This window comes from Lontra canadensis, unplaced genomic scaffold, assembly GCF_010015895.1.
Source record: "Lontra canadensis isolate GAN:19392208 unplaced genomic scaffold, GSC_riverotter_1.0 scaffold107, whole genome shotgun sequence".
In the NCBI taxonomy this organism is placed as follows: Eukaryota; Metazoa; Chordata; class Mammalia; order Carnivora; family Mustelidae; genus Lontra; species Lontra canadensis.
The window spans coordinates 754253-820919 of NW_022631101.1; the positions used below are offsets into that span (position 1 = coordinate 754253).

Genomic DNA, 66667 nt, shown 5'->3' on the forward strand with positions numbered 1-66667 from the left:
TCTACAAAGCCAGCATTACCTTGATCCCAAAACCAAAGAATCCATTAAAAAGGAGAATTATAGGGGCACCTGGGTGGCTCAGTGGGTTAAAGCCTCTGCTTCGGCTCAGGTCGTGATCCCAGGGTCCTGGGATCGAGCCCCGCATCAGGCTCTCTGCTCAGCAGGGGGCCTGCTTCCTCCTCTCTCTCTGCCTGTCTCTTTGCCTGCTTGTGATCTCTGTCAAATAGATAAATAAAATCTTAAAAAAAAAGGAACATTATAGGCAAATATCCCTGATGAATATGGATGAAAAATTCTCAATAAAATACTAGCAAATTAAATCCAACAGTACCTTAAAAGAATCATTCACCATGATCAAGTGGGATTTATTCCTGGGCTGCAAGGGTGGTATAATATTTGCAAATCAACCAATGTGATACCCTACATCAATAAAAGAAAAGATAAGAACCATATGATCCTTTCAATAGATGCAGAAAAAGCATTTGACGATGTACAACATCCATTCATGATAAAAAATCTTCCACAAAGTAGGGATAGAGGGAACATACCTCAACATGATAAAGGCCATATACAAAAAAACCCCATAGTTAATATCATTCTCAATGGGAAAAACCTGAGAGCTTTTCCTCCATGGTCAGGAACAAGATAAAGATGTTCACTCACAGCACTGTTATTTAACATAGGACTGGAAGTCTTGGCTTCAGCAATCCAACAACAAAAAGAAATAAAAGGGATCCAAATCTGTAAGGAAGAAGTCAAACTTTCACTATTCGCAGATGCCATGATACTCTGCAGAAAACCCAAAAGACTCCACCAAAAACTGTTAAAAGAGTTACACAAATTCTGTAATGTCACAGGATACAAAATCACTGTATGGAAATCTGTTGCATTCTATACACCAATAATGAAACAGCATTTACAATTGCATCAAAAAACATAAGATACCTAAGAAAAAACCTAATCAAAGAGGTAAAAGACCTGTACTCTGAAAACTAGGAAAAAACTGATGAAAGAAATTGAAGAGAAAACAAAGAAATGGGAAGACACTCCATTTTTGGAAGTGGAAAACATTGTTAAATGTTTTCTTCCACTGGAATAAAAAACATTGTTAAAATTTCTATACTACCCAAAGCAATCTATACATTTAATGCAATCTTGATCAAAATACCAACAGCATTTTTCACAGAGTGAGAACAAACAACCTCAAAATTTGTGTGGAACCACAAAAGACCCCAAACAGCCAAAGCAACCTTGAAAGAGAAAGCAAAACTGGAGGCATCACAATTCCAAGACTCCAAGTTATATTATAAAACTATAGACATCAAAACAGTATGGTACTGGCACAAAAAGAGCCACATAGATCAGTGTGCCTGTGTCTGTGTCAACACACAGAAAACCCAGAATTGGACCCACAACTATATGGTCAATTAACTTTAGACAAAGCAGGAATGCATACCCAATGGGACAAAGCCTGTCTTTTCAACAAATGGTGTTGGGAAACTGGACAGTACCGTGCAAAAGAACAAAACTGGACTGTTTTCTTACACCATACACAAAAATAAATCCAAAATGGATGAAAGACCTAAATGTGAGGCAGGAAACCATCAAAATTCTAGAGGAGAACAGAAGCAGTGAGCTCTTTGACATCGACCATATCAACTTCTTTCTAGATATGTCTCCTGAGGCAAAGGAAATAAAAACAAACTATAGGGATTACATTAAAATAAAAGGCTTCTGCACAGTGGAGGAAACAATCAACAAAACTAAAAGGCAACCTATGAAATGGGAGAAGATATTTGCAAATGACATATGTGATAAAGGGTTAACATCCAAATATATAAGAACTTCTACGAATCTACAGCCCCCAAAAATTACAATTAAAATATGGACAGAAGACATGAACAGGCCTGTCTCCAAATAAGACACACAGATGGCCAACAGACACATGGAAAGATGCTCAACATCACTTACCAGGGAAATGCAAATCAAAACTATAAAAAGGTTCTGCATAGCAAAGGAAAGAGTCAACAGAAGAAAGAGGCAACCCACGGAATGGGAGAAGATATTCACAAACGACACTGCAGACAAAGGGCTGATATCCAAGATCTATAAAGAACTCCTCAAACTCAACACTCAAAAAACAGATAATCACATCAAAAAATGGGCAGAAGACATAAAAAGACACTTCTCCAAAGAAGACATACAAATGGCTAACAGACACATGAAAAAATGTTCATTATCATTAGCCATCAGGGAGACTCAAATCAAAACCACATTGAGATACCACCTTCCACCAGTTAGAATGGCCAAAATTAACAAGACAATAAACAACAAGTGTTGGAGAGGATGTGGAGAAAGGGGAACCCTCTTACACTGGTGGGAATGTAAGCTGGTGCAGCCACTTTGGAAAACAGTGTGTTAAGAAATTAATAATAGAGCTACCCTATGACCCAGCAATTGCACTACTGGGTATTTACCCCAAAGATACAGATGTAGTGCAAAGAAGGCCATCTGTACCCCAATGTTTATAGCAGCAATGGCCACGGTCGCCAAACTGTGGAAAGAGCCAAGATGCCCTTCAACAGACAAATGGATAAAGAAGAGACTGCTCATATACACAATGGAGTATTATGCCTCCATCAGAAAGGATGAACACCCAACTTCTGTATCAACATGGACGGGACTGGAGGAGATTACGCTGAGTGAAATAAGTTAAGCAGAGAAAGTCAATTATCATAGAGTATCACTTACTTATGGAGCATAAGGAATCAAACGGAGGTCATTAGGAGAAAGAAAGGAAATGTGAATTGAGGGAAACCAGAGGGGGAGACGAAGCATGAGAGACTGTGGACTCTGAGAAACAAACTGAGGGTTTTGGAGGGGAGGGGGTGGGGGGACGGGTGAGCCTGGTGGTGGGTATTAAGGAGAGCACGTATTGCATGGAGCACCGGGTGTAGTGCATAAACAATGAATCTTGGAACACTGAAAAAATAAGATAAAATTTTTAAAAATGAGATATCACTTCACATCTATTAGAATGGCTAAAATCAACAACACAGAACAATTGTTGGTGAAGAAGTGGAGAAAGGGAAACCCTTTTACACTGTTGGCGGGAATGCAGACCAGCGCAACCAATGTGGAAAACATATGGAGATTCCTCCAAAAGTTAAAAATACAACTACCCTATGATCTAGCAATTGCTCTACCATGTATTTACACAACGGATATAAAAATACTGATTCAAAGGGAAACATGCACCCTGATGTTAATGGCAGCATTTATCTACAGTAGACAGATTATGGAAACAGCCCAAGTGCCCACCGACTGATGAATGGATAAGGAAGATATGGTGGATAAGGAAGATATGGTGTATAAATACAATGGAGTATTGCTCAGCTATAAAAAAGAATAAAATATTGCCATTTGCAACGCTGTGGATGGAACTAGAGTGTACTTTGCTAAGGGCAGTAAGTCAGTCAGAGAAAGAGAAATACCATTATTATTTCCCTCATGGGTGGCATTAAAGAAACCAAACAAAGGAGCAAAGGAAAAAAGAGAGGCAAACCAAGAAAGAGACTCTCCACTATAAAGAACAAACTGATAGTTACCAGAATGGAGGTTGGTGGAGGGATGGGTGACATAGGAGATGGGGATTAAGGAGTGCACTTGTCATGAGCATTGGGTGACGTATAAAAGTATTGAATCACTATATTGTACACCTGAAACTAATATTACGCTCTATGTTAACAAACTGGAATTTAAATAAAAGCTTGAAAAAGTAAATATAATTGTTATTATTCATGCCCAAGTACTCCCCCATACCTTCCTGTATTTATTTATTCAACAAAAGTCAGGGCATCGCGGTAGAAGAATTTACAGATGGGTTAAGGAAATACCTTCTCCCCTGAGAGGAGATAACCTAAGAGGAAGAGAGACGCTAAGTCCTACTCCGGTGAGGCTCTGCTTCCAGGAGCCAAAGCGCCATTCCCTCCTCCCAGGGGCCTTTTTCAAGAAGTCCAGGCTGGGGAAGGAAAGGAGGCTGAGAGAAATCACAACGTCATTAGAACTCCCGCATAAATTACAGTGGAATCCCAGACAACACCCAGGAATGACCCTTTATAACTACTTAAATTTAGATTAAAAAAAAAAAAATTGGGAATCTGGGTGCAGCCTCCCTTCCTTCAGGGATCCCAGAAGGGTCAGGGGCACTGCAGCAGGAGCTCGGACCCCATCCCAGGTTCACAGATGCTTTTATGGAACTGAGAGCTTCTCCAGAAATTTAAAAGTACTGCTTATCAAGAGACCTAATTTTTTTACCCCAAGCCAGACTCTAAGCCTTCCGCTTCTGCATCCTCATTTAACTCTTAAAGTAACTCTCTTAGGTAGACACTACTATCCACTTAAAGAAAAGAGGCAGAGACACGGGTTCTCCGAATAGTATACAGCCGCGAAGCTGGGAAGGAGAAGAACTGGCCGGAGGTCGGGGAAAGGGTCGGGGAAGTGCAGAACCCGGGAGACCCTCGCTCCCAGCGACGTCGGCGCCTGGCCCCGGCCCAGAGCCGGGGATGCACGCACTGCCCCGCACTCCACGGATCTCATTCAGAGGGAACACAAACCCCGCCCTTCGCCGCCGGCGGATTCTCTTCCCCAGGGTCAACTGCCTGATGACCACGGGCCCACGGCGAAGTGACGCCAGGTCACTGCGGCTGCCGGGAGGGTTCTCGAGGAGGGAAGGCTCACCTTTCGCAGAGGAATGAAGGCCGCGTCCTCTTGTACCTGGAGCGGAAGCGACTCTGTCTAGAGACGTCCTGGACTACGCTTCCCAGAATTCCCGACGGGAGCAGGGTCGCAGCCTCGGCCTCCTGCAGCGGAAGTTATCCTGCTGTACTGTGTTCCCGGACTACACTTCCCAGAATCCCCAGCACCCCTCTCGTCACCTTCCTGGGGCGGAAGTGTCGGCTGTCACACAGAGATCCTGGATTGTATTTAAAACCGTGTGGCTCCGGATCGAATTTCGTAACCCGGGAATGCTGCCAAGTGTATAGAACTCTTTCATGTACTTCTTGTATTTTCTCCAGCCAACGATGCATTCAGGGCGTCTTTCCGGAGCATAATGCGTCTGACCTTGTGGATCTTGTGGACCACAAATCCCGGAATCTCCTGCGGAGTGGCCATTTCCTCAAGGCTTCCCCTCTGTTTGGGATAGTCAGCATTTAAATAGGCGGTGTTCTCTTTTGGAGAGTCAGCCTGAATTAATTCTATAGTGTTAGTTGAGCTTGGCCGCCCCGCCCCCCATCGTTTTCTTGAAATTTTTTCTTTCAAATGTGACAAAAACTAAGACAACTCAACCAAAGCAAACTACCTATTCGAAGAAGCTACCTTATAGACGCTAGAGAACCTTGAACTGGGAGAAAGAGGAAAGGAAAAGGAGAGGAAGGAAGGAAAACATTATAGAAAGGAAGAGATGGATGCGGGGTTTGGGAGGGGCGGGATGCAGACACTATAAGGAAATTTTTGCTGACCTGTAATGAGTATCGAATTTGACAAATACAGAGTCTCAACCTTACTGTGACTGGTTTGCATTTCTTTATTCTTTATGGGCATGCATGCATCTAGAACTGACTGAGAGAGATAGAACAAGAACAGGGCAAGAATGTTCCCATTCAACACTTTTTTCAACATTACACTGGAAGTTGTAACTAATGCATTAAGATAGGAAAAGGAAATTAAAAGTATACGGATTGGGAATGAAGAAATAAAACTGTCATTGTTCACAGATAATATGATCATCTATGTAGAAAGTCCAAAAGAAGGGGCACCTGGGTGGCTCAGTGGGTTAAGCCTCTGCCTTCGGCTCAGGTCATGATCTCAGCGTCCTGGGATCGTCCTAGAGTCCCACATCGGGCTCTCTGCTCAGCAGGGAGCCTGCTTCCTCCTCTCTCTCTCTCTGCTTGCCTCTCTGCTTACTTGTGATCTGTCAAATAAATAAATAAAATCTTAAAAAAAAAAAAAGTCCAAAAGAATTGACAAAAAATTCCCAGAATAAGCCATCATAGCAAGGTTGCAGGATACAAAGTTAATAAAAAAGTCAAATGTTTTCCTATATACCAACAATGAAGAAGTAGAATTTGAAATTAAAACATACCATTTGGGGTGCCTGGATGGCTCAGTGGGGCTCTGCCTTTGGCTCAGGTCATGATCTCAGGGTCCTGGGATCAAGCCCCACATCTGGCTCTCTGCTCAGCAGGGAGCCTGCTTCTCCCCTCTCTCTGTCTGCCTCTCTGCCTACTTGTGATGTCTCTCTCTGTCAAATAAATAAATAAAATCTTAAAAAATAATAATACCATTAGCAACCCCCTAAAGGAAATACTTAATTACAAACTAACAAAATGTGTAAAAGACTGATATGAGGAAAACTACAAAACTCTAATGAAAGAAGTCAAAGAATAACTAAATAAATGGAAAGATATTCCATGTTCATGGATAGGAAGACTCAACATACTCAAGATGTCAGTTCTTCACAATTTTGTCTATAGATTCAGTGCAGTCTTGGTCAAAATCCCAGCAAGTTATTTTGTGGATATTGAAAAACTTTTCTAAAGTTTATATGGAGAGGAAAAGACCCAGAATAGCCAATAAAATATTGAAGAATAAAAAAGTTGGGAGTACAGACACTTCTTGACTCTGAAACTTACTATGTTACAGTGTAACTACAATGATGGAGACAGTGGAGATACTGATGAAAGAACAGACAAATGGGGGTTCCTGGGTGGTGCAGTGAGTTGAAAATCTTACTCTTGGTTTTGGCCCAGGTTGTGATCTTACAGTCATAAGATCAAGCCCTGTGTCAGGCTCCATGGTTCAGCACAGAGTATGCTTGAGATTCTCTCTCCCTCACCCTCTCCCTCTGCCCCTCCTGCTTATTCTATCTCTCTCAAATAAATAAATCTTTTTTTTTAAATAGACAAATAGATCAGCACAACAGATAGACTACCCAGAAATAGACTCATATAAAAATAATCAACTGACCTTTGACAAGGGAGGAAAAGCAAAACAATGATTCAGAAATAGTCATTTCATCAAATGGTTCTGGAACAACTGGATGTCCTAATACAAGGGGGAAAAAAGGAGGATCTAGACCTAGACCTTACATACTTCACATAAATTAACTTAAAATGGATCAAAGACTTAACTATAAAAACCAAACATAAAAATCCTAGAAGATAGTACAGGGGAAAATCTAGATGATCTTGATGATGACTGTGCCTTTGTAGATACAATACTAGAGTATGATCCTTGAAAGAAATAGTTGACAAACTGGACTTCACTAAAATTAAAAACTTCTGCTCTGCGAAAGACAACCTCAAGATAATGGGAAGATAAACCGCAGACTGGATGAAAATATTTGCAAAAGACACATCTGATAAAGGTTCTCTATACAAAATATACAAAGAACTCTCAACACTCAACAAGAAAACAAGCAATCCAATTTAAAAATGGGTCAAAGACCATATCAAAGAAGATATACACATGACAAATAAGCATATGAAAAGATACTCTGCATCCTATGTCCCCAAGGAAATGAAAAGCAAAAAATTACTTTCTCATTTTTTCCTAATCAAAATCCCATCAATAACTAAAAAAAATTTTTTTGTGTATCCATACAATAGAAGTACTAGTGAACATTAAAAAGAAACTAGAAGTAATTACTAGGTTTATGCAACAATAAGGATGAATTTCACAAGTATTACGCTAAGTGTAAGAATTGAGACAAAATGTACATTTTATGATTCTATTGCTATATCATACTGCAAAAGAAAAGAAAAACTCCAGCAAAAGAAGTTAGATCCATGGTTGTTCAAGGCTGGTAGCAGGTTGAGTGGATTGAGGATGTAGAGGCACCAAGGATCTGTTTTTGTTAGGCAAATGTTGTGTTTCTAACTAAGACAATTAACTTTTTAAAGATCAGTTTCTAAATGGTAAAAATGAAACTGAGAAAGCACTTCATGGAATAATTTGCAGAAGATAAGAACTCAGCTCCTACGCTATGGATATATAGTATTCAGACCTCTATGAGAGGGTAGAAAAATATGCAAGTGTGTGCACTCCCAGTATAATCTGAATCATCTGTAGGTCTTTCTGGACTTGAACTTATCTTATCAGCCCACCATGCTTACTCCAATTATAAAATATATAGACTACTGACTGCTGCCACGCAGTCTAATGACTTATATTTAAGTTGTCCTTGCATTCTTTTATTCATATGCAAATATACTGTACTGCTTCTTATAAACTTGAGAAAAGAATATCAGTGTGTTCAGTGAACTCTAATGGGATCCACTGATTTCCCTAGTCTCCCTGTCAGACACAGGAATCTCACAGACTGCTCGAAAGGCCCATTGTATATTCTACTTTAGTATCAGCTTGGAGATCACAGGTTGTGCAGTGAGCATATGGAGCTACAAGTTGACCATTCATATCTTTTATATTCATATCCATATTTCTATTGGAGTTTCATTATCTTATGAATCTCCAAGATTAAGCCACTTTCTAGCCTATATGTTGTTCATATTTTCAGCCTGATTTATTGTATGTCCTCTACACCTGTATGTATGGTGCCTTCTTAACATAAGGAAATCTAAAACTTTCATACAGACTTGCTCGTTGTTACATTTACTTTGGCTGGAGCCTTGTGCACCCGTAACCAGAAACAATCTTTTCTGTGTGTCATCACTGTTCTCCAGCGTTTTAGAAGTATTAACTAGTATTGTAAGTACACCCCGGAAACTTACTCACAGAGAGCAACTCAACCAACATTACAGCGCTAGGAAAAGGCAACGGTGATTGGCTAGCCCAGGAGACGGCTTGGGGAGCTCAGCACCCAGGAGACCACCAAACAGTGACGCACAACCCTAGCCTGCCGCCAAGCTCCAACAAGTGATCCGCCCCAAACGCTAGGAAGCTCCGCCTAGCAAGAGGGAAATGCAAATACCTCCACCGCTTCCTCCCTCGGACATCACTTTTCGCCCTTAAAACATTGGGCTGGGACACCACTGGTCCCTCGCCTAGCCTCAAGAGGCCTAGAATCGCTGCTAGAACTCAAGTCTCCCCACCACATGGGGAATAATGGCCTCAGCCTCCCCTGGAGCGGAAGTTCCTGCGCCTTCCTTCCCAGAACTCCGAGCCCCACAAGAGGGACACATCCCACAATGCTTAAGAGGAAATGTCATCCACTTTTGGACTACACTTCCCAGAATCCCAAGGAGGCTTAGGGCTACAGCCCCCCCTACCTGGAGTGGACTATACCTCCCAGAATCCTCTGCGAGAGGGCTACCGCCCTCCCGCCTCTATTTCTTCTGTTTAATTAAATTCTTCTACCTGAGTCACTTCCCTGGTGCTATTAGCGTTTGAATTTTTTTCTTTTTGTATTCCCCCCACCCCTCAGGAACTAGTAAGTGGGAAAAAGGTGAAGCTTTTTGTATGAAAATAAATTGACACTTTTTAGCAGAAAAGTGATTGTATGTGACAAAAGAGAAGATTTTAAAAGGATTTGGTCTGTGCTGCATGAGGAATATTTTATCTCGGACTTGGTTTGACTTGATTGCCTCTTTATCTGTGCCTATATTCGTCTACCTCTGACTGTGCTACCTGGCATGAACTGTTTATTTCAAGATGCCAAGAATCCACAGGAATTCCAAGCACAGATGAGGCTAGGAAACAGAAACAGCAATGTTATTTCTGACAAGTGAAAGGAACTGCCCTAGCAAGGAGTTGGAGAAAATACTGCAATGGGGAAAAGGCTCTTTCCTTTAAATTTTTTTAGTTCAAACTCAGGCTTCCCTTTGACTACTCCTGTATTGCTCTTCAATATTATGTATTTGCTATGAGTATTTTCATTTTATTCAGGACGGGGGGTAGGTTGAGGTTGGAGATGGAGTCCAGTAACTATGACAGGTGAAACTATAGGAAGTACATACTTACTGCTTTCCTTTGCACAGAAAACAATTTTTAAAATAAAACAATAATACAAAAGTTTTGAGGATAGTAATATGAAACACTTAATTCTACACTTAAAAAATTTTTTTCCCACACTGACTTCACTTTTTAAAAAAAAATTTGTTTCTGAAGTATTTTAAAGCTATTCCTTGCAATTGTTATTTCCTTCCAAATGCTACATATATCACTTAAAAATAACAACATTTTCTTATGTAGACACAAAATCATTACCTTATGAAACAAAATGAACAATTCTTAGCATTATCTAAACTGTATGTCAGTTTGAGTTCCTGTTTATTGAAAAAAATGCTTTTTACAGCTAGTTTATTCCAATCAACATCCACACAGATTATATTTGATTCTCTCACCTGAAACTCGTTTGTTCTAAAACTGTATCTACCCTCCCCAACACATACCACCATCATTTTTTTTGTGTTCTTGGACTGTTGTAGAAATCAAGATGTCAACTTGGGTATCCAGGTCTGCATTTGCCCAATAGCATCCTCACACTCTCTCCCTTGATCTAAATTTCCTGTACAGTAGAATTTTTATTTGAAAGCTAGGTTGGATACAGGGTCATTAGAGGGGGGGCAAGAATACTTCATAGAAGGGACTGGAAATATTTGAACAAGAAACCATATTCCCTTCAACTAAACCAATGCAAATCCTGGACAAGTTTCCCTTTGGAGAGAAAAACAAAAAGAAATAACAACAAATATGTAAAAATAAACAGGGCTTCAAACAAAGAAACCATTATAAAAAAATCTGACTATATGATCTCTTACATAACAGATACTATCTCCATGAAAGGAAAAAGAATAGTCAGTTCTCAAGTTTCACATACATTAGGCTAAGATAAAAGCAAAGATTTTTTTCAGAGAAAAGAATTTTTAATTGCAGTGGGAGGCAGTAGAGCCCACAGTAGCCAGCCAGCCAGCCAGCCTCTTGTTCACCTAATAAGTACAGACATTCTCTGACTTACAGTGGTTCCTCTTACAATGGCGTGAAAGCAATATCCACTCAGTAAACAACAAACTTTGAATTTTGATCTTTTCCCAGGCTAGCAATATGCAGTAAGATACTCTCTCATGATGCTGGGATGGTGGCAGCAAGCCACAACTCCATTTTCCAGCTCTGTAATTTGGTCACTTTGAGAATGGTATTTAATTGGAATCATATAGTAGGTTGGCTTTATCACTCATCAAAATAATCTCAAGATCCATCCAAGTAGTTGCATGTATCAATAACCCATTGCTTTTTATTACTAAGTGGTATTCCAGAATGTAGATATGCCAGACTTTGTTTAACCATTTACCTATTGAGAAACATTTTCACTGTTTCAGTTTTTTGCTATTATAAATAAATGTGAACATTCATGTACAGATTTTTTTTAAATATTTTATTTATTTATTTGAAAGAGAGGCAGTGAGAGAGAGCATGAGCGAGGAGAAAGTCAGAGGGAGAAGCAGACTCCCCGTGGAGCTGGGATCCCGATGCGGGACTCGATCCCGGGACTCCGAGATCATGACCTGAGCTGAAAGCAGTCGTCCAACCAACTGAGCCACCCAGGCGTCCCTCATGTACAGATTTTTATATGTGTCTGTACATTAATTTTTTATTTCTCTCTGGTAAATGTCTAGGAGTACAGTGGCTGGAGTGTATAGTAAGTATATGTTTAGTTCTTTAAGGAACTGCCAAACTCCAGAGTGGCTGTGCCATTTTATATTCCCAGCAGAAATGTGTGAGAATTCCAGTTTCTCTGCACCCTTGCCAGCTTTTGACATTGCCACTATTTTTTTTTTCTTAAAAGTGGGATGTTCTGTTTGGACAAAATTTCCTAAGTGAAAAAGCAGTATTTATTACTAATGTATAGGTGAAAGTGGCACAGTGGGATATAAGATGACCATGAAATTGTCAGGTCTCTCATAGCTGCACTAGAGCAAAATCTCATCAATTCAGACAACTCTGATGCAAAATTGGGATACTTATATATAATTCTTATTGAGTTAAAAGTTCAAATTTAGCAAGATAATTCGGGACTTTTTGATGTAGGTTTGATGACCTATTACCTATAAATTGCATTTGCATATTGAATAAAACTGGCAAAATAAAATAACATAAAGAATAACACCTTGAAAAGTATATAGTGTCATAAAAATAAAAATATTAATTCACCTTTCTTTCATTAACTTTTTCAGATTTTAAAAATTGAGATGCAACTGGGGTGGCTGGGTGGCTCAGTGGGTTGGGCCTCTGCCTTCACCTCAGGTCATGATCTCCAGGTCCTGGGATCAAGCCTGCATGGGGCTCTCTGCTCAGCAGGGAGCCTGCTTCCCCCGCCTCTCTCTGCCTGCCTCTCTGCCTACTTGATCTCTGTCTGTCAAATAAATAAATAAAATCTTTAAGAAAAAAATTGAGATGCAATGATATAACATATTATTAGTTTTATGTGTAGAACATAATGTACATAATATTATGTACAATATATACATATATACATATATTGTATATACATGTATGTACAATATATGTATATATACATGTATATGCAATATATACATATATATACATATATATGTGTGTGTGTATATATATACATATATATATTCACATACACATTGTTAAAGGATCACAACAATAAGACTAGTTAACATCCATTACCACACAGTTACAATTATTTTTCTGGTGATTAGAAAGGTCTACCTCTTTTTTAAAAATTTTTTTAGTTTTTTATTAACATATAATGTATTATTAGCCCCAGGGGTACAGGTCTGTGAATCGCCAGGTTTACACACTTCACAGACCCATTAAGGTCTACCTCTTAGCCTTTCAAATATACAATCCTGTATTATTAACTACAGTCCCCACGCTGTACATTACAACTGCAGAACTTAATGTGTAACCTGAGGTTTTACTTTTTGACTACTAAACCTTTGCAACCACTCCTCATCCCCTGCCCCTGGAAATAAATCTTTTCTGTTTCTATGAGTTTGGTTTTTTGTTTTAGATTCCACATGTAAGTGAGAGCACATGATATTTCTCTCCTCTGAATGGATAATACCAAATAACTCATCTTCAAGTTCACAGATTCTCTGCTCTACTTGATCAAGTTCATTTGACAATCTCTCTATTGTGGATTTTTTCTGTTTCATTCATTGTATTCTTCAGCTCTAGAATGTGTTCAACTTTTTATTTTATTTTATTTTTAAAGATTGTATTTATTTATTTGACAGAGAGATCACAAGTAGGCAGAGAGGCAGGCAGAGAGAGAGAGGGAAGCAGGTTCCCTGCCGAGGAGAGAGCCCAATGTGGGGCTCGATCCCAGGACCCTGAGATCATGACCTGAGCGGAAGGCAGAGGCTTCAACCCACTGAGCCACCCAGGTGCCCTATGTTCAACTTTAAAAAAAAAAATCTATTTCTCTGCTGAAATCCTAGTTCATGCATTGTTTTCCTGATTTAACTGAATTGTCTGTCTGTGTTCTCTGGTAGCTTGCTGAGTTTTAAAACATTATTTTGAATTGTCAGACAATTCTGAGACCTTTCTACAGGATTGATTACTGGAAAATTATTGTTTCTTTGGTGGTATCCTATTTCCATGATTTTTGTGTGTGTTCTCTGGAGTCTTACATTGCTGGTTTTGCATTTAACGAAGACACCTCCTCCAGTCTATACCAACTGGCTTCAGGAGAGAAATACCTTCACCAGTCACTTTGGTTAAGGATTCTGAGGCTTTCTTAGACCTGGTCTATGGATGTGCCCATTCCATACCTTTTGTTCCCTCTTGGGGAAAGTTCTTAAGATATATATGCCTTCTCTTGATCCCACAAAGCCAGGTGAAATGCTGAGAGCCTCCCATTTGTTTTCCCTAGGACAGTGCTCTGAAATGCTCAAATCTATGAGTCTTCTATCAGTCTCACAGGGTTGAGATGGCTTTCTGCATGTGCTCACTAGCCATCTGCAAAGGCTCGCACTCACCCCAGGGGAGCACATACTGGCAGCCAGCCATGTTCAGGGCAGAGTGAGGTGTGCAGAGCATTTGCGGTGGGGGTGGGGGGGCGGCGGTGGTGGTAGTGTCTGCGGGCCAGTTGGAAAGGATGTCCACAGATGAGGTGTTCCCAGCAGTTTATGGGCAGGCTTTCTGACAGGGTCTGCAAAGGGTTAGTGAGATGAACTGCAGAGTGGTTGGTAGCATCCCTTTGATGAGTTGTTAGCCCTGCTTTCTGTGCTCCCAGGCTCTCTCAATAGTACATGGGGCGCCTGGATGGCTCAGTGGGTTAAGCTTCTGCCTTCACCCCAGGTCATGATCTTGGGGTCCTGGGATCAAGCCCCGCGTCGGGCTCTCTGCTCAGCGGGGGGCCTGCTTCCCCCCCCACCCCCGCCTGCCTCTCTCCCTACTTGTGATCTCTCTCTGTCAAACAAACAAATAAATAAATAAATCTTAAAACTTGGGTATCAGTCAGGGGTCATCCTGTAATGATCTTTTTTTTTTTTTAAGATTTTATTTATTTATTTGACAGAGAGAGATCACAAGTAGGCAGAGAAGCCGGCAGAGAGAGAGGAAGAAGCAGGCTCGCTGCTGAGCAGAGAGCCCGATGCGGGGCTCGATCCCAGGACCCTGGGATCATGACCTGAGCCAAAGGCAGAGGCTTTAACCCACTGAGCCACCCAGGCGCCCCCTGTAATGATCTTTTACAATGTAAAAGATTTTTCTTTTCTCCAAACTATACTGGGAATTCTTACATCATTTTTAATGGTGACATTTTGTTTTATTATATGGAAGTATCATAATTTATTCAATCTCTTATGTATCTTCAGGTTGTTTACAATTTTTAGTATTATAGATATTCTTGGAATATGTTCTCTTCTGAAAGCATCTTTCCCCAATTGTGCAATTATACTGTAAAGATAAATTCCAAGAAGTGGAATTATTAATTTAAAGATAATGCACACTATACCCTTTGATACCTATAGACAAATTCCTCTCCAGAAATGGTGTACCTGTATTTTTTCCCACCAACTGCTAGTTTTTCCATTCCCTTACTGACACTGGGTTTAATTAATGTTTCACTGTTGCTCACCTGGATCACTAAGAAAGCAACAATTTAAGGATGGTTTTATTTGATTTTGAATGGCTGTTCCATATATAAAACATAGCTCATAGGAAATTACAATGTAAGAAAAACTAGGAGAAACACATGAGCCCAGAAGCTTGAGCCTGGTTTCCTCCATATTTCTCCCTATGTGCCTTTTCGCTTTGCTGAATTTTATCTGTATCTTCCATTGTCATAAACTCTAACCATGTATTAAAAAAAGAAGAAAAATGAAAACATGATCCAAATGAAGAAATTTATAAATCAACTAAGATACTAAAAAAGACATTATTATTGAAGACGAAAAAAGATATTGTGAATATATCTCCTCCTCCCAAATCCATCTATAATCTCAAATGAAATCACAATTATGGAGGAAATTTGACAAATGAGTACCTCCTAAAACCCCATTTTTATTAAACAAGATTGTTGAGAAGTGGTGGTGTCAGAAGCCAGCTTCTGTCAATGAACACTCTTGGTCTTCTGTAAGTTGTTAGTCACTTCAGTAAATATTAGTTTTACTTAATTCACTTTATTAAGACCATTTGCAGGATACCTAGCCTGATCAATTTCTTATTGACAAACTTTTCCCATTATTACACCTTACAGAGTTTCTCTAGTGCATGGGATTTCTTTATGTCTATAGATTATACTTTTGCTAAAATTTTAGCACATGAACATTATCTGGAACATTTCTTTTTTATTCACAGACCAATGAATGAAGATTCTCACTGAAGAAGTTCTAGCCACACCATTTTAGATAGCTGCACTGACACATACAGCCTTAGCAACTTGAAAGTTTTGAACTCAATTATAAAGTTGCTTTCTTATGAGAACTCCAATGACCATGAAATATGTTGCTGTTAAATCCCTCTGTCATAGTCAGCATAGCCTGGGCAATACGAGCAACAAATAAATTGCCAAAATATCAGTAGTATAAAACAGCAAATGGTTATTTCTTACTCAAGAAAAACAAAGTCCAACACAGGTCACATAGCCACCTTCTACCAATCCAGCCTCCAAGGTCACCATGGCAAGAGAGATGGCCGGAGGACATCACAAGATGTTTCTAAGGCCATCTTAGTACATCACAAGATGTACTCTGTGGCTTGGCACTCTATCACGTGGACCAGCTCTTAACTGCAAGGGTTTCTGGGAACTGGAGTCTCTGTGTGACCAAGAAATGGAACCAGCGAGATGGACACACAGTCATGCCCATAAAGTATCACTTTCACAGAGCTTCTCCCTGTGTAGAAAAATCTAATGGATTTGAAAACCTGAGAATGGACTTACCACACTGATAACATGGGTTTCATTTCTGAGCACTCTTTTGAGTATCTTTCTAGTGGGTACTCTCTTTAAAAAAAAAAAAAAGCTTACAGATTTTGGCTGGCTTTAAGTCCTCACGGTACCCATCTCAATTATAATTTCCTTCCTGGGCATATCCATTCATGGAAATTTGATCTCCAACTATTGTCATTGCCACACTGTCCATCTGTCAATTATCACTACTCTGCCACTGCAGCATACGACAGTTGCTGGGAGTTCTGTAGAAGCTTTTGAGATCCACAGTAGTTCCCTGGAATGCTCTTAAGAACCCCTTGCTTCAGAGCTGCAGGACGACATCATGGGTGGCAGCGTCCTTGTCCTTTGTTGCCCCAGCCCTCCCAATGACTGAGTAAGCCTCTATCACCAGGAATACACAGACTTGCTTGCTTTCCTCATTGGCCCCTTTGAAAATTACATTGAGAGCGTTTCTGTCCTCTCATGCAGTCTTTGATGAGTAAGAAGGTCTGAGCTATGACTAAAGCCATTGCCGTGCCCACGACATGTATATTGGACCTCACTGGCACGGGCTCGCTGGTGAGCGAGAAGATAAGAGTTACGACTGAAGCCCTTACCGCATTCTTTACACTTATAGGGCCTCTCTCCTGTGTGGACTCTGAGATGTACATGAAGGTCTGAATTCCGACTGAAGCCCTTACCACACTCATCACATTTATATGGTTTCTCTCTGGTGTGGTCTCTTTGATGCAAGTGAAAATACGAGCTGTAACTGAAGCCTTTACCGCACACTTCACATCTGTAAGGCTTTTCCCCCGTGTGAACCCTCTCATGAGTGTGAAGGACAGAACTATATGCAAAAGCCTTTCCGCACACGTTGCATTTATAGGGTTTCTCCCCCGTGTGGACTCTCTGGTGAATGTGAAGGTGTGTGCTTTGGCTGAAGCCCTTTCCACACTCGCCACACCTGAAAGGCTTCTCCCCTGTGTGCAGCCTCCGGTGGACTTGAAGAACAGAGCTTGAACTGAAACATTTGCCACACTCACTGCATTTGTAGGGCTTTTCTCCAGTGTGGACTCTCTGGTGGACAAGAAGATTGGAGCTCTGGTCGAAGCCCTTCCCACACTCTTCACATTTATAGGGCTTTTCCCCTGTGTGTACTCCCTGATGGATGCAAAGAAGGGACCTAAATCCGAACCCCTTCCCACACACATCACATCTGTAGGGCATCTCCCCTGTGTGGACCCGGTGATGGTTGTGAAGAGAGGAGTTGCGCCTGAAGACCTTGCCGCATTCGAGACATTTATAGGGTTTGTCTCCCGAGGGGCCCTTTTGATATCTGGGAAGGGCTGGGTTCTGCTTGCTGCCCTCTGCCCACTCTCGACATTCATAAGCTTTGTCATCTGAGCGAGTTTTAGAATGAACAGTAAGATCTGAGCTCTGACTAAAGTCCTTTCCACACTGGTCACATCTACAAGACTTTTCTCCTATGTGAGTGCTGGGATGAACAGGAGGGTCCACACCATCTACGAAGCCCACACCATGGTTATGACATTTGATAGGTCGTGGTACCACAGGCGCCGCGTTATGTTGTTTGGCTGTTGATTTCATAGCCAAGGGATTCCCACAGTCAGTGGATCTACAAGGTTCCTCCTCTTTACATTCTTGGGAATCATCATGATCACATGATGTCTGACTGACATCGTCGCCACACTGAGCACATATATACAGTCTCTCTTCCACATGAATTCCCTCATATTGTCCTTGAGAATTCTGGGGCTCAGTCATCATGTGGGCTTCCCGCCAAGATTCTGGGGTAAGAGCCTGTGTCATGCCTTTCCCTGCTGCGCCATCTTGATTTTCTAAATTAATGGCATTTATTACATAGTTGTCATGTTCAGAAACCCGAAGAGACTCTCCCGCCCACTCTTCACAGGGGGAAACATCTTCTAAAGATTGGGGACAATCTCCTTGAAGATTCATGACATACTCCTGACTCACAGTTAATTCACTGATCCTTTGTTTCCAAATCTGCCAGCAGTAGAGCACTTCTTGAGAGAGATAACTCAACGCTTTTCCCTGAAGATGTGAAGTGTTGTTTTTAATCCTGTCTCCTATGAGGAGAAAGAGAATTTGGCTAAGAGAACAAGTAAGTCATCCCTCCAGAGGCTTTGAGAAATGAAGTAGGATGGGGTGGCCCCTGTTGATATAGGAAACCATCAGAATCATGGTACTTCTAATACATGAGCTGCCCATTAAAATCAGGTGTTGCAGAGAAATCAAAAGAAATCTTGGGAACAATTTATAAAGAAAGAAATTCACCTCCCTCCTATAAAAGCAGCTGATAAAACATCTTTAATCATTTTTCTACAAAAGGAATGGGGAAGGGTGCCTGGATGGCTCAGGTGATTAAGCAACTGACTCCTGACTTCGACTCAGGTCATGATTTCAGGGTCGTGAGATCGAGGCCCATATCCTCCCTCTATTTCTCCCTCTGCCCCTCCTCCCACTTGCACACATTCTCTCTCAAAGCAAAAAAAAAAAAAAGGTATGGGGAAGACTCTCATATGATTCAAGGTGTGTACGTGTGTATATATGAGACAACAATGGGAGTGCTGGACATGGTGACAGACACAAAGGATCACAAAGACCTTCCAAGATACCATATAAAGTTGCAGAAATAAGCAACAAGTCTTGTCTCACTTTACTGTCACATGAGGTGGGATTATCATGTATGTTTCTGCACAACCTGCCCAACTGTATGTGGTCAGCCTAAAACAGCAATGGGGACTGCTATAGGGATAATATTGTGAAATACAGTGCTGGGGTTGGTGGGGGAGGCATATGTACACCTCTGAGGCAGGCTTAAAGAGACATCCTTTTCTCTGAGCTTCTCTGGATTCCACGAAGAGATGAAGTCCACCAAGATCCTATAATCCACCCAGTAATTTTTTCCTTTTTTTTTCTTTTATAAGTAATCCTTTTTATAAGTAATCTCTACTCCCAATGTGGGGCTTGAGCTCCCGACCTCAAGATCAAGAGTCACAGGCTCTAAGATCCTGAAAATCCATTTCCTTAACATCTCCTCTTTAGATAACTGCAGAATCTCAAACAGCCACAATTAGGAGAATGGAAAATGTGGACCTGTCAATGGCCTGGCTCTACAGAAGCAAGATTGTGCCAAAGGGCCATAAAACATACGGAGATGAGTAGAGGAGGGTGGTCCCTGGCACCCTAAAATGGGCTTCAGAATGGCAGGAACACTATGGTCAGGAGCATCTGGACACGGCTTCTCGTTCAAGGAGTTTCTGAGTCATTTGATTGAAAGTGACGTTAGTGTGTAAGGTGGTGTCAGAGAAAGGGGGAGTTGGAGTTCCCCACAAGAGGCCTAAAGAAGCAGTTCTCCAGTACTTTCAACAGTATCCATAGTAAGGAAAGCACCCGCACCGCAGCCCAGTATGCGCAAATAGACACTGACTTTTAACTAAAGCAGTTTTACCAGCTGGCACTTACCTTCCTAGATGCAACGTACTCTGATAAATTCTTTTGTGTTCTGGTCCATTAATCTATCTTACTTTTTAAAAACTGCTGATCAGGGGGGTGCCTGGGTGGCTCCGTGGGTTAAGCCTCTGCCTTTGGCTCAGGTCATGATCTCAGGGTCCTGAGATGGAGCCCCACATCAGGCTCTCTGCTCAGTGGGGAGCCTGCTTCCCCCACCCCCGCCTCTCTGCCTAAATACTGCCTATCTCTCTCTCTCTCTCTGTGTCAAATAAATAAATAAAATCTTTAAAAAAAAAACACCCTGCTGATCATGATACAGTAACTTGATTTCAGACTCACTGACAGTGTTGAATCCTGCAGACCAGCCATATGTCTATAACCTATAGACATCATGGTACTTAGTTTCACATGGTTATTAAAGGGTCTAGGGGCACCTGGGTGGCTCGGATGGTTAAGTGTCTGACTCTTGATTTAGGTTCGAGTCATATCTCAGGGTTGTGAGATCGATCTCCGCCTTGGGCTCCACACTGAGCCATGAAATCTGCTTAAGTTTCTCTCCCTCTCTCTCTGCTCCTTCCCCCACCTCCGCTCCCACGTGTACACATACATGCTTTCTCTCTTTCTAAAAACAAAACAAAACAGAACACAGGGTCTGCAGCCAGGTTAGAAGCATTTGCAGCCTACTTCTCACAAGCTGTGTGACCATGGGCAAGTTATTTAACTTCTCTGTGCATCAGCTGTTTCCTTTGTAAAAGAAGGAATAGCAACCATGTCATAATCTAAACCAAGGTAATAGATAGATCAGGTACATGGACCTCTGTGACATTAAAATTAGATATTTATCAACAAGAAAGCAAAGCAGCTGACACTTGTATCACACTCACTATACACCAGATCCTGGTTTAGTTCCTTTAATACTAGTTTGCCCAAAACACTGGTTTTTCTGCAGAAGCAACCAAGGAACCAAGGCCCTTGGTAGTGTGTAAACTTTATGAACCTCGTTTTGTGAAACACGGAGCAGATGACAGCCTAAAATGAGAGTAGGCCAGGCTGGTCTCGCCAACTGTACCACCAACCCCATGGGCCTCGGGGTGCAAGCTTGAGGGTTCCCTCACCAACCTCTCACAGGGGGCCATTCGCTCACATTCATCTGCTAAAACTCACTAACTTCGTGGGTCTCCTTGGCATGTGCGTCTCTCCGGTATTCTCACCAGTGGCCAAAGTTTCTCTTTGTGCTCCAGCTGGAACATTCTATCTGGTTTGCAGCTGATTATTTGAGGAAATAGGGCCCGTGGTTTGCAGCTTAGGTACAGAGGCTTGTTGTCCTCACCCACTGAGACAACGTTCCTGAAGTTCTCCAGCATCACATCCTGGTACAGGTTTATCTGGGCCCGGTCCAGTAGTGCCAGCTCCTCCTCCGTGAAGACCACAGCCACGTCCCTGAAGGTCACAGTTTCCTAAAACATCAAGCACACGCCACATGGACCATCTGTAGATGAGCACTGGCGGACGGGCAAAGTTGGAAGCTTTGCAGGTCCTTAAGTGGCTGTCCTTCTGCTCCAAACTCTCCAGCTCAAACCGCACTTTGCAATGCGGGAGCCAGTACTCTCCAAACACACGGAATCTGAGCACTGGCGAGGCTCTGCCACTAGGGGGCACAAGAGAGAGTTTGCAAAGTTTGAGGAGAGAAGGGACTTCTTCCTGGTCTGTTTGCCCCCTGTTCTGGTATCCTCTCTGTAATGCTACGCTCTGCTGGTGGCAGCAGTCCCTTTCCCTAGTGATACCAGAAGTCTGGGTCCCTGGTCGCTAGGCTTCTTTGCTGAGCTCTGAGACGCCAGCCAGCACCTCCTCTTTACATTTCGGCTCCACACCGCCCGTCCTCTAAACTTCCAAGTTTCCATGATTCAATCTCTCTCTCTGGTTCCCTCAGCCAGGCTGGCAGTTACTTCCCAAAGCTGGTGCTTCCAAGATATTGTAGAGTTCTCTTTATCCCCTCAGTTACCCACTGAGTTACCTCTAGGTAGGACTAGATAGGACTAGGTAGGACTCCATACCTAGTCAACACTTCTATTAAGTTCTTCCTGTTCAAGTAGCCAGTGTCCTTTTTGTGTCCTGAACGGACCCTTACTAGTGCAGAAGAAATGAGAAATATAGAAGAAATCCAAAGTTTTGGGTAGGCCAAGTTTTTCTTCTTCTTCTTTTTTTTTTTTTGAAGATTTATTTATTTTTTATTTATTTGACAGAGAGAGATCACAAGTAGGCAGAGAGGCAGGTGGGCCGGGGTCGGGGGGAGAAGCAGGCTCCCTGCTTAGCAGAGAGCCCGATGCGGGGCTCGATCCTAGGACCCTGGGATCATGACCTGAGCCGAAGGCAGTGGCTTAACCCACTGAGCCACCCAAGCACCCCCAAGTTTTTCTTCTTTTCTCCTCCTTGCCTGTGTCCCCGTTAAGCATCTCGAGTTGCACAAAGAATATTCCAGTAAACATCCAGGAACATCTGTCTTTGAGTGCTTATAAAAGCATTTCTATAAAATAAATTCCTAGGGGCACCTGGGTGGCTGAGTGGGTTAAAGCCTCTGCCTTCAGCTCAGGTTATGATCTCAGGGTCCTGGGATTGAGCCCCACATCGGGCTCTCTGCTCAGCAGGGAGCCTGCTTCCCCCCATCTCCCTCTGCCTGCCTCTCTGCCTGCTTGTGATCTCTGTCTCTGTTTGTCAAATAAATAACAAATAAATAAAATCTTTAAAATAAACTCCTAGACCAGAGACTACTGAGTTTCTTGGGTTATGGGTATTTTACACTTTGACTGATATTGTCCAAACCGTCCTCCAAAAAGTTCGTGTTGATACACTGACCTAATAGTGTCTGGGTGTTCACTCCCTATCATACATCAAGACTTGATATTTTATTTTCTCTGTCACGGCAGATTAATCTACTTCCATTGGACTAAGCAGACAAAGCAACTAGAAGCATGGGCTGCCAGATTTTTTTTTAACTAAAAAGGAAATTATTGGGACACTCGGGACCATTTGAGCATCAACTGAGTATTAAAAAACAGTAGAATCAATAGCAGAATTACTGGCTCATATGGTAGTTCTATTTTTAAATTTCTGAGGCACCTCCATACTGTCCTTCCATAGCGGCTACACCAATTTTCATTCCCAACAACAGTGCACAAAGCTTCTTTTTATTCCACACGCTGGCCAACACTTGTTATTTCTTGTGTTTTTATTTTAGTCATTCTGACAGGTGTAAGGTGATATTTCATTGTGTGTGTGTTTTTTTAAAGATTTTATTTATTTACTTGAGAGAGAGAGAGAGAGAACAAGAGACAGCACAAGTAGGGGAAGAGGTAGAAGGGCAGAGGGAGAAGCAGACTCCCCACTGAGCGGAGATCCCGATGTGGGACTCGATCCCAGGACCCTGGGATCATGACCTGAGTTGAAGGCAGAGGCTTAAACAACTGAGCCACCCAGGCGCCCCCTCATTGTGGTTCTGATTTGCTTTTCCCTGATGATGAGTGATGTTGAGCATCTTTTTCATGTGTCTGTTGGCCATCTGCATGTCTTCTTTGTAAAAATGTCTATTTGTGTACTCTGCTCCTTTTTAAATTGGATTATTTGGCATTTTTTGGTGTTGAGTTGTTTAAGTTCTTTATATATTTTGGATATTAACCCCTTATCAGAGACAGCATTTATAACTATCTTCTCCCATCCAGTAAACTGTCTTTGTTTTGTTTCTGGCTTCCTTCTCTGTGCAAAAACTTTTTATTTTGGAGTCGCCCCAAGAGTTTAATTTTGCTTTTTGTTTTCCTTTCCAGAGGAGACATATCCAGAAAAATGTTTCTACTGCTAATGTCAAAGAAATAACTGCCTACATTTTCTTCTAGGAATTTAATGGATTTCAGGTCTCACATTTAGGTCTTTGATCCATTTTGAGTTTGTTTTTATGCCTGGTATTTACCCAAAGGAAATGAAAGCACTAATTCAGAAAGATATATGCAGCCATATGATCACTGTAACATTATTTACAATACCCAAGATGTGGAAGCAATGCAAGTGCCCATCGATATAGATGAACGGATAAAGAAGATGTGGTATACATATACAATGGAATATTACTCAGCCATAAAAAGAATGAAATCTGGCCATCTGGAGGGACCTAGATGATATAATGTTAACTGAAATAAGTCACTCAGAGAAAGACAAATACCATATTGTTTTCACTCACATGTGGAATTTAAGAAAAAATTAAAGGAAAACGGAGACAAACAACAAACCAAACTCTTAAATACAGAGAACAAACTGGTGGTGGTTGCCAGAGGGGAGGAGGGTGGGGATGTGGGGAAAACAGAGGGGATTAAGAGCACACTTATCATGATGAGCACCGAAAAACGCAAAACGCATGGAATTGTTGAATCATTACATTGTACCCCTGAAACTCTAACACTGTATGTTAATTTTACTTGAATAAAAAAAGAAATGTCTTGAGTGTGATGGCAGTAATGTGGAAATGTAGGAAAACACCCTTATTCTTAGTAGATACATACGGAAGTATTTAGGGATGAAGAATATGATTACAATTTATTCTCAACTGGGTCAGCAACTGCCCAGTTACATGGTCACAGATATACCCTCTCCATAGACTCCGCAGCTCGAAAATGCTTCCAACCACAGTTGTGAGAAGTTACGACGTATTTCACAAAGAATTTATTCCTAAACCTGACAATTGGGGCACCTGGGCGGCTCAGTGGTTAAGCGTCTGCTTTCAGCTCAGGTCATGGTCTCGGGGTCCTGGGATCGAGCCCCGCATTGGGCTCCCTGCTCAGCGGGAAGCCTGCTTCTCCCTCTCCCACTCCCCCTGCTTTTGTTCCCTCTCTTGCTGTGTCTCTCACTGTCAAATAAGTAGATAAAAATCTTTAAAAAAAAAACACACCTGACAATTATTGAAAACAAAAACTAGGGGGGCATTATGGACTTCATGCTTGTGTCCCCCCCAAATTCATATGTCGACATCTAACCCCTCAAGATGATAGTATTAAAAGGTTGGGCTTTTAGGAGGTAATCAGGTCATGAGAGTGGAGCCTCATGAACAGGATTAGGGCCCTCAGAAAAGGCTCCCTAGAGAGCTCACCCCTTCTGCCATGTGAGGACAAAGCAAGAAGATGGCCACCTATGAATCCGAAGTAGGCCGTCACCAAACACCACATCTGCCACATTGTTCTTGGACTCCCTAGTATCCGGAGCTGTGAAAGTAAGTTTCCGTTGTTCCTAACCCCCCTGGTATATCTTAGCAGCACTGCTTTCCTCGGTGGGAAGTGACAAAATGGAGTTGGAGTGAGTGGGCCAGGAAGTACAGATACCCAAACAACCGATGTGGGACAGACACTAGGGAGAAGGGGTTAGGAATGCAGGCTTGCCCAGCCTAACCCCCTACTCCCTTCTTGGCCTCAATTGTCTGAAAAAAACGAAATACCCATTTTCCACCACCGTTTGCCATTGGGTGGGTCCCTCGCTGGGGTCCCATGCAGAGACTGTCATACAATGCAGGTACAAGGACAGTCCCCAAATACTCATAAACCAAATGTATAAACCAATACAGATATAATCAAAGATTTTAAAATAGTTTTCTCAGCACGCAGCACCATCTATGAAATCCTCTTGTAAAATCTGGAACCTAAATTTGCTCAAGCACTTAGTGCTCCCACTATAGGAAATGTTGTAGCTAGAGGAACCCACTGAATGACACCAAAAAGAGGCATTTTTGAGATAATCAGGGAGAACTGATTATTGCGGTTGTATTAGATGATACCCAAGAATTACTGATAATCTCAGCCATTTCTTCTGTATTTTCAGTAGAAATAGACAGTGGTAAATTAGACTGTATTCAGCAAAATCCCCTCACGCTCCCCACTTCCACAAGGATCAGCGCGTACTTCCTTGCCCCCAACTTTGGATTTGGCCCTGTGACTTGTTCCCGTTCTGAGCCCAGGCCTTCAGAGTTCCGGAAGGTTCCGCTTGCTTCCTTGGCCCTCTCCCTGCACCCATCACGTCCATGCTAACCAGTACAAAGATGCTACCATAAACAGAGCACTACCAAAGAAATACCTCCAGCGGTATTTGGGGACCCAGTGGCAACACTTGGGGAAACTGTTATCAGAGCCTGGAAAATATGGTAGCCCCTGGATGATACAGTGTGAAACATTTGGTAAAACAGTCGTTGGCAGTAACATAAGATGGAAAATGCACTTAATGGGACTCAGTGTGGACCCGGGCAAGATGGAAGTGAGTGGGAGCTCATAACAAAGCCGATACAAAATGAAATAACATGTTATCCAGGGTATTCTTTTAAAATGCTTTGGGACATCCAACTCTTGGTTTCAGCTCAGGTTGTGATCTCAGGGTCATGAGGTCAAGCCCTGGATCGAACTCCGTGCTCAGTGTGAAGTCTGCTTAAGCCTCTCTCTCCCTCTCTCTCAAATAAATAAATAAACCCTAAAATAAAATAAAATGCTTTGGGAAAGAAAAAAGGAAAATGGAAAAGATAGATTAAGCAGATGTGGCAAGATGTTGAAACTTGCACTATGGGTACTACACACAGAGATCCACAGTACTATTTTCTCTTTTTGAGTAATTTCATAATTAAAATATTTTTCATGATTTAAAAAAATCCTTGTTCTACTCTCTGATGGCCTTTTGAGGTGTCAACTTGGCTAGACTATAGTCCTATTGTGGAAGCAAACATTAATCTAGGTGTTGCTGTGAAGATATTTTATAGATGTGATTAAAGCCCATATTCAGATGACTTGGAGGGAAACTATTTTAAATAATCTGGGTGAGCCTGGTCTAATCAGTTGAAGGGCTTCAAGCCCAGAACTGAGGCTTCCCTAAGAGAAGAAATTCTACCTGTAGACAGTAGCATCAGTCTATGTCTAAGAGTTCCTGTCTGCCCCGGGATTTCTGATTTGCCTAGCCCCCACAGTCACAGAAAATAAACTTCTTACAAATCTTAATATATATCTCGTATTATTTCTGTTTCACTGGTTGAACCCTGATGGATACATCCACACTCAGATCTTGCTACTGATGTGGACTGGACCAAGTGCCACTCCAAGTGTGGTCATGTACCTACCAACCCCAACCATGCACTCAAAGGCTGTGACAATACTGCATTGCTACAAGGCTTTCTGAATGCAGGGCACCTAGATGGCTCAGTTGGTTAAGTGACCAACTCTTGGTTTTGGCTCAGGTCATGATCTCAAGGTCGTGGGATCCAGCCCTGCTGGATCCATGCTCCGTGGGGAGTCTGCTTCTCCCTCTCCCTCTCCCTCTCTTTTTGCTCCTCCCCCTGCCCACACACACACACACACTCTCTCTCTCTCTCTCTCTCTCTCTCTCTCAATCTCTCTAATAAATAAGTAAATAAATAAATCTTTTTGCAAAAGAGTTTCTGAACTCTTACTCTCGATTGCTTTATTGATCTCTCAGTGATAAGCAGCTCATGGACTGGCACTTGTGTGTGAACTTCACCTGGACATCTGGACATCTGAGAGCCTGTTTCGTCATGTCTGCAAAGGGAGTGACATCACCAGTCTCCCACAGCGGTTACGAGCAAGGCAAAGTGCCCAACATGGAGCCGTCCCTCAGAAATGGGCGACCTCCCTTCAGAGAATCGAGGTGTCCAGCTCCTCAGCAGTGACACTGGCCTTTAAGAGAGAGAAAGGAGGGGCGCCTGGGTGGCTCAGTGGGTTAAAGCCTCTGCCTTCGGCTCGGGTCGTGATCTCAGGGTCCTGGGATCGAGCCCCACATCGGGCTCTCTGCTCAGCGGGAGGCCTGCTTCCTCCTCTCTCTCTCTGTCTACTTGTGATTTCTGTCTGTCAAATAAATAAATAAAATCTTAAAAAAAAAAAATAAAAAAAAAAAAGAGAGAGAAAGGAAACCTCAACTTACCTGGAATTTAATCATACTGTCTTCCTCTTGGAAGGAGCAGGATCCTGAGAAAGCAGAGCTGCAAAGAAAGAATCCATGAGAGCACTGGTTTGACAAACTGTGAGTGAATCCTGGTTTCTCCTTGTCTGTACAATTTTCTCACACATTCTTCTCTCCCGAGATCACTTTACCTCTCTCATACCCAACAGACTCCCTCCCATCTCCTCAAGCCTTGTTCCCCTGCCCCCACTCCACCCGGATTCTTGTAGAACTCCTATCTCTCTCCCCAAGCCTTTGGGTCCAAACTGCCACACTTTTTCTTGTTCGTAGACCTGTGAATGTGTTGGTGTCACCCATATCCTAATTACTCTGGAAAAAAGGCTCCAGAATTCCTGACTTGGACAGGGATCTCAGAATGACAGCGGACCTCCCTCTGTGTCCACTTTCTCGTAGGAGACTTGCTCTGAAAAACTTTCAGTTAGCTCAGATCTTAACTCTTGTCTTCCAGAATGATCTCCCTCCAGCCCCCATTCCATCCTCTGGGGCCCCGTCACTTTTGCAAATACTTGACGATATACCTACGCCATGAAAGGCATGCTCTCTGCTCTGGGAAAGTTCACAGGCTCCTGAACTAAGAACTCAATCCTAAATGCAGGTGACTCCTCGTCCACTCAAGTCTCTTCCCCATCCTGCCTGTTAACGGGGAATCCCCTTGCCCTCCTGCTTCCAGTTGAGTTCAGCCAATAGGGAAAGTTGGCCAGAGATTCGGGAATGGGACAGACCTGAAATCAGAGTATTTATTCCCCCAGGTCTTCCCCTGGGGGCTGCTTTGGACCAGCTCTGTTTCATGTCCCTTGACCAAAGGTCAAAGCGCCTGTCTTGTGGCCCTTGTCTCAAATCTTTCCCCAGGTCTGGTAACTGTTTCCTCCCTTAGTCCTTCCATCCTAGGGACAGGAAGTTACCCTGCTGTGACCAGATCTGGCACATTACAATATCCTTTCTTGATGACCACACCCCGTCTGCACTTTTGGAAACTGTCCCTTTATTTTAAACTCTTCTCAAGTCACCATTTTGACTGCAGTGTTTATCTCCTGTCTGATAAACTCTAAACCATGGCAGCCTCTGGCCTTTCAGGAGAAACTTAGTGTATGAAATTTCTGCTTTAGGAACTGTGGGAACCTCAAAGATTAAAAGATAAAAACCAAAAACCAGGTCTCTGTCCTCTCAAGTAATGCTTTCTTCAAACTACCTGTGGTGAAGGACCGGTTTCATATTCTTTTCACGGTTATTTTCAATCTGTCACCAACTAATATTTTGGTAAAACGCCATTTAAAAGAAATTTCTAGAAAAAGGAAATACAGAGGCATACAAATTACAGGCCCGTTTAAAAATTATTAATCAATTATCACATGATTACTGAAACTGCTATACTGAGTTTTAAATGTTTCCACTCAATTTCTGAGATTATCTGGTCAGAGAGCACTAACATTTAGTTCTTCAATGGGCACCCATCTGCGGGTCACCCCCTGAGTTACAAGTTCTGGCAGCTTACAGGGTAACAGAATCAGGTTAATAGAATATGGAATGACTCTTGGCAAACCTCCACTCTCCCCCACCCCTTCCCCGCCTTTAGTAGAAAGCCTTAATCACCCTTATTCTGGGCTCCAACAAAGACTTGCTAAACCTCTTAGTACAGGGCCAATCACATAATTTTATATGAGTTAAAACCTATCAAATAACATTTCTCCCTAACTTGTCCAATACAAAACAAAACAAACCTATAAATCCTGATGACATAACCAAGCCTTCATCCTTTATCTGTTGTACCTGGTAAAGGTCTTGCCATTTGTCAAGCATTCAGTGTTCCTTGAGACTAACAAACACAAAAACAGAAACAGCCCTGACATACTAGATGCATGTACAAAGACACAGCACATCCGGCTCTCTGCTACCAGAACCGGTTCTCTCCTAAGAGCCAATGATGCATCAGCTTGACTTACGTGCACACACGCACCCACACACGTGTGGGAGGAGTTTGGTTTCCCAGATGTCTGGTTTCAAGCCCTCCCTGCCTTTATGAAGCGGCGCCCGGGAAGGAACCAGATGGCACATTCAAATTTGAGGCGGGCAGTTAATAAACAGACTACTTACAGGGGTGTAGGCTGGGCGTAAGGAAGGCATGGAGGAGAAGGCACCATGCTGAGGAGTGACAGGCAGGTGCCATTACTACATCTGGGCCTGAAGTGGGTAATAGGAGGGAGATTCCTGGACCTGGAACAGAGTGTGCAAAAGGTCCCTGATGGGAACTGTAACTTTTTGTTGAGAAGGGCAGGCAGCCTACAGAGAGAATTGGGGAGACCAGATATTTCAATTCACTCCCCCCCCCCCAAACTCTCCCATTGGGACTTCCCACTGGCCAAGGATAACCAGGCCAGAGGGCAGTGGCAGGCTCTCGGTGTGGATGGCAGGGTGGAAAGGTGAAGTCGATCTGGAGGTGGGTAACCGAGAGAAAGTGGCACATGATGCCCCAAGACCCTTGTTTCCCCCCCACCTGCCCAGGAGCACACAGCTCTCTCCGACAAATGCTCCTCTCGCTCACTCAACCCAGACATCACTGGGATGGGAGTCACTGCGGCAGGACAGAGATCAGGTGCCCACAGCGGCCTCTTGAGGGGAAGGGGACCCAACAGGAAAGCAGAAGTTGAATTTGGAACTGCAACTGCCAGGAAACACAATCGGAAATACAAGCCCCAAGTTCTCCCCAAAGTCCTGCTTCCAGATTCCTGGTTCTTTTTCTCAGAATTTCTAGAGCGTTCAGGACCGAGGAGAGAGACTAACCTGAACTTTCCTGGATATACCTAGCAATCAAGTGTAATTGTCTGGGGAACAGGATAAAGGCCATTTCTTCCATGTGTGTGAGAGACTAAATGTCATGTAATGATGACAAAGTCATATATCTGATCCGTGAGTATCTGAGCTGAAGGACTCTAGGAGATCTAACGTTAGCCCTAAGGGCCAGAGGCTGGACTGCAGGCAGGGCTGTCTCTAGCCCCTGCCAATGTGCCTTTAGACTGATTAGAAAAATGCATCCCTTCTTCAAGATGTTTTTCTCCCATTTGTTGGAAATTATTATAATATACTGCTTCTGTCAGAACAGAGAAAGCACTTTTGCTGCTCCTTGCTGAAAAACTGTGTGTGAGTCTTCTATGTGAATGGCACAGCCTCACTGTGGTCTCCTTGTGCAGAACCCAACCTGCACAAATGGGCACAGCAGTCGTTCCCTCAGAAAGCCTGTCCAGAAACCTGACACCAGGGGCTCCTGGGGGGCTCAGTCAGTTGAGCATCTGACTCGTGGTTTCAGCTCAGGTCATGATCTCAGGGTCCTGGGATCGAGCCCCACATCAGGCTCTCTGCTCATTGGGGAGCCTGATTCCTTCCTCCTCTCTCTCTGCCTGCCTCTCTGCCTACTTGTGATCTCTCTCTCTGTCAAATAAATAAATAAAATCTAAAAAAAAAAACAAATAAGAAAATCCTAAAAATCTAAGGGGCATCTGGGTGGTGTGGTCAGTTAAGTATCCAACTCTTGGTTCAGCTCAGACCATGATCTCAGGGTCCTGGGATCGAGCCCCACATGGGCTCCACACTCAGTGGGGAATCTACTCTCTCTCTCCCTCTGCCCCCCGCCGACTCCCACATGCTCTCTCAAATAAATAAATCTTCAAAAAACAAAGAAACAAACTCAAAGACTACTGAGACATGGCTGTGTGAATGTGACAAAGCCTATCACTGGCCACTCCAAGTGACCACAAAGATTAGGACGATGAGAGGGCTTTTCTAGTGATCTTCCCGAGTCCCCCGCCCATGGGGGTCATTCTTCTTTCGTCAGACCACAGGATCCTGTACTCACATCCACTATAACTTTTCATATTGTACGGCCCTTTTTCTGGTTACTTTTTGCTTTCTCTCCTGTAATGTGTGCTCCTGATGAATGGAAATTACACTGTTCACGTACATGTGGCAAGTTTAGCATGTAACAGGTGCCAAATAAACCAATGAATGGACAAGTCTGGGCCTTTGCCAGACTTAATTCTCAGACTGAAAAGATCAGCTCTTGATATCAAAAGTGCAAGGAAAACTGCCCATACGTGACCCACGCATTCAGTGCTGATTCTGGGAAAAGGCAGCGGACCCTGGCTGCTAGAAAAAAAAAAGCGGGGTGGGGGGGTGCACCTGGGTGGCTCCATCAGTTAAGCATCTGCCTTTGGCTCAGGTCATAATCCTGAGGTCCTGTGATCGAGCTCCTTGTCAGGCTCCCTGCTCGGCAGGGGAATCTGCTTCTCCCTCTGCCCCTCTCCCCGTCCTGTGTGCTTTCTCTCTCTGTCTCTTACTCTCTATCTCAAGTAAATCAAATCTTAAAAAAAAAAAAAAAAAAAAAACTGACTCTGAAGCCAAACTGCTGGGTTGGCTATATATATGCCCTTGGGCAAACTATCTCCTGGTGCCTCAGTTCCTTCCGGTGTAAAGACAGGATGTTGAGAGAACCTATTTCTCAGTGTCATGTGGGAACTTGGTAAGTCATCACATGGGAAGTGCTCGAGGCAGTGCACGGCATACAATGACCAGTCAATACGTGTCTGCCCTCATGTACTGGACTGCCCGCTAAGTGCTCCAGGTGTCAAAGTAAAATTCAGTCCCTGATCTCAAGGTAGGCAAACTAGGGGGGAGAGAGGTGAGCAAATAAATTCACAGGAACGCGAGAAGGTCTGCAACACACATTCTGCAAGACCGAACAAAGAGCCAGGGAACAGGAACCCAGCGCACCCTGGGAGGGGCCCAGGCTGTCAGGGAAGGTTTTGGAGAGATGATAATTGAGCTGTAGCTGAGGCCTGAGGAAACAGCAGGCACTTACCAAACTGACATGGAAGGAAAAGGCTAATGAGCAACGGTGGCCTTGTGGGTGAAAAAAACACGAGTGCGGAATGCTGGGGTCCCATCAAAGGCCAGGACACAGACTCGCAGGGCCGGGTGGCTGAGATAATGCTGGGAACATCACCAGGGGCCAAACCCTGGAGAATCTCAAAGAGCCTGAACACTGTGTAGCTATTATTATCATCCTGCAAGTCTGGATTTGGGAGTCACTTCCTCAGGAAGCCCTCCTTGATAACCCCTACTATATTAGGTACTGTCTGCATCCTTCCAAGCTGCTCTAACAGATTACCACAGACTGGGTGGTTTACAAACAACAGAAATTTCTTTCTTTTTTTTTTAATATTTTATTTATTTATTTGACACAGAGAGAGAGAGAGATCACAAGTAGGCAGAGAGGCAGGCAGAGAGAAAGAGGGAAGCAGACTCCCTGCTGAGCAGAGAGCCCGATGTGGGGCTCAATCCCAGGACCCTGGGGTCATGACCGGAGCTGAAGGCAAAGGCTTTAAGCCACTGAGCCACCCAGGCGCCCCCAGAAATTTATTTCTCACAGTCCTGGAGGCTGGGAGCTCATGATAGGGGTGCCAGCACCATGCAGGGAGGGCTGTCTTCTGGATCACAGACTTCCTGCTTCATCCCCACAGGGCTGAACAAGTAGGGGAGCTTTCTAGAGCTTCCTTTATAAGGGCATTGATCTCGTTCATGAGGGCTCTGCCCTCATGCCATAATCACCTTCCAAAGCCCTACCTCTTAATACCACCCCACTGGGCCTTAGCATTTCAACATATGAATTTCAGGGGATACAAACACTCAGACCATGGCAGGTAGCTACCGTGGCTGGCATTTCTCCTCTCAAAGCACTACACTGTGGCTGCATAATTCTCTTCCACCTTTGCTATAAACTCAGGGAGAACAAGGATGGCATTTCCTCGTTCAACATATATTTATTAAGTGCCTGCTGTCTGCCAGGCAGTGATCTGGACACTGAAGATAGAGCAGTGATAAGGGCTATGGAGACAAAAAAGGGGTGGGGTGGCAGGGGGATCGGGAGTGAAATGGACTCAGAAGACTCACCGGGATGATCTGTAGGAAAAGACCTAACGAAGCAAGGGAGTGAACAAGACAAGCATCGGTACAAAGAGCATTCTAGATGGAGGGAACAGCAAGCACCAGGACCCGGAGGTGGCAGCACGCATGGCATGTGGCTGATATGGAGTGATCGAGGGAAGGAGCACTGGGAGATGAAATAAAAGGAAATGTGGGCCACATGGCATGCGGTCTTCTAGGCCATTTCAAGGACTTTGGCTGTTACTCTCATTAGATGGCAACAACGGGAGGAACTCGAACAGGAGAGTGACATGATCTCACTTTAGGTATCAACAGGATTCCTCTGGCTGCTGTTAAGGAGGGACTAGCAGTGGCAAGAGGGGGAGCAGGAAGACCAGGTAGGAGGTTTTCCCGATAACGCCGGCAAGGGATGATGGGGCCTTGGGTCAGGGAAGCAGAGGTGGAGGTAGTGAGAAGTTGCTGGGGTCTGAATTTCTACTGAAGATACAGTCGATGGGATCTGCTGATCACTTGCATCTGGGGCGGAAAGCGGGGAGAAGAGGCTTTGACCTCAGGGACTGGAAGGATGGAGTTGCCATTTACAGAAATGGGGATCGTGGGGGCCGTTTCTATGGAGGATCAGGACTCAATTTTGGAAATATTAGGTTTGAGGTGCAGAGCTAGAAGATAAAATTATCCCATTCACAGGAGACAAAAGACATAAAACACCTATGAATCAATTTCCTTAGGAAAAAAAAAACCCTCCGAATTTTATTGAAACACCTGAAGCACGGTCACGGAGCTCACAGTGACTCCCAGGGCCCAGGGGTCTAGTCTGAGGGGGAATTCACAACATCTGGCCCCCACATACTATATGCAACTAAAAGTAAATCCAACCTTTCTATGCTTCTTCAAGACACTCCCTAGCTAGCTAACTGGAAAACTGTTTGGGAAAATATTTTATCATAAAAATTTCACACCCAGGGCTCCTGGGTGGCTCAGTGGGTTAAGCCTCTGCCTTCGGCTCAGGTCATCATCTCAGGGTCCTGAGATCGAGCCCTGCATCGGGCTCTCTGCTCAGCTGGGAGCCTGCTTCCTCCTCTCTCTCTGCCTGCCTCTCTGCCTACTTGTGATCTCTGTCAAATAAATAAATAGAATCTTTAAAAAAATTTTCACACCCATGCAGAGGTAGACAGGAGAGTCTAATGAGCCCTCCAGGTATCAATCATGCAGCTTAATCAATTTTCACCACATGGTCTCTCTTGATTCAACTATACCTCTAGCCCTCCCCACGTCCTCGTGTATTATTTGGAAGTATATCCTTGACACCACATTCATCACATTGTTTAAATCAGAAATACTGCATCATGTCGCTCTAAAAGGTATGAAATAGTTTTAAAGGTGCTAATATTACACCTAAAATAATTAACCTCAATTCTCCAATTTTATCAAATGTAGAGTCAGTACTCAAATTTCTAATTTGTTGACAGCAATCGAACAATCCGCCGTTCGCTCTTTGTCTTCCACGCCTCAAAGTTTGCATTCCCTGCCCCACAGCATGTAAGGTGAGGATGGGGTTAATAATTTGGGGCCGTTCTCTTTAAACTGTATTCGGATTTCTAACTAGAGAGAGGAGAAAAGTCAAGATGTAAGGAGAAAGAGTTAGAGGTCTCCCGAGAAAGATGAGACATAGCTTCTTGGCATTAAGAAAAGTCATTTTAGTCATTCTGGGTCCCAGCCATCTTGAGATCGAAGCCTGACTGGCACTATGTGCCCAAAGCATCTTCCTCGAAGAACTTCCTGGGATATGTTGAAATTGCAGAATAGAGTTACTAATTAAATAGTTAATAATTTTAAGGGAACAAAAGAATGGAAGAATAAACAGCCACTATCAGGACAGGAGATAGCCTGATCCTATCAGGGACAATTAATCAACTGTAATAATGTGCAGGGCTCATTCAAACGTGAAGAGTGACCAGAAGCACGTTCTTGAGTTCTCTTTTTAGGATCTAAACCCCTTTGAGCACCCAGATAACAGACCAACTGGAGCCAGGGAATTGATGATGCTGATCCTTGCCGGCCCTCAGGACTTCTATCAGATCTGAACTCTGCCACCTAAGATGACTTGTGCCCCCCAGTTCCAGGCTGAATTTTCCATTGCACAAGCCCCTGCAAGAATATGCATGCACCATTATCTTAAAACTTCCCAATGGATGCCTGGGTGGCTCAGTAGGTTAAAGCCTCTGCCTGCAGCTCAGGTCATGATCTCAGGGTCCTGGGACCGAGCCCCGCAACAGGCTCTCTGCTCGGCAGGGAGCCTGCTTCCCTCTCTCTCTCTGCCTGCCTCTGCCTCTGCCTCTCTGCCTACTTGTGATCTCTGTCTGTCAAATAAATAAGTAAAATCTTAAAACTTCCCCAGTTTTGTTATTCCAGGAGACACTGCTTTGGAAAATATCCCACCCCCCACCCCCTGCAATGTGTTCTCCTTTATTTGTTGCAAGTAAAATCCTTCCTTTTCCTATTTTTTTTCCCTTGGTTGTGTCTTTTGGCTTAACACCCACCAAGAAGTGAACCCAGTCTGGGGGAACAAAGATGCCACCCCACCCCGGAGTCGGAACTGCCACATCCCAAAAAACAGCGTTCAGAATCCAAGACTCCAAGAACCTCGGGCTGCTGAGCCCGAATCGCCCCCCAAGCCAAGGCCAGGAATGTACAGCCCAAGTGGTTCCCCATACTCGGAGATAAACTGCTTGAGCGGATCCCTCTCCGCAGTCAGGGACACTTGGCCCAAACCATTATCCTCGCAAACCTGAGCCAACGCCCTCCTGTTCCCGCCCCGGGCCAGAGATGCGTATTCCAAGACTGACACCAACCCCAATGCGGGGATGCACAGCCCCTATCCCGAAACCTGCACCGGTGCTACCGCAGTCAGACCCCCAAACCGAGCTCAAGCTCATCCCACCTCTTCCCACCTCTTCCCTGGGAATGCCGGGCGAGACCCTCAACACTCCGCCCCCCCGAGGGGGCTCTTTCATTGGCCACCAGTCCCTGCTTCCAACTCCTCCCACCCGCCGACACTGCCGGGTCACAGCTACACACCCCACCAGCCCCATCGCCCCCGACCCCTCCGAAGGGGGCGCGGTCCGGACGGGACTCACCTCAGCGCCCCAAACAATGTCGCCCACAGAGAGCGCCTCTGCCAAAAGCGCATGCGCAGGAGGCCTGTGGACTACAACCCCCAGAAGTCCCTGCGCCGCAGTGGCGCCGCGCCTGGAGGCTGCCTGGGGGATCCGTGGTCCTGTTGGGGGCCACCTGTACGCTTGCCATTTATTTAAAACAACAATAATAACAATCGCAATGGAGATAAAATAACAGTGAAATGTTAACGACAATTAAGGCAAATCACCGTCCACCCGTGATACAAAGGAGGGGCAAGCTTCAAAAATCCCACCACCTGGAAATCAGCACCTGTTCCCAATTCAGTGAAAACCCTTATAGGATCTTATTCTGCAGAAGTATACCCTTTAATTTTATAAACGCGCGATTTTTCCATTAAAACTCATTTAAATGCCCTTTTCACGGTTTGTTTCTCTTGAAAGGGACTCTGGAAAATCTTCCACATTTGAGAGCTGACAGTCCGCTAATATGTTTCCCTTTCTCTGGAGAAGCAGAGAGAATTTAAAACCAGTGCCTTCTGCTTTGAAATAGGTAATAGCACGAGTCTGGGAGTGGAGGGAGTCTTATAAGAAGACATATTTTCACAAATCATGAAGACGTGAAACATTTTCGGATTCCCTTTGAGAGTCTCCCCTATTGGTACTTAACTTTTGCATTTTAAGATTACTGTTAAAGTTTCTTTTTGTGCCATCATGGGGTAAGAAAACTGTATAAGGATTTCACCAGAGGCCCACAGTTCTGGCCTGGAGGAAAGCACCAAAAAGAAAAAACAAAAACAAAAACCACACACACACACACACACACACACACACACACACACACAAAACGGATGAGAACATCCTCTCTTTGCCACCTTTAGTCCTATACTAGACAGATAATTGAAGACCCTCACCTCCTAGCAGTTGGCAGGAGCGGGACACATAATATCCATATATACAGCCTGGCATTGCAACTCATGACACATACAGGGGACAGCAAGATTCTTTTGGATTAACTCTGCCTTTTGATATCTTGATGTTAGTTTCATGGTGGTTTAAAAAAAAAAAAAACTAGTAAGATCTGCCAGAGAGACAGGAGTGACCTTTAACTTTGGCAGATCCTAAAACAGTCCTTTTATGGGTTGGAGGAAGAGTTTTCCTTTGACATGCTTCAGTAGTATCTGTGATAAATATGTCAAACCTCCACATCTGAGTTAATTTATTCCTTCTAGTCCCTCCTTTTTTTACCTCATTTTCTATTACTTTCCCCCTTGCCCATTTGGTCCAATAACAGGTCGGGTCGGTAGTGTCCCCAGTGCTTAGACACATAGTGCCTGACACATAGTAACTACTGATTAGCCAAAGGTCAGTCAGAAATAACAATTCGAGAGGTTGGATATGAAAGCCATGCATGGCCATATTACATGATACCATGTTACACTGTGACACTGGGGTCCAAGGCAAAGCCAGGCTTAGCTTGTTTTCATCGCTCTGAGCAACACATCTGAATGCAGGAGATCTCCCAAGTAAGAATAAACCAAATTTAATTTCTGACCTACCATGATACCCCCTCATCCTGGTAGACTGAAATACTGAGTTGGCATATTTCATTCTCCCTCTCGTGCTGGAATAAAAATAGGCTGGGTTTTATACCTGAGATATTTATATTCAGGCTAAGGACTGTTCTGAGGAACAGTTACAATTTGTCTGGACCCACAAAATCTACTCGGAAATAGGTATCTTGGGACACCTGGATTGCTCAGTCTTTCAAGTGTCTGCTTTCGGACCCCAGAGTCCTGGGACTGAGCCCTCCCTGCTTCTCCCTCTCCTCCCTGCTCATGCTCTCTCTCTCTAATAAATAAACTTTAAAAAAATTTTAAAAAGGGAAACATATTCTAAGTCTCTGACTCTAGCTTATAAAATGATCACTTGTCACCTGTTGGTAAAATACAATGTTACTATCACAGTCAACTTTATATTCTATATCAGACTTATCTGCCCTACCAACCCACTTCAGCTAGAGAAAACTCATTCACCATCATTCTTTGTAGGCTACCAACCATGCAGTTTCTGACTCTGCCCACAGAGGGTGTTTTTACAACCCTCCAGATGCCCTGAAACTTGTACTAACCTTCCTACCATGCAACACTCAGAGAATGACAACGGAGTGACATCTTTACTTTTCCTGCTGATTTTGCAGAGAACGCACCACAGTTCAGTGTCGGACACCAACCAATCCATAGTGGTGACGGCACTCCCCTTGACTCTCGTGTACCCCTTGCCCCCACTGAAATAGCAGCAGCCGATCGGCACCTGGGTAAACTTTAGGCAACCCAGTGGGACCTTGAGGACAGCCTCTAGCTGGTAGGATGGTTAGAACACATCAACGAAGGTCGCCTGTTGGCATGATTGTTCCAACCAAATCATTTGCCCATGCTGTTAGTAGGTACGGTGGTTTGAAGACCCATCCACAGGTTCTCTGGTACTCCTTGCGAGGGATGGAGCCTAATCCCCCCACCCCCGGAAAATTAGTGACCCCTAAAAGAAGAAAGCGGAAGTGATGGTCATGTCAGAGCCTGGGTCACGGAAGGCCCTGTGGCTTCCTGCTTGTTCTCTCCTCTCTGGTCACTCGCCCTGAGGGAAGTCAGCTGCCATGTCCCAAGGCCCTCGGGTCGTCCTATAGAGAAGCCCACGTGGTGAGGAACTCAGGCCTTTTCCAACAACCACTGAGGAACTGAGGCCTCCTGTTCAAAGCTCTGTGATGCCCAGAGCCATCTGGGAAGCAGATCCTTTCAGAGCTGGTCAAGCATCCAGATGCCTAGTGGCAGCCAGTATCTGTGTCCCCAGAACACTGGGGAGAGACGGCCCAGACCAATTTAAGAACCCGTGGTCCTCCCTGTTTTTGTCTTATTTTTTTTCCTTGCCTTCCTCTGTGTTCATCTGTTTTGATTCTTAAATTCCGTATCTGAGTGAAATCGTACAGTATTTGTCTTTCTCTGACTTATTTTGCTTGGCATAATACCCTCTAGTTCCATCTGCGCTGTTGCAAATGGCAAGATTTCATAAAAACAGAGAGGGAGGCAAATCCAAAGAGACTCTTAACTCTAGGAAACAAACTGAGGGCTGCTGGAGGCGAGGTGGTGGGGGGAATGGGGTTACTGGGTGATGGGCATTAAGGAGGGAACTCGATGCAACGAGCACTGGGTGTTATACACAACCGGAGAATTATTAAATTCTACTCCTGAAACTAAAAACAAAATTGAAATTAAAATTTTGGAGCTTTTAAAAAATGCATAAAATAAAATTACAGAAAAAAAGAATCTGCAATCCTCCTTAGGAAATCCATTTAGAGAGCTGAACTTTTCAACACAGACCTTAAGGGTCTCAGGGGCAGTGTCTGTGTTCTTTGGCTGTTAAAACCCACACCACGACTGGAAGGATGCTGCTGCTATTCCCCAAAACACTTGAGATTTTTTTTCAAAGCCCCTTTGGAAAGCTAACCATTTCAGCTATGGACACTTTGCTAAACTTAAAATCATTAAAGACATATTCTTTAACTGTTCATTTAGATAGAAAGGGCCCTCTCCCACCTCCCTGTCACACCTACAACTGACATGCAGCAGCCCAGGAAGCAGAGAGGAGCTCGGCCCACACAGTGCCCCTGGTGAGCGGGTCAGACTGGAGGGGCCCCATCCTGGTGTGCTGCCTTCTAAAAAGCCAGGCTTGGGGGCTCACGGTCCCAGAGAGCCAGAATGCAGAGCAGAGCACCAAAGTTCCTCCCAGTTACCCAGGCCAACCTCCTTTCCGACCAAGCCAACAAAAATGATGCATCCAGTTAAGAGAGCATCTAAGTCACAAATTTCTCCGTTCATCTGTATACCTTATATTTGGTACTAGGTGCCAAGTATACACAGCAGAAAAAGCAACAGCAACAAAATTACAGAAGTTGTGACATGGATCTTTGACATAAGGCACTGTTCAGCCAGACTAATTTTTTTAAAAAATAGCTTTATTATTGTTATAAAATTGATATATGCTCTTTGTTAAAAAGTAAAAAACATATACGTACACGAATGTATTACACACCCCACATCCCACTTACTAGAGATAAGAAGTTATCATACTAACCTTTCACACATTTTCATCTCTCTCTCTCTCTAAACATACGCACGCAAAACGTATTAACAAAACAGGGCCATATTAAAATGGTTCTCCAACTTTCCTGGTTCACAATATAATTTTTGGACAACCTTCAATGTCAGTGTAAGTGTATCTGAGTATTTTTAGTGATTTTCATTCATTTACATGTGCCTTAATTTATTACACTTGGAGTATTAACTTTTTTTTTGCTAAGCTAAGAAAAACGCTAAGAAACTCAGCCATACGCATACATCTTTTTCCACATGTGCAACTATTTCCCGAGTATCACTTACTCCACACTTAGTGCCACTTCAAAGGTTAATACAAACTGAACTTGACACACTGACAAATTCTTTCCCAAAAAAGACTACTTTTTTCACCCCCACCAATAAATTCACAGGTGTACGTTTCCATGGATTCCCCACCGATGGTGGCTCTGGTGACTATTTTACCACAGCTGTTCCGACAAGTTAAAATGGTGTTTCTGATTCTTTAAGATGCTCTAATGGTTGCCTTGTCTGTTTAAGAACACTATGAATGAAACGGGGCAGAAGAATTATATTCATAACAATAAAATAAATTAACCTAAAAATTCAGTGCAATGCCAACGGGCTTTTGCTTTTAAAACCCAATAAAATGAGGGGCGCCTGGGCGGCTCAGTCACTCGAGCATCCGACTCTTGATCTCAGCTCAGGTCTTGATCTTGGGGCTGTGAGTGAGTTCAAGCCCTATGTTGGGCTCCACGCTGGGCGTGTAGCCTACTTAAAAACAAAAAACAAAAAACAAAAACAAACACAAAACAAAACAACCTGATGAAATGAAACGGCTCCGCAGTTCAGTATTTCTCTAGGAGAGCAGTTTATCTCTAGGAGATAAAACACGTTCACCGCAACGGGACATAAAAAGCGTGATGGACACACATCATCCAGACCTGCAGAGAGGGGGGCCCTCCCACACCCTCCCTCTTCAGGCTCTTCTAAAAGCCACTGGCCTCAACCAATGGTAATGTCACCTTTTTTTTTTTTTTGTAAAAACCATCTTCTAAGACGTACACACAATATCGGTTTTGGTAAGGTAAGCACTCTTTCCTACACCTGTCCCATCCCATCTGTAGGTATTTCCACCCCCCACCCCACAAGGAATCCATGCCCACAACCTACTCATTATCATTCATAAAAGCTCCCTCCTGGGCCAACTCTGATGAGAGTGATGATTTTTACTGAGGCCCCGTCCTACTTCCTTGAGGACAATCCACCGTGCGACAGACTCTTGGGGACACTTGGGGACGGAAGCCTGGGACTCAAGTGCTCTTTCCATTTCTCAGCCTTCTGGGTCTTCGCTTCCCCTTCAGAAAGGGCCACCATGACCAGATCAGCCCCCTTCCCGCCAACCATGGCCGACCCTACACACCATGTTCCCAAAGGCTTCCTCCCATGCTGGCGCTCTGGCGACTACAAAGCTCGGGGTGCCAGCCCCACACACGCCTACTTGTCGGGTTTCTCGCTGCCGTGCACCCGCTGATGGTTCCGCAGGCCTGAGCTGTAACTGAAGCCCTTCCCGCACTCCCCACACTTGTAGGGTTTCTCGCCGGTGTGGACTCTCTGGTGCACGTGGAGACAGGAGCTTCGGCCAAAGCCCTTCCCACACTCCCCACACCTGTAGGGCTTCTCACCCGTGTGGACCCTCTGGTGACCCTGCAGGTGGGAGCTCTGACTGTAGCCCTTCCCGCACACGTCACACCTATAGGGCTTTTCCCCGGTGTGCACCCTCTTGTGACTCAGGAGCCCTGAGCCGTATCGGAAGCCCTTGCCGCATTCATAACACGTGTAGGGCTTCTCCCCGGTGTGCAGCCGCTGGTGGGTGCGCAGGTTGGAGCCGTAACTGAAGCCCTTGCCGCACTGGTCGCACGTGTAGGGCTTCTTGCCCGTGTGGATCCGCTGATGCTTGTAGAGGCTCGAGGTGCAGCGGAAGCCCTTGCCGCACTCAGCGCATCTGTAGGGCTTCTCGCCGGTGTGGACTCTCTGGTGGATGAGGAGCCCCGAGCTGTAGCTGAAGCTCTTGCCGCACTCGGCGCACTTGTAGGGCTTCTCGCCCGTGTGCGTCCTCTGATGGATGAGTAGGTCGGAGCTGTAGATGAAGCCCTTCCCGCACGCGCTGCACACGAAGGGCCGCTCGCCCGTGTGGACCCGCCGGTGACTGTGCAGGTCTGAATTCCGCCGGAAGCCCTTGCCGCACTCGCCGCACTTGTAGGGCCTCTCGCCGGTGTGGACCCGCTGGTGCACGTGCAGGTCCGAGCTGCGGCCGAAGCCCTTCCCGCACTCGCACTTGTAGGGCTTCTCGCCCGTGTGTAGCCGCTGGTGCCTGAGCAGTCCCGAGCTGTAGCTGAAACTCTTGCCACACACGTCGCACTCGAAGAGCCGCTGCCCGGTGTGGACGCGCTGGTGCGCCTGCAGGTAGGAGTTGTAGCTGAAGCCCTTGTCGCACTTGTCGCACTGGTAGGGCTTCTGGGCCGCATGCGCCTTCTGGTGGCTGCTGAGGTGGGAGCTGCAGGCGAAGCCCTTGCCGCACTGGCCGCAGCTGTAGGGCCTCTCCCCGGGGTGCGCGTGCTGGTGCTTGTGCAAGGCCGACCTGGCATAGAAGCCCTTGCCGCACTCGCCGCACGCGTAGGGCTTCTCGCCCGTGTGCAGCCGCTGGTGCACCTGCAGCACCGAGCTGTAGCTGAAGCCCTTGCCGCACTCGGCGCACTTGTACGGCTTCTCGCCCGTGTGCACCCTCTGATGCACCAGCAGGTTGGAGCTGCGGCCGAAGGCCTTCCCGCACTCCTCGCATGCGTAGGGCTTCCTGCCCGTGTGCACGCCCTGGTGAATGAGGAGTATGGACTGGTACCGGAAGCCCTTGTTGCACACGTCACACCGGTAGGGCATCTCGCCGGCGGGGGCCCGGGGCCGGTGAGGCCCGCGCGTGTTCTGCCTCGGGCCCCCACTCCACTCTGGACTTTTAGAGGCTTTCTCCACCGAGGGAGGCCTTTGGGGTCTCTCAAGGTGGCCAGTGGGCCTCAAGCCCGGACCCAACTCGTTTTTGTGGTTTCTCTCTCTCCAGGGCCCTCTGGGATCAGTGGGAACGCGTGACTCTTCCCTGAAGTCGCTTCCACATTCATTTCTTGTCCGGTCATGCTCTGCGGGGTCAGGGCAATGGTGAAGTACCAGCTTTTTAACGCGGTCCTTTCCACACTGACCGTAATCACAGGGTCTCTCTGTTTCAGGTAACCTGTGGTCATTGTGACGTGCTATCCAGCCGAAGCCGTAACCGTCCCCCTCATGTTTATATATTATATCTTGCCTGTCAAGTTTTTTACACCTTTCTCGACTGTTCCATGGCTCATTCACAAAGGCTTTCACCCAAGAATCTTGAGCGGGTACTGCTCTTACAGCTTTCCATGGTGGAAACACTCGATTTTCTAAACCGATGGGTCCCTGAAGACTGCCCACCAAATTGTCAATGTGTGAACCCCAGGCAGGGACTCCTTCCCACCCTTGGCAGTGAGAAGCGTCTTCTGAGAACTGGAAACTTCTCCCTTGAAGATTTCCTCTATGATCCCGACTCCCAGTTAATTCACCAGCCACCTGTTCCCAGATTTTCCAGCAGGAGACCTCTCTGTAGGAAAGGCCCTTTAATTCTCTTTCTGGAATATACTCCATTTCCTTTGCATTCTTGTCTCCTGTGGGGTGAAAGACAATTCAGAGATGAGGATAAACGCAAGATGGTCAGGGATCTCAAGCCAAGTCAGGCTTTCAGACTCGGACCAGTAATAAGCCGAGAGCAAAATTCACCTATGTGTATCCTAACTACCAGGGCAATTCTTTTATGTCTGGAAAAAAAAGAAGAGGGTCCTGGTAACACCCTTTGAAGCTAAATGTGAACACGATCCTATTAGTAACAAACTATATCTCATCATCTATTTGCCAAGCGAGAAATTCCCAACAGATTTCTGCAGAGAAAATTCACCTCTCCGTGTACGGCTGTCGTTGCTAACAATAACGATAACATCCAACGTTACTGCAACACTCCCCCATGTGCCAATGATCCCCCCCAGAATAACACCGATTCCCCAGACATTCCCCTTACCCACAGACAGCAGGTTCCTGAAGTTCTCCAGCATCACATCTCGGTACAACTTCCTCTGGGAGGGGTCCAGCAGCCCCAGCTCCTCCTCGGTGAAGACCACCGCCACGTCCCTGAAGGTCAATGGCTCCTAAAACGTGAAACACCGTTAACACCAACACCTGCCTGGTGAACAGTCAACTTGGAGTCACTGCGAAGAGTCGCAAGCCAGCAGGAAGCTGCTCCATCTGGCAGGTCAAACCAAGTTTTGTTAATGTCTGATGCTAATAGTGTCCATCGTAACCAACGGATCTTCCATGTTATCCCAAGAGCAAAGCACGGAACCCTAACTACTCTTCGCTCGGGGTAAGCACTTCTGAGGGCAATTCCATGGAACTACCATGCTTCATATGGTTGGTTCATTTAACTTAGGAGAATACCAACTTCTCCTCCACGACGACTGTGCCAACAGTGTAATGTTCGCGTGCATGTGTCTGCACACATCCCCAAATCACCTTCTCCGCCCGAACGACTGGTCTTCACCAACCAGCCCCTCGTCCCTCCCTCCCCCAGCGGCTGGGCAAATCCTGCTCTTTGCTCCCCTAGCCCCCCCACCCCCTCCACACACACGTCTTGCACGGGCCTCCGCGTCCGTGTTGAACAGAAGCAACCGAGGCGTGTTTATGCAACTGTGTCCCCAACCTGCTGAGGCCCTACGAATCACGCTGTGTCATCCCCAGGTATGAACTGAGCCGCAAGGGTTTTTGTGAAGGAGAACTGGAGTGTGAACGCTTTATTAATGCGATACTCTGAGCACTGCAGAAATCACAGTGATTAAAAACCCTGTCCTCGGGGAGCCTAGCTGACTCAGTCAGAAGAGCATGCTACTCTTGATCTCGGGGTTGTGAGTTCGAGCCCCATGCTGGGTGTAGAGATTACCAAATAATAATAATAATAATAAAAACTGAAAAAACCCTGTCCTCAAGGAGTCTATAAATCAAGACACAGGTTAGCAATGGTCTTCGAAATCAGAGTTTGTGATCTCTTCTGTTCCATGCACTGATTTGGCAGTCCGGTAATACTACGGACTCTAACGCAGAACAATGTTGTAAATGCGTAAAATAAAACACAAAGGATTGTTTTAAAGGCTAATTATATGGGAATACAACGTTCAAAAATAATAAAACACAAAGGGTGTGCTTCTTTGTACACATTAAATATCAAGAATGAATCAACTACTGTATTTTTGAAACAGTCACGAGTGTAATACTTTGAAACATCTACATCAACTAAGACTTGGTGTGGCTAAAAACAAAAACAAAAATAAAGCAAAATCAGCAAAGGGAAAAACCCTGTGGGGTGAAGTCTGGAGGAAGCCAGGTGCCAACAGGTGTGCTGCTGTAACCTATCGTAGCCATGACTACAACTACAAACTGAGCCCCTTGGGTCCGGCAAATCTCTGAACATGGGGGTGGTCTCAGGGACCCCTGAACCAGCAGGTGAAGTAACCTGGCTGGGGTCACACAGGCACTTAGAGACAGAGGTCTAGTTCTAGCTGAATACCCAGTCTAGTTCCAGAGCCACTAAGCCTTCACAATTGTCCTGTGAGGGCCAAAATGTGTATCACCAGGGGACCAGTAATGAGTCTATAAAGCAGATGATATTATAGCTTATATTTACAGAAAAATTACTGTAAGGCAGGCTCTAGCCTAACAATGTTCCTTAAAGATTTATTTATTTACCTTTCAGAGAGAGAGAGAGAGAGCGCGCGTGCACAAGCAGAGGGAGCGGGAGGGAGAGGGAAAAGCAGGATCCCCGCTGAGCAGGACACCGGATGCCAGACTCCACCCTAGGACCCCACGATCATGACCTGACCCTAAGGCAGATGCTTCTTGGACTGAGCCATCTAGGCGTCCCTCTAGCCCAAGTATTTGTGTATGACTGACCTCACTTAATCCTCAGAGAACTCATGGAGACTGAGAGCTTTCTGGAGTGTTGGGAATGTTCTCTCGTCTGCTCTATTACCAGTAACTACCCACAAGGTAGTGACTAGTGCCACTGGTGAGAAACCTGGGGTCTCAGAAAGGCAACATTATTCATCAAAGACCATACATCTAAGAAGCAGTGAGTGAGGACTAGACCCAGGCAACCTCGCTTCTCCATGCGGAAACGACTCTGCTATCCTATCGTCCCAATGAGGTCAGAGGGGCCAGACCAGAGGAACCCATCTCCTGATTTTGGAAAAGGAGTGCCACTGAGAGAGCACATTTCCAAGCAGAATCCTTGATTAATCCCAAGACTAGAGGCAGTGTAACGGTGGGGAGAAAGCTTGAGCCAGAGGCAGTCCGTCTGACAATTAATTAAATTGATGTGGACTGCCATTAACTCCCAAATTTTTATACCCAGCCCTGCCGTCTACACTAAGCCTTGCCAACTCCAACTATCACCTGGGTGTCTAAAAGGTATCGTGAAGCAGAAACAGCCCAATCAGAAGTGAGTGTCTCCTCCCAAATAGTCCTCTTCTAACCTCCTTGATGTGGGTAAACACAAGCACCGTCGACCTTCAAGGCATCCTCGATTCTTTCCTTTTCCTTATTTCTTACTCTAATTCATTAAAAAAAAATCTTATTTCAAAGGGGACTTCAAATCTACTTCTCCCTATCATTACTTCCGCCTCTCTAATCCGACTCGTCACTGTCGTTTGCTTAGATGACTGCAGAAACCTGCTCTCAATTCACCTGCCTACGCCCCTCAAGACACTTGAGAGCGATGATCTTGTTTTTAACCTGTCTGCTACCTGTCTCCCCCTTCTAGAACGCCAGCCCCACAAAAGCAGGAGCGTTCTGTTTTGCTCTCGGATACATCACGAGGGCTTAGAATAATGTTTGGCCCACAGTAGGTGTCCAACAAATGTTTACTGAATGAGTAGGGAAAGGAATTAAAAATAACTTCTCAACTTTGAAAGTTCAATGTTCAATATAAGTGGCAAAACAATTCGTAGACATACAAGTAACTCAGCAGACTGGAGCACAGAATGCAGGAACAGTCCCGTTAAAGGAAAGCGAAGTCAACAATGCTTTCCTTCTTCCAAATGTATAATATATACACCTATTAAATACATAAACGTGTACATGAATATACACAAAATATATAAATGATAAAAGCAGTACTTTAGTCAACTTGCATGTGAATGAGAAAGATAATAAACGGCACCGTCATGATTGGCTATCCATCTTGAAGAGAATGAAACTGCAAACCTTACACCACTTACAAAACCAAGTTACAGCCATATTAGAGATTAAAACGTTTTTAATCTAAATAAAAACCCATTTACGTGTCTTTTGGGTTAAGCTTAGAACAGTTAGGCCTTTGGGAGCTAGGTACGGAACGAGATTTTCAAAAGGGAACTAACTAACGACGTGAAAATGTTACACTTCTTTATGGTAAACTCACAATTCGCAAAGTCAGGACTGAAAGAAAGTAACCATTCACACTTTGGATGGGTGAGTTAACAGCCCTACTCTTGAAAGAGCTCCTTTCATTAATTAATGCAAATTGGCAAAAGCCTTTCCTAAGCAATTCGCAAACGAAAAATACAACAGCAGCAAACATAAGGAAGAGCTCATCACACACCAACCACGTGACAAACTGCAAAATACACGGGAAGTCTCAGCGACACAGCCTCCTCCATCAGATTAGCAAAAATGTCTAGTACTGGGAAAGCCTTGGCGGGGGAAATCTTGCCAAAAAATTTTAATCTCAGAGGTGTAAAAATAAATAAATAAGGGGTGCCTGGGTGGCTCAGTAGGTTGGGCCTTTGCCTTCAGTTCAGGTCATGATCTCAGGGTCCTGGGATCGAGCCCCGCATCTGGCTCTCTGCTCGGTGGGGAGCCTGCTTCCCCACCTCTCTCTGCCTGCCTCTCTGCCTACTTGTGATCTCTGTCAAATAAATGAATAAAATCTTTAATAAATAAATAAATAATAATAATAACATAAAATAAAATTAAATTAAAATAAATCACTGCTATGATTATAGGGAAATAAAACCTTAAGAGATGAGCAAACCGGCAGAATGAACATCACTGAAGCCCAAGGCAGTGAATGGAGGCCAGAGCAGCCTCCTGGAATATGATGGAAAATTCCAAAGGCGAGAATAAAAGTGGAAGGATCGGGAAGATCGATCCAGAAGTTACACCTTTAATAACAGGAGCTCCAGTAGGTCCAAATGAATAAAATAATAGTAACAGTAGACATCCAGGCAGAAAAAGAATTAATGCCAGAAGATCACAGGGCAAGGGCAGTAAGGGGTGACTCTTGCAAGTGACACTCGGCCACGATGCTGTCAAGTATAAACACAACAGACCTTAGGGGAAAAACTGCTGAAGTGACTAGTAAGCCAGGACAAACTCCGCTCACCGGAACATGAACGGAGAAGCCATGAGAAAAAGACCAGCCCAAGAATGAACGCCAGCTCTCAAGCTATGAATGATGAATGTCCGGCGGAGGCACTCTGCTGTTTGGGCATACAGGCAACAGACGTTTTCTGACATGGGAATGCTCAGTGTGTGCAGCCTCCACAGGTGTTCTCTGGGGAAAGCAAACTGTGGAGTGACATTAAGGCGACCAAAAGAGAAATCTACATGAAGCCAGTAAGGAAGAAACTGGTAAAAAGGACAAGTGACAATGACCTCTAGACACAGAACTGAGACAAGCTCACTGTGGGAATCAGTGGGGACAGATCAGAAGGTAATGAGAGTACCAACAGTATCACATCAGGAGACGGTGGGAAGTAAAGAAGTGTTTTGTTTTGTTGTTTAAGATTGTTATTTGTTTATTATATAGAGAGAGTGCACAAAAGAGAGCGAGCGAGCAGGGGCAAAGGGAGATGGAGCAGCAGACTCCTGCTGAGCAAGGAGCCCCAGGCGGGACTTGATCCCAAGACCCTGGGATCATGACCTGAGCCGAAGGCAGACGCTTAACTGACTGAGCCACCCAGGCGTCCCCATGAAGTGTTCATTTCCTCAGCCCTCAGAGCAAGAAGTTCATCAATAATATGAAATTAAAACATATTCTAAAAGAGTGACTCAAAGTTTCCAAATTTTCCATGTCTTTCCATAAAAAAAGAAAGCTTTATAAAATAATCTTGCATGTGCTGAAAAAAATATGTACTTAAATTTACAACTGCTTTGATTTCTTTTTCTTTCGACTTAAAGGAAAAGTTAACGCATAAGCATGTATCTACCATGTGCATGTGCGTGCATGAGAAAGAGACAGAAAGTGCAAGCGTGTGCACATCTTTCTACGTCCTGATAGTTTCATCCACTTTATCTCCCTGGACAGCAGCAGAAAATCCACATGAAAACAAACGAAACCGTAATATTCCAGCAATCCAGTATCAATCCAACAAATGACATGGAGTTCACTCCGACATTTTTTGTCTTTCTTTGTTGTTATGAACAACACTGCAATGATCATTGTGCAGACACGTGCTCTGAATTAGAATGAACTCAGAGAGTGGGGAATATTGGAGCAGACGTATGCAGAACTTCCAGAAAGGCTACAAACGCGCCTTGCGATTGCGTGCATGTACCCGTTTCTCCGTCGGGCTCAAAGCGAACGCTGATCTTTCCAATCTTTGGTCATTTGCTTAAAAAAAAAACAAAAAAACCCTACCTTGTTTTAATCTGTACTGCTTTGAGTATTAGAGGTTGATCATCTTTCATATAATTATTGGCTGTTTGTGTTTCTTTTCTTCCTTCCTGAATAAGAATGCTTGCGCATTTGAACCCCTCTTCCGAAAATAAAGATACTGTAATTTATAATTTTGTCATAGACGAAATGTCTTTTCCTCTAATATGCTCTCTTTTAACCTGGTCCATGGGGTACTTTTTGGTAGGGTGTATCATCTGGAGAATATAACATCTGTAAATGAATCAGGGAAAGGTCCCACGGAGAAGAGAAACTCAGGCAGAGAAAGATTCGTTATCTGGAGTCAACTCTCTGCTTCATTTAGGCTCGGGCCCTTAGAGGAAATGCTTATCGACGGGCAGGAACGTGTAGAGCAGAATGGCAAACGACAGCCACGCTGACCTGGGTTCAAATCCAGGATCCCTCGCTCATTTCTTTCTTTCTAACCCTCGATCCCATCACCTCTCTCATGTGGCTACTTCGTGGATACACGCAATGAGCAATGTCATTACTCGCCCAATACATTGTTTTCTCTGTTCCCTTTTACCAACGGAGGGGACATTTTTATGCTCTGACGCCTGGCGTGTCATTTCTGGAGAAGAGATCTCAACCCACCTGAAATTCGGTCTTGTCCTCTCCATCCTGAGAAAGGGCTGAGGCTTGAGAGCGGAGAGCTGTAGGAGGAGAAAGAAGCCATGAGAAGAGGGGGCTCCCGCCTGGGCTCGCGGACCCCAGCAGTGTCTGCCGCTGCACACACTGGATCCTTCTCCTGCACCTCACTCTTCCTCTCTCCATGCCCGGCTCCGATCCTCCCCCACCGCTCACCCTTCCTGAACTCGCACCTCTCTCCCCAGGCCTGGAGGTCCAAGTCTCCATGGTCACCTCTCCTAGGTTTTCCCAGAGTGGTAGTGATTTCATTTCTCCTTTGATCTTCCCAAGCCGGAGAAGCAGAAGATCCAGGCCTCCTTCACTCTTAAGGTTCTCCAAGCTCTGACGAGGAGTGTCGGGATGGCTCCCCGGGCTCAGAGGGAAGGACCTGCCTCCACCTTCACGCTCCACAGCCTGGTTGGTTCCCATGCTCCAGGGACCTGTGGGCTCAAGAAGGGAACTTGACTTTATGCAGGCCTTTCCTCTGGGCCCCAGAGCTCTGGGTCTCCAGTATGGTGCACACCCTCTGGACACCGACTCGGAGGACGCTTACTGAGTCGCTGTATGCAGAGTCCCTGCTCCGGAGAGACTCACGGTCCACAGAGTCAGAAACACTGCAGACGGCTGCAGACAGTCTGAGAGTTTCTGCGGGGAGGGCCTAGCAGCAGAAGTGTCGCAGGGAGACACAGGGCCCTGCGGCAGGGTGCAAATGCCACAGACACGAGACCTGTGTTCTGTGAAGGGGGCTCTGGACTGTGAACGCTTTACTAACGTGATACTCCAAGCACCGCAGAAATAAGGACAATCAAACATCCTGTCCTCGGGGCGCCTGGCTGGCTCAGTCAGAAGGAGTGTGCTACCTCGTTGGGTGCAGAGATTACTAAAATAATAATAATAATGATAATAATAATAAACACCTTAAAAAATCTGGAGGACACTGTTACACACCTCGGTCCTCCCCGTAGGCGGTCCATAGGCGGCCCAGTCTTGCACACTTGCTTCAGAAGGCAGTCCCTCTTGCAGGAGGGCAGTGTGCAAACTGCGGGAGACAGGAAGGCACTGGCTGGGGCAGGCTGTGCAGAGGTCTGGGACTGGATGGTTAAGGGCAAAGTGGAGACGTGAGCTCCACACAGTCCTCAAGGATTCTATAAATCAAGATACAGATTAGCAAAGGTCTTCTAAATCAGTTTGTGATCTTTTCTGTTCTGTCCTGACTTACAGACTCTTACTCAGAAGAACGCTATAAATGTAGAAAATAGAACACACAGGATTATTTTAAAGCCTAATTATACTAGAATACAACGTTCAAAAATAATAAGACACCAGGGTTGTGCTTCTTTTTACACATGGAAATATCAAGAATTAATTAACTACCGTATTTTCAAGATAGTGATGAGCGTAAGTAATATTTTAAAACATCTGCACCAACTATAATATAAAAATATCTATGATTTACATGGATAACAGAGTCACGGATTCTGATTATAACTACTGTGGTTTGTTGCCTGCATTCATAATGAAAGGAAATGTAATTTCTTAGTTCAACGAGTGTTTATTTTTTCCCCACTCAAGTTCATGAACCCTTTACATTACACCCATGGACTGGAGTTCAAAAGCTCTTCTAAGGGAGACCTTCTCCTGCTGCCACCAGATTAAATTAGTCACTCTGGGACCCAGAACCACTTTGTTTAAGTTGCTGGCTTGCCACCTCTAACACAGCTGCCCTGTTAAGATCTCTAAATCATCGGGATACCTGGGCGGGGGGAGCTGTTGGTTAAGCAGCGGGCTCTTGATTTTGGCTCAGGTCACAATCTCAGGGTCCCGGAATCGAGCTCCATCATGGGCTCCGAACTCAGCGGGGGAGTCTGCTTCAAGATTCTGTCTCCCTCTGCCCTGCCTCTCGCTCACACGTGTGCTATCTCTCTCTCTCTGAAATAAATCTTCCAAAGTGGGGGGAGAGAGAGAGAGATCGCTAAATCATCAAGGGAATGGGGCCTTCTTCCTTTATTCATGTTCTCCATTTTGCAAGGGCCGGGCACATTGGGCACGTTTAACAAATTCCATCACCGGGCTTGAGGCAGAGAGAAGACCCAAACTCTTGGAACCAGCCCAAAACCAGTCAGTAGGCAGCACAAACACACGGACCACGAGTTCCCTCCTTTCCCCTCTTTGCCTGACCCACTTCCTCCTGAGACCCAAGCCACAGGGCAGGTTCAGATAAACAGAAAAAAAGCACCCAGAGGGGCCCATTCCAAGATACTCCCTACACTGGATGGCTTCGGGAGCTCACGTCTCCACTTTGCCCTTAACCATCCAGTCCCAGACCTCTGCACAGCCTGCCCCAGCCAGTGCCTTCCTGTCTCCCACAGTTTGCACACTGCCCTCCTGCAAGAGGGACTGCCTTCTGAAGCAAGTGTGCAAGACTGGGCCGCCTATGGACCGCCTACGGGGAGGACCGAGGTGTGTAACAGTGTCCTCCAGACCACTGCCATTGAAACCCAGCCCCTCAGGACCCTCTAGGACGGTGCTCCAGAAACTTAACCTGCTCAAAAATCACCATGACAGCTGGCTGAAACAGACCGCAGAGCCCAGCCCCAAAGATGCTAATTCAGCAGCTCTGCAGTGGAGCCCAAGATTCTGTGTTTCGAGCAAGTTCCTAAGTGAGGCTGATACGGCTCCTCTGGACCCACACTTTACAGAAGCAGTGCTAACACACTCGCGTGTCCTCTGCCTGGCTCGCTTCCAGGGCTTTCCAGTTTACACAGAATTTCCTCGTGGTTCCTGCTCATATCCCCGACCTCCAAAACCCAGGGCTGCCTCGAGCTTCGGTGCATGAAGTCTCTCTCTCTCTCTCTCTACTCATTCCCTTCCTCGCTGAACCCATCCAGCCTTGGGACGTCAAACAGGGTCCATATGCCGATGACTCGAGGCCAAGTCGACACGTCCACTTGGCTGTCTAGAAGGTGTCTCAAAATTAACATGCCCCAAACCAAGCACCAGATTTGTCTTTTCAAATAAGCAAGCCACATGTTTGTTTGGTTTTTTAAAGATTTTATTTATTTATTGACAGAGAGAGATCACAAGTAGGCAGAGAGGCAGGCGGGGGGAGAGGGGGAGCAAGCTCCCCGTCGAGCAGAGAGCCCAATGCGGGGCTAGATCCCAGGACCCTGAGATCATGACCCAAGCCTCAACCCTCGGAGCCATCCAGGTGCCCCAAGCCACATGTTTTGATGTGCTCTTTGATTTTTTTTTCCCTCTTCTTCATACACCACATCCAACCATCAGCAAAAACCTTCAAATGCTAGCCAGAATCCGACCTATTCTCTCACTACTGTAATGGTCCAAACCACCATCATCTCTTGCCTAAACTACTGAAGTTAACTCCTAACTGGTTTCTCTGCTTCTGTTCCTGTCCCCCGACAATCTACTTCCTACACAGCAGCCAGGATGCGCTTTTTTTTTTTTAGGTTTATTTATTTATGTGAGAGAGCGCGCGAGAGTGCATGTGCACAGGGGAAGGGGCAGAGGCAGAGAGAATCTCAAGCAGGCTCTTCACTGAGTGCAGAACTCCGTGCAGGGCCCAACCTCACGACCTTGAGATCATGACCTGAGCTGAAATCAAGAGTCAGACACTCAACCAACTGAGCCACCCAGGCACCCCAGCTAGAATGATCTTTTATTTTTTATTTTTTTTTAAGATTTTTAAAGTTTATTTGACAGAGAGAGATCACAAGTAGGCAGAGAGGCAGGCAGAGAGAGAGGAGGAAGCAGGCTCCCCGCTGAGCAGAGAGCCCGACACGGGGCTCGATCCCAGGACCCTGGGATCATGACCTGAGCTGAAGGCAGAGGCTTTAACCCACTGAGCCACCAGATGCCCCTAGAATGATCTTTTAAAAAGACAAGAAAGGTATGTCACTCCTCTGGCCAAGAACTTCACCTCGCTCAAAACCTTCACCAAAGTCCTATCAATAGCCAAAAGATGCCACACTATCTGACCTCCTAATACCCAATTTCCCATTTATCTTTCCTCTTTCTCATTGGGCTCAGCCACTCTGGCATCCTTACTGTTGTTCACATAGACCAGTCAGTCCTGCCCCCCGCCTTGGGGCCTTCTCTGCTGCTCCCTTTCCCCAGTGAAATGGGCTTCTCACTTCCTTTGGGTCTCTACTTAGCACCTTTTGAGTGAAATCACCACCTGTTCACTGAAGTCATCCCTGATAATCCTACTTACGATTGCAAGTCCCTCTGCCAGCCCTCCCAAAGCATCGTCCTGCTTCATCTTTCCCCATGAAACTTATCACCAAACCTACGATCTGTTTGTCTCATTTACTATCTCTCTGTGCCCATGATAATCGGAGCTCTATGAGGCCTGGGATTTTAGTCTGCTTGGGGCACAAAGTGGGAACCCAACACATACATCAATAGGAAACTGGGACCGAAGTGAACTCAGCCCGCTGATATTTGGATCCTGGGATCTTCGATACTAGCTACAGAGCACAATGGTTTTTGTCTGCCGTGTGTTCGCTTAGTCAGTTAAATGCTAAGGACCACGCTGGGCCGGTTGGGACACAGTGGTGATCGGGGCAGACAAGGACGGCGCTCAAGCAGCTGACATTCTAGCTGGGAAGACCGCACACCTTCAATGGAATACTACCATGTATCAGGTGCTTGGGTTTAAAGAAAGATACCCCTTTACCATATGGGGCTCATCCTGGGCAGAGAAAGATGACTAGTATCACTGGTGATGCGGGCAGTGGGATATAGGGGTAATGGGAATGAGACACTGGCAAGGCAGAAACAACAGGACTAGATGAACGATGACATGCGCAGATGAAAAGGAGAACTGAAACAGGAGTCTGGAACTGAAGTTTAAGGAAAATGGGTAAATGATGGTGTTTCAATCCAGACAGCAAGACGGGAGAGGCAGGGCTGGGAAGCTGCAGGTCTTGACTCTGGATACTAGAGTTGTGGCCTGGGGGTAAGTTCCGGCTCAGCCACTCTGTAGCCACGTGAACACTTGAAGAGACAAATTGCTAAAGGAGTCTGTTCCTCTGCCATGAAGACGGTACTTCTTACTTGCAGAGTTGGAAGAACTGAGTCTTTCTCGCACGCATACATGTGGATATGCATTTGAATAAAGCTCATAGGCTCGTACGTGGCACCTAGAAAATCCTCAGCCTACTGCTTTCATCACCATTACTCATTCATCCTAGCACTAACCTAGGAATACAGGCACCCATCTGTTTAACGAAGACACATGTGGTGTCTCATTATATCTCGGTGCTGTAACAAACATTCCGGACACTGAGGCAAATAAGATGGACAAGGCACTTGTTCCTGGTGGGTAAACCAATCTACAAATAAAGTGATTTCTGAGTATAAAAAGGGCAATGAAGAAAATAAGACCGACTGTTTACGAACCAGAACATGGGGGCTCTGGGACAGAACACAGGAGGCAGGTGTGGGAGGGACAGCATTAATCAGGTTGTCGAGGATGGTCTCTAAGGCCGGTGTGAAAATAAATCAGCTGCGGGAAGATTTGGGATGGGAAAAGTACAGAGGGAGGGGCAGGTGCAAAGGCCCTGACTTCCGCTTACAACACCTCAGCATAACTGGTATAAAATAAACACTTAATTAATGCCTAACATTACAGTTACTATAATTATTTTTTCCCTGTACCTAGCACAGCCCTGAAGTAGTGTAAGCCTGAATGATTTACTAACCAAATGGACAAGTATTAGAAGCCAGGGAGAGTGTACACTAAATCAAGACACCGGGAATTGCCCCAGCTGTAGAAAAAACCCACTTCTGGGGGGAAGGCAGCCATGCTGAGGGGCCTGAATGGGCATTTGTCAAGACCACGGTATGAAGAGTGAGGTCAGGAGAGCAGGCTCTTGTTTGGGAAGAGAAGTGGCATTGCCATAAAACAACAAGAAACCGAAATTCTTCTCCCCTGAAGCTCTAATGTTAAGAGACCAGAGGTTATTCATTTCTCTTACACACAGTTCTCTCTGAGAAAGGAACAGTCCCAAGAAGGCAAAGCCATAAATAAAAATGAGCCAGGAGGGGCACCTGGGTGGCTCAGTGGTTAAGCCTCTGCCTTCAGCTCAGGTCATGATCTCGGGGTCCTGGGATTGAGCCCCACATCGGGCTCTCAGCTCAGCGGGGAGCCTCCTAACACCCCTCTCTCTGCCTGCCTCTCTGCCTACTTGTGATCTTTCTCTCTCTGTCAAATAAATAAACAAAATCTTAAAAAAAAAAAAAGATCCAGGGGATAACAATGATTTTATCACTCTTCCAACCACACACCATGGACAAATCTCTGAGCCCAAGTTGAATGGAATCTAGCCTTCCTGCAATCTACTCCTACTTCCAGGAAGGGGACCTCTCTCCCTACAGGGCTCAGAGAGAGGGTCCACACCATTCCTGCCATGGGCCTTGTCTACAATCCTGAATTCACTGTAGCTCCCAGGAGATAATCAGATGGCCAACAGACACGTGAAAAGATGCCCAACATCACTCATCATCAGGAAAATGCAAATCAAAACCACAGTGAGATATCACCTTAAACCCGTGGGAATGGCTAGACTCAAAAAGACAAGAAGTAACAAGTGTCGGTGAAGATGTGGAGGAAAAGGAATCGCAGTAATACAGACTGGCGCAGCCATTGTGGAAAGAGAGCAGTAGGGAGGGTCCTCAAAGAATTAAAAATAGAACTACCATATGATCCAGCAATTGCACTACTGGTGCCCCGACAGCCTAAATATATACCTAAAGATATACCATGTTCATTCAATTAAAGACTCAAGGTTGTGGGGCGCCTGGGTGGCTCAGTGAGTCGAGCCTCTGCCTTCAGCTCAGGTTGTGATCTCGGAGTCCTGGGTCGTGATCTCGGGGTCCTGGGATCAAGCCCCACATTGGGCTCTCTGCTCAGCAGGGAGCCTGTGTCCCCCTCTCTCTCTCTGCCTGCTTCTATGCCTACTTGTGATCTCTCTCTCTCTCTGTCAAATAAATAAATAAAATCTTAAAAAAAAAAAGACTCAAGGTTGTTATCTGATCTTTCCAATGCAACCTCCATCAAAATCTCAATAAAATATCAATCTTTTTGCAAAATCTGACACACCAATACTAAAATATATGTTGAAATAATAATTTAAAAAAAACTATAATAGTCAAAACAATCCTATTCAAAGAAAATTTTGGGCAAAATTTGGACTCATTCCTTCTGACTTTAAGATTTATTCTAAAGCTACAGTAATCAAGAAATAGTGATATTACAACAATGGAGAAAAAGATCAATGAGAAGAGTCTTTACGACCTATGGAGTTGGAACAACTGTTAAATTCTTATATACCCCACCTTAAATCATACACAAAAATTCATGCAATACGATTAAAGATCTACTATTAAAAAAATATTTGAATTGAATTCACACAACATCGTAATGTTGTGTGACAGAGTGGAATTCAACCCGTGTGCCTCAGACGCTGCAATCAAACAGACCTAGCACCACCACATCAGCAAAATATTCGCTTAAAACTTGTACGGCGCTTAATAATTCTCAAGGGAACACATACAGAACATGAGAAATCAACTTCTGCCGCTCCTTATGGAAATGACTTCACAGAAAAGTCCGAAAATTCGTACAGAAGTGGGTGTGCTGCTACCGTGAAAGAATTCCAGATAACATCAATCTGAGACTGCCTGCATTGGAGTCTCCCAAACCAAGCGATGCCCGTCTCAAAGCCACAACTGCTGACTTGGAGCTGCTGCTTCCAAAGCTGGGGGTGCCCAGCGCAGCTGCCCGAGCCCCGCCCCACTCCATCCCAACCCGGGATGCCCAGGGCATCCGCCTCCTCAAACCTCTCCTTCGCCAGGCAGAGCTGTCGAAATCCCCTGGCTCTGACCTCCGCCACACGCCCCCTCCCCCTAGTTCCTAAACACCCGGCCCCTGTCCCTGCGGCCGGAACCAAGACCTCCAAGAAGCCCCACGTCCCATAACCTACTCACCATCGCAGAAGAAATTATGGCACTGCTGCGGTGGCCGGAAGCGGAAGTGGGCAACTCGGGAGGGCCAGGACTACACTTCCCAGAGCCCTCTGCGGCTCACGGTATTATTTAGAGTCCAGACCTTGACGTAAAAAGCGTACACCTGAAGCCCCGCCCAAGGCCAGGTGATAGGCGGAGTACCCAGCAGGTGTGTCCTGGTCTGTGGGAGGACCCACGATGTTCTGGCTCTCAGCTTGGGAGCACCACTATACCTTTTTCTCTCTTTCCTTAAAAAAAAGTTATTACTCGCAGCTAACATGTTCACATTGTGTCCACGTGAAAATCTGACACTACTCTCCAGCAGATGAATCCATAATGCCATCACCAGGGGACATAAAACAATGATGTTTTGGTATACATTTTATATGTATGTAATATACATTTTAACTATATATATTTCAATTCCAAAAACACTGCATGATCAACGTTAAGAAAAGAATGTAAAATGAAAAAAAAAAGGAGGAAAAGTAAGAAAAAGAACTAAAAGTCCTCTGTAATCCTCGCACCCATAAACAAGCATCATTAATATCTTGGTCTATGAATTTCCATATTTACTCTTTGAGTAAATATATATATATAAAAAGTTTTGTCCCCACAAAATTGGCATCATCAATTTTAGAGCCGTTTCTGCCTCCCACTTCACGTATCATGGGTAGCTTTCTATGTCACTAAATAATAAATTCATTTTAAGTGCTTGCTTAGGACTCTTTAGTTTTAGATCTGTTACCCCTAGTCCACCAACGAAGTTAGACTTCCAGTCTCAGCGTGTTAAAACTAAGGAATAACTATTTTCTTTAATTTCTTCCAATCTGATAGCCCAGACTTATTGATTGCATTTCTTTGCTCATGGAGATGTTGAATAAGTGTCAATATGTCAGTGGTGGGTAAACTGCCTTCTTATATCCTTTACCCATTTTTATCTTTTGTTTGTAAGTTCTCCTTGCATACAGATGGTATTCGCTCTGTCCTGTATGATGATTTTTTCTTACAGTTTGGACTTTTTTTTTTTTAAAGGATTTTATTTACTTGACAGAGAGAGAAACAGTGAGAGTGGGAATACAAGCAAGAGGAGTGGGAGAGGGAGAAGCAGGCTTCCCGCTGAGCAGGGAGCCGGACTTGGGGCTAGATCCTAGGACCCTGGGACCATGACCTGAGCCCAAGGCAGACACTTAACGACTGAGCCACCCAGGCGCCCCTACAGTTTGGACTTTTATAAAGACGTTTTTAAAAACTACCAAATCTTTATTTGATCAAATTGATCAGTTCTCGGGGCACCTGGGTGGCTCAGCGGGTTAAAGACTCTGCTGAAGATTCTGCCTTCGGCTCGTGTCGTGGTCCCAGGGTCATGGGATAGAGCCCCGAATCAGGCTCCCTGCTTGGCGGGGAGCCTGCTTCCCCCTCTCTCTCTCTGCCTGCCTCTCTGCCTGCTTGTGATCTCTGTCTGTCAAATAAATAAATAAAATCTTTAAAAAATAAAAAAAAAGTTGATCAGTCCTTTCATTTTGGATTCTGTATTTTTCCATATGATTATAAAGACTTCCTTCCCTAATATCCAGTAAGTACACATCTATATTCATTTCTGTTCTAAAAATGTACCTGAGATTCATTTTAATCAGGCATGGTAAGACACACCAATATGGAAATGATAGTCATGAAGAAAGAATTTTATACTCACAGATCCCTAGAAACAGAAGGTATTGCACACCATGCAGGGCCTCAAAGAAAAGGACAATGGTTGATCAGGAGACAGAAGAAGAGGAGAGAACATGGTCCAGAGCCTTTACTGGGTTTTCAAGGGAAGGAATGGGTCAATCAGGGAAAATATGATGAGTAGGTTTAGGACTGGATAATTTATTTTTATTTATTTACTTTTATTTATTTGACAGAGAGACACAGTGAGAGAGGGAACACAAGCAGGGGGAGTGGGAGAGGGAGAAGCAGGCTTCCCGAGGAGCAGAGAGCCCGATACGGGGCTTGATCCCAGGACTCTGGGATCATGACCTGAGCTGAAGGCAGATGCTCAAGGACTGAGCCACCCAGGCGCTCCAGGATTGGATAATTTAAATAATTCTGGTGCGCTCTGGGCTATAGGCATAGTCCATGGGTGTCCAGTACCTGCTCCTGGGTTGATTTAGGACAGTGGAATACTGCCTTGGTATATGAGTTTGATAAAGGATATGGTTGGGGTGTGGGCTCTAGATTGTTGTTGTTGTTTTTTTTTTTTTTTTGTAAATCAAAGACACTCTCATAAAGTAGACTGTAATTTATGAATTAGCTAGCTCTGGGAGGGAGCAGTCTCTCTGGGATCAAGGCCTCAAATGCCAGAACACTGAAATACAGAAAGTAAGAAGATATAGTCAACTCAACTTTCAGGGATTTTATTGTTCTATTTTATTCCTCTGTGATTTATTTCAGTATAAGGTGTGAAGGAGAGACCTACTTTTCTTTTTCACCAAATAGCTGTCAAGTTTTCTCAGCAAAATTGACTGAAAAATTCATGGTTTCTCTACGGATCTAAAATGTCACCTTACTCATTTACTGCATTATTGTATACTTACATATTTTCTGGGATACAATTGTTCTAATGATAGAGATGTCTTTCTGTGCCAGGATAAAATCTTCCAATTAGAGTTATTACTATCTTGTAACATATTTCTTTATCTCTCCCTCTGTATTCTATTTTTAAAAAAATTAAATCCTAGAGGCGTGCCCAGGTGGCTCAGTGGGTTAAGCCTCTGCCTTTGGCTCAGGTCATGATCTCAGGGTCCTGAGACTGAGCCCTGCATCGGGCTCTCTGCTTGGCAGAGCACCTGCTTTCCCCCCCCCCACCTTTCTACCTACTTGTGATCTCTCTCTCTGTGTCAAATAAATAAATAAAAATCTTCTAAAAAAATAAATCCTAGAAATTCTAGCACTCTTTTCCAGATGAACTACTGAATTCTCTTGACAAATTCTCAAGACTTGTCAAGGATTCCTGTTGCTTAGAAAAATAACCCAATCCCAGCATTACACAGCTCCAGGCATGTGGTCACAAACCCACCCTCTTTGCTTGAGTGTGAACAGTTTCAGTTCCCAGCCCAAGTCCTGCCATTTTTACAACTCTCTTTCTTTGTTGATGTTAATCACTCTGAAATGTCCATCCCCTCCTTCACTTTTGAAACCTTACCCAATTTTTAAGACTCAATTGAATATCCACTTCCTCCATGGAAACTGTAAGAGTTCTATGACAAATGAGCAGATCAGCCTCTGGCTCAGGAGACTTTCAGGGGAGTACAGTTAAGGAGATCTCAGTTTTGGAACTTTCTCATTTCCCTGGGAAAGCAATAGACTGGAGTGTTTTTACCTGCAGTACTAAGGAAGAGTCTCTATAAGAGGAGGGCAGATGAATTTGTCCCAAGGCTCTAGATAAAGTCCCAACCTGCACCTCAAGTTTACCTGTCGTGACGATCTCGAGCTAAATATGAAGTCGGGTAGTATCACTTGAGGGTACATAGTGATAAGCAGAAATCAAGTAAGTAGAAAACAGAAAACCAATGAAACCAAAAGACAGTTTTCTGAAAGCATCAATAAAATTGATAAACCAAGAATAAAGAGAAGACATGATCAAAATCAGAAATGAAAGAGAGGATATCACAACTGTCAATCAGAAAAAACTTAAAAGAGTTACAAAAGGACATTATGAATAATTTTGTGCCATCAAATTAGACTACGGAAGTGAAATGAATAAAATCCTAGTAGGGCATCAATGATCAAAAATGACTCAAGAAGAAATGGAAAAATCTGACTAGACTTATAACAAGTTAATACGTTGAATTAGTAATTAAAAATCTGTCTACAAAGAAAAGCCCAAGCCCAAGCTGTTTTGTTGGTAAATTCTATGAAGTATTTAAGGAAGTGAAAATAATAAACATACACAAAACTCCCCAGTTCAATCTATGAGGCCAGTATTACCCTGATTTCAAAGTCAAACAAAGATATCATGATGAACAAAATTAAAGACCATTATTCCTCATGAACAAAGACATAAAAATCCTTGACAAAATATTAGCAAACTGAACTCCCCCATGACCAACTGGGATTTATTTATTTTTATTTATTTTTTTTTTAAAGTAAGATAAAGCTTCTTTTTTTTTTTTTAAGATTTTATTTATTTATTTGACAGAGAGATCACAAGCAGGCAGAGAGGCAGGCAGAGAGAGGAGGAAGCAGGCTCCCTGCTGAGCAGAGAGCCCCATGCGGGGCTCGATCCCAGGACTCCGAGATCATGACCTGAGCCGAAGGCAGCGGCTTAACCCACTGAGCCACCCAGGCGCCCCACCAACTGGGATTTATACCGGGAAGGCAAAGTTGGTTTAACATCCAAAAACCAAAGCATATAACACATCAGATCAATATAATAAAGGACCTAAAAAAATGATCATCTCAGTAAGGTGTAGGAAAAACACTTGAGAAATGCATGTTCATGACAAAGACAAAAGCCTTTAACAAAATAGGGATACGAAGGAACTTCCTTGACTTGATAACAAAATCTACATCTAACAGATCAACTGAGACTAGAACTAAACCCTTTTGCTTATTACTGATTTTCAACAAAGATACTAAGGTTTGCTTAGAGTAGCCATAAATCCAAACACTGCAAATACTCAGTGTCTCTAGATAGTGTTAAGGTTTTGGGCAAGGAGTTTGGGCAACCACTTTTCTAATATAATAGAACTAAAAACAGACTTTTAAAGCTTTTCTGTATCTTAGACACAACTTACATTGTCTTTGATTGTCCGCCGCCAGGCCTCTCTTGCTCCACCACACTAGAGGAGAGAGGGGAATTGTTGTCTGTGTTTGTTCACCTAAATGCCCAATTTTCACTCTCCCTGAATTGTGGGGTTTTAGGTCCCAGTGCATTAGTGACCATTCTCATGATCAGCTGAGATTATCCTGAATGCAGGAGGGTCTGAATCTAATATTTTCCAGATATTGTATCTGTCCCTCTGTGTAAAGGTGTTTTTCTATAAATCTCCAAACTCCCTGACAAGGCAGGTTCTATCTATGTCCTGTATCTTAAGACCCGAAGACTGTACACTTTAGGGAGTATCGTTGTCATAAACTCTGGTAGTTTGGGGAGGTAATGAGCAAGGTTAACATCCCATTTCATCATTTCCTAGAGAACTCAGTAATAAGTAATTCCTTTTCCAGGTGTGATGAGGACTGGTATTCTCAGCAGCATAACCCTGAGCTGATCTGCCATGAGAACGGGAGCAAAGTCTGTTTCCTGTGAGTTCCACACCTCTATGATACTGGGTGCCTCAGCTGGGGTCCCCAGTCTGGCATGATAGGACAACAGGCCCTACTGGTGACCATTCAAATGTCTCCTTGCCTGAGACAGTACTTTGGTCCATCTGGCCAAGGTCATTTTATCTGTTAATGATTTAATCTGTTGCTTTAAAGTTCTATTTTTGCTATCAACCCTGTTACTTATGTGTTATAGGACAGATGAAACTTCCACTTAATAGTATGTTTTTTGCCTAGTCTGGGATATTATGACCTTTGAAATGTAACGCCTGATTATTATCTATTCAATGAGGGTATCCATATGTAATACTCAAGTTTCTCTAACCCCCTCACGGTGGCAGCCTGGTTTATACGGGAGCAGGAATAGACTTGGGTAAGGCCAGATGAAGTGTCCATATAAACCAGTCATATTGAGAACACTCACTCATGGGGGAAGGGGGAGAAAATCAATTTGCCAGTCCCACACCAGTTGGGAACTCCAGGGAATGGTCCCAGATACTTTGGGCGGTGGCCTCAGGTGTTGTTTGGAACAGACAGGACAGACAGACTCTTGCTGCATTAAGCAAAGGCAATCCAGCATCCCTGGCAATATGCCATCCCACTTGGGCATTGCAATGATCCCTCTTCCTGTGCACTCATTATGCTCCATCTGTTGAAGGATCAATAGCTAAAGCTTCTACGTGAGCCAGGCCATCAGCTTCCTGACTGTAAGGGCCTACCCGTGCCTTGTGAGCCAGAACATGGAAGACAGTAAGGGTTGTCTAAGGCTCTTGTAGATGGACCCAAAGTCTTGCCATGTATCTTAACCTTACAAGAGATTATTCATAATCATCCAACCCTCAAGCTTCCCATTGTCTAAGTCATAGGGTTAATCCCTTTAGAATAGCCCAGCTCTTAGAGTAGCAGGGGTCACAGAGTCATCAATCACCAGCCACACTGCTCTGAGCTCAGGCCACTGGCTGCTCATTTGTTTCTGTTTCCATCCAGATGGTGTCGGTGTTGGACTGAAGAAGACTGCCGTCTGTGTGGATGGATTCCCTTGACTAGACCCATCAATATACCAGGCATCATCAGGACTCTCCCCTGCCCCTTCCTTACAGGCTGTGAGGCTGCCCTAGGAATAGGGGAAGGGAATCTGGAGGATAATATACCCCATAAGGCTTAGCAGCACCCCATTTCTAGAGACAGAGGGCTTGTGGACAGGGCACTCCTCTGCCGCAAATCAACATGCCACTTAGTCAAGGGGGGGTCTGAGCCATGGTGAAGGTGGGTATCGTCTCCATGTCTTATTTCTGCCACAGTGCCCACGCCGTATCTTCTGGAATCACAGACACATTTAACTCAGATGGGAACCCTATTTGACAGCTGCCCAGAGCTTCAGTCTGCTTCACTAGTATTTCTGCCTTCTCAAAGACAGCCTGCTGCTCTGATTCCCGACCCCCACGTGCCCTTGCCTTATCAGGTGTCGTAAGAGGTGGAGGCCCTGTGTCAGGTGGGGAATAGAAGTCCTCCGTAAGCCCCAACATCCTTACAAAAGGGTGAACCTCTTCCATATTCTCAGGGGCTGGGTCGGCTTGCATCTTAACAATCACAGCTTCAGGGTCAACACTGGTCTGAGCCCACAAGACAACTCCCAGAAGCTTTTCAGTGGTGCCTGGATCTTGAATTTTCTGTGGGTTCACTGCCTTACCTCTCCCTCGCAGATGCCCCAGCAGAGCCTGTGAGGTGTTCTGAAACAGAGGCAAATCTTCATATGTTAACATTACAACATCAGTGGTAAACGTTGTGCTATGTGTATTTTACCACAATGTTTTAAAAATGGAAACAT

The 66667-nt window shown here is 44.7% G+C and overlaps 3 protein-coding genes across 6 annotated transcripts in view; all 3 read right to left on the minus strand.

Annotated features, from left to right (window-relative positions):
- The window catches only part of ZNF112 (zinc finger protein 112), a 39382-nt gene extending 34495 nt beyond the window's left edge, over nucleotides 1-4887 (minus strand). Inside the window, exon 1 of one of the 2 annotated variants that reach the window (XM_032838863.1) lies at nucleotides 4741-4887. The gene's annotated coding sequence lies outside the window, so the exon portion shown is untranslated. Of the gene's footprint in view, nucleotides 1-3608; nucleotides 3628-4740 lie in introns of those variants that run through there. The other variant, XM_032838865.1, reaches the window with a different exon arrangement.
- Nucleotides 4888-16456: 11569 nt separating this feature from the next.
- Nucleotides 16457-36964, minus strand: ZNF285 (zinc finger protein 285). Of its 2 annotated transcripts, XM_032839260.1 has the most exons (4): nucleotides 36931-36961; nucleotides 27821-27878; nucleotides 21204-21330; nucleotides 16457-18486 (listed from the first exon to the last, which is right to left on the minus strand). In XM_032839260.1, exons 2-4 carry the CDS (start codon nucleotides 27833-27835, stop codon nucleotides 16829-16831), a joined length of 1800 nt encoding a protein of 599 aa, XP_032695151.1. In that variant the 5' UTR covers nucleotides 27836-27878; nucleotides 36931-36961; the 3' UTR covers nucleotides 16457-16828. The 2 variants fall into 2 exon arrangements, with proteins under 2 accessions (XP_032695151.1, XP_032695152.1); XM_032839261.1 differs by lacking the exon at nucleotides 21204-21330 and having other exon boundaries at nucleotides 36931-36964.
- Nucleotides 36965-42087: 5123 nt separating this feature from the next.
- ZNF229 (zinc finger protein 229) lies at nucleotides 42088-59546 on the minus strand. 2 transcript variants are annotated; one of them, XM_032839266.1, is made up of 5 exons: nucleotides 59515-59546; nucleotides 51699-51944; nucleotides 51472-51530; nucleotides 45193-45319; nucleotides 42088-44785 (listed from the first exon to the last, which is right to left on the minus strand). In XM_032839266.1, exons 2-5 carry the CDS (start codon nucleotides 51931-51933, stop codon nucleotides 42552-42554), a joined length of 2655 nt encoding a protein of 884 aa, XP_032695157.1. In that variant the 5' UTR covers nucleotides 51934-51944; nucleotides 59515-59546; the 3' UTR covers nucleotides 42088-42551. The 2 variants fall into 2 exon arrangements, with proteins under 2 accessions (XP_032695157.1, XP_032695156.1); XM_032839265.1 differs by having other exon boundaries at nucleotides 51699-51951; nucleotides 59515-59537.
- Nucleotides 59547-66667: the final 7121 nt, after the last annotated feature.

Coding starts and splice junctions, on each gene's coding strand:
- ZNF285 (XM_032839260.1), bottom strand. Junction 18,487..21,203: donor CAGGAACGTTGTCTCAGTGG/GTGAGGACAACA, acceptor TTCTCCTCATAG/GAGACAGGATTAAAAACAAC.
- ZNF229 (XM_032839265.1), bottom strand. Junction 51,531..51,698: donor CTCCAGGCCTGGGGAGAGAG/GTGCGAGTTCAG, acceptor CTCCTCCTACAG/CTCTCCGCTCTCAAGCCTCA. Junction 44,786..45,192: donor CAGGAACCTGCTGTCTGTGG/GTAAGGGGAATG, acceptor TTCACCCCACAG/GAGACAAGAATGCAAAGGAA.